Source organism: Parasteatoda tepidariorum, chromosome 7, assembly GCF_982258835.1.
Source record: "Parasteatoda tepidariorum strain Cologne lab strain chromosome 7, Ptep-v5.0, whole genome shotgun sequence".
NCBI lineage: Eukaryota > Metazoa > Arthropoda > Arachnida > Araneae > Theridiidae > Parasteatoda > Parasteatoda tepidariorum.
The window spans coordinates 50,143,505-50,199,488 of NC_141761.1; the positions used below are offsets into that span (position 1 = coordinate 50,143,505).

The 55,984-nt window shown below is 29.2% G+C and overlaps 2 protein-coding genes across 3 annotated transcripts; both read left to right on the forward strand.

Annotated features, from left to right (window-relative positions):
• Positions 1–33,619: 33,619 nt before the first annotated feature.
• On the forward strand, positions 33,620–50,428 carry LOC107439323 (putative phosphatidate phosphatase). 2 transcript variants are annotated; one of them, XM_071182968.2, is made up of 4 exons: positions 33,620–33,722; positions 41,980–42,131; positions 47,847–48,154; positions 50,317–50,428. In XM_071182968.2, exons 1-4 carry the CDS (start codon positions 33,629–33,631, stop codon positions 50,399–50,401), a joined length of 639 nt encoding a protein of 212 aa, XP_071039069.2. In that variant the 5' UTR covers positions 33,620–33,628; the 3' UTR covers positions 50,402–50,428. The 2 variants fall into 2 exon arrangements, with proteins under 2 accessions (XP_071039069.2, XP_042896063.2); XM_043040129.3 differs by lacking the exon at positions 33,620–33,722 and adding an exon at positions 37,791–37,995.
• Positions 50,429–51,606: 1,178 nt separating this feature from the next.
• Positions 51,607–54,570, forward strand: LOC147807130 (phospholipid phosphatase-related protein type 5-like). Its single transcript, XM_087168657.1, has 2 exons — positions 51,607–51,781; positions 54,152–54,570. The coding sequence occupies exons 1-2, from the start codon at positions 51,668–51,670 to the stop codon at positions 54,266–54,268; spliced, it is 231 nt and encodes a 76-aa protein (XP_087024783.1). The 5' UTR covers positions 51,607–51,667; the 3' UTR covers positions 54,269–54,570.
• The last annotated feature ends 1,414 nt before the right edge of the window (positions 54,571–55,984 follow it).

A 55,984-nucleotide genomic window follows, 5' to 3' on the forward strand; every position in this document is an offset into this window, starting at 1 on the left:
ATATTTTAGTATTTTTAATTAAGATACTTGAGAAGTAATATTGAAATTTATACGTGATTTGGAAAGAGTACATAACTTATTTCATAATAAGCCTCATTTTGAATTTATACGAAAGAAGTCCTTGCTTCCTTTTTTTTATTTTTAAAAGGCAAATTATTTTTCCGTGCCGTAACATTAACGTTTGTTAAAGGGGCTTTCGAAACAGATAAATTAAAATTGTTTAGTTACTATTGATAACTAGATGTAATTTTTTAAATGTTTTGCCCCCTACGGTTGTAAAACACCATTTTTCTTTCAAATTTTGCACTCTGTTAATGGGGCTATTTTGATTATTTTACTTTTTTACATGAACAATATTACTTGTTTTATGAATTAATTATGTCACATCAGTAGGACATCAATTATAACTTTTTGTAATAACAAATAACATTCTAGAATTTTCAATTAAGATAGTTTAGAAGTAATATAAAAATATATAAGTGATTAGGAAAGAATACAAAAAATAATAGAGCACATTTTGTATTTACACGAAACTACCAAAACAATAAAGTTATTTTATTTTATTTCTTCTTCTCTTTTTAATTTTGTCTTCACGTAGCAAATTTCCTTTCTGCGCAATTATGTTAACGTTAGTTAAAAGAGTTTTCGAAACAGATGCATTAGAATTGTTCCGTATTGAGAAATAACTAGATAACTAATATTTTTTTAAATATTTAAATACCTGCTAGTAAGAAAAAATTTATTTTTTTTCGCAATTTTGCACTCTGTTAATGGGATTATTTTAAAAAAAAATTGTAAAACATATTAAACTATGTAAAACATATGAACAATATCAAATGTTTTACGAATTAATTATGACACAAATTATTTTATAAATTATCCTAATACATCGGGCAGTTAATCACACAATTTCAGCGTAAAAAAATAAACATTTGAAATAAAACATATATATATATATATATATATATATATATATATATAAATTTTTTTATGATTGTCTTACCTCGTTTCTTTGAAGCCTTCAACAACTTTCTGTACAAAAAAAGATAATGTCTGGCAAAGGGCTCGAGCTCTTGGCATGTGGTGAACGCTTGCTTTGATTTCCTAAAACTTTGAAAGTGAAGTATCATATAATATTCACCAATCTTATGTAATAGGAGAAAACTCTATTTCGTCCCACATGAAAGCAGAGAGGAAAAGTAGATTCAGTGCTAAATTTGCAATATTTAATTTTTTTCTTCACGAGTGTACTAGTAATATTTAATTTAGCCACGCAATATGTATTTTTTTTGTGTTCAATATCAGACTCGCAAGTATTTTTGTTGTTATTTATGTCTGTAATATTGCGGTTGCCAATACAACGTAATGATATAAGTCTAAATGTCTTAAGATATGTAAATATTTTTTTTAAATTTGTGACAGAAAGATTATTGCTTTAAATTTAATATCATTAATGCAGAAACTTTTAAATATACACACGATGTTGTTATCTATGAAGAAAAATTAAAAGTGTTGACTTTAAGAAAAAAACAATAATAATTGTATTTTATAAGTAAATAGTGTTATCTTCCAGATATCACTAATGTTTTTAAATTCTTCCAATGTAGTTTCAAGAGTCTAACAAATTTTTCAACTAATCAGCATAAAACGAGCCTTTTCTTATTAAACTTTAAAATCAAATATAGCAAAGTCTAGGGGAGTTTATTGTTAGGTTTGTTGAGGAATGCAATGAAATACAACAAGCTAAGTAACTAAACGACCAAACGAAAGGAAAGCGTGGTTACATGCCATGAATTATTAAAGACCCTTTTAAACTTTCAGACAATTTTCTTCGAGCAGTAACTTTAGATTTAGTTTTGTACTTTATATTAGGTACCTTTGAAAGAATGAAGTACCCTTTCTTTAAACCATCTAAATGAAAAAATAATAATAAAAATCTACAAAATTTAAGTCTCATTTTAGATCTCCGTCTAGTGTTATCAGAAGAATGTTTTTTTTTATTTTGCAGTTTTAAGAATTTTTTGCGGATAAAGAGAAACTCTTAAGCAACGATCTTTGAAAGCAAATTTGCATGTATAGAATGATAAGAACTCACGAATTTAAAGTATTTCTAAAGTATAAAAAATGCAAAAACTATTTCAAAGAGTATTCTGTTTACTTTTCGTTCCATCACATAAGAATTTTAAATGCAGTTAGGCATAAAAAGTTTCTTGAGCATATTTACAATAGACTGGTTTGAAAAGAATCGAAAAATTTATATTTCTAACTTAAAACAGTACATAATAGTTGTATTCAATTTAGTTAATCAATTATTTTAATGAATATTATTAATATTACTATTTGGAAATAGAATAGACGTTTCCGAATGTACAAGATCTATAATTCTTCTGAAAACAATAAGGAAAGGTTAATAAAAATATATTAATTAAAATTATCAAACATTTCTGATTGTTCATGTGCATCAAAATTTGGTTTATTTTATCATAATTCAGTTCTATTTTAGCATAGAAATAAAAAATAAATAATACAAAATAAAAACACGTTCAAATTACAACATTTTCAAGACTGTGAGGTATTTTAATATTACGGTAGTTTCAAAAACAAATTAATCCTAAAAAAAATAATATCTCTTTAATAATGAAACAACGTTTTCAGTATTTTATCGCTTTAACTAGAAGGTTAAGACCCTTCTTCGCTGTCGTTCACCAATCTTATAATATTTTTTTTCTCTACAAATTCGTTCACTACATGTGAGCTATAAAGAATTCTGCTGACTGTTTGTGCTTTTGCATTCCACGTTTAACATTCAATTTTTAAATCAAATGATTACTTTGAGTGAAATTTATTGGTAAATAGTATGAAAGATTTCGTATGATTCTATTTCCTTTATGGTTTTATTAAGATTTATTCGTAAACATAAATAAAACATTTTTTTATATAATATTTAAAATTTAAAGTTCGTTGTTAGAAAGTATTTGGTGAGTTAAAAACCGTAATTTAATATTTTCATTTACCAAAGAGGCTAATACAAGTGTGTAAAAATAATTTGTGCATGAATCACATTGTGCATGAAGTTGTTATTTGAGTTGTAAATCTTTTAACGAATCTCTTCAATGACAATTTAAAATATCATATATTAACGTACGTTTTACCAAAAAAATATAATTGTACGACGATTAATAAATTACTCATTCAAATAAGTATATCTGAAAATGTAGCGTAATAAGTCAATACCATAGAATACAGTTGGAATAAAGAAACAATTGTTTTAGTGTTTAACGCTTAATTTAGAAAGCAATCAAACACGTAATAGTAACAGAGCAAAATAATAAAAATAAATATTACAGGTAAACACATTTAAATTAGGGATGCAAAATATTTAACAGGAAAAAAATATTTAACGGATTAATAACCTTTTATTAATTTTATGCTGATTACGATTAAAAAAAATAAAATTAATGTGAGAAAACTAAATACTTTATACCGTATGAACTTGAAAACTGCTCCACCAGCATTATATTTTTATATAGTTAGCCTAAGACTAAGTAGCTATTTCTTTTAATAACATTGTTTCGCAAATAATTATGAAATGTAACGCAATTCCCCTCAATTATGTAATTACCATGCATTATTCTTGAGATATTTTTAATAGTTTCTTCATGCTCAGTGCTTTGAGTTAAATCTAACCGTTAATCTAACAGTTAAATCTAAGTTTGCCCATCCCTCCCTTAGAGCATTTGTAAAGATCATTTATTCAGTTAAATTCAGTCTTCAGTTTTGCATTTTTTCACTAAATGTGTGGTTATTATAATGTGGGTAATTTTGAAAGATAGAATTGTCAGTAAACCGTTGCCATATGAACGGAAAAATTACAAAATAAATGGTTTAATATTGTGTTATTAGGTTTCATTAAATAAAATTTTGAGGTTTATTTCAACCATTCATTACCATGCAGTCCGTGCATTGTACCAGAATTGTTTTTGGCGTGCTCATTTAAAATAAGCACAAATTTTTAATACATGAGGTACAAAGCTATCTAAAAAGAGGTAATCTATTTATTCCTTAAAATATCTGGGGTTTTTTTTCAGTCAGCAAGGTTGGTTTTGTAAGACAATTAATAATTGTAATTTTTTTAATTATTTTTCGCACCACTTTTTTAAAGAATTATCATAAGTATGAATTATTTTAAATGAAATTTAGTGAAGACTATTGCATTTTGTTATTGTTTCACAAGCTGTTATTGGCATCTAGCTGCTTCGAATTTTATGGATTTCTTGCAACATTTCGCAACATTTATTACGATCTATCACATTCTATTCCATAAACCGATAAAAACATCTATTTACTTTAATAAAACTCAAAAATTGTCCAGGAATAAATTTGTGAAGTACAATTTAATGTACTTCACAAAAAATTGTACAGCACTTTCTAGAAAGAAATTGAACTTCTACAAAGTTTAAATCTGCCACATTCACATTCGTCTGACTTTTACAAACATTTAACCTCTGCTAAATCATTAAAAAAAAAAAAAAAAAAAAAAAAAAAAAAAAAAAAAAAAAAAAACTTTTTCCTCCTTTATAAAGTGGGGATAATCAAGTGTTTTCGCTTTCTTCCAAGCTTTGAAGTAACATACACAGTTAAAAACCTTTTAAAGAATACAGAATAAAAAGCTAGAATCTCTGCTAAATGACAGATTTTCTGCTCAATATACGTATAATCTGGTCAATATACTGCGGAAATATTGGTTTTTTCTAATGCATTTCTCTGGAAAGACTTACGTTCCAATATCTCAGTCTATCTCTATTTATTTCAGAACTAGCTGCCGTTTAGCATGGTGAGTAGAATTTTTGCCAACCTCGACTTCGACCCGATTCATCGTGATATTAGCTGTGTGCCTAATCGGATTATTTATTCTTTCTTTCTTTCGTATTTTTTTTTTTTTTTGGAATTTTATAATTTTGCTATGTATTTTTTCAGAAATTTCTTTATACGTTTTCTTTGAAATAGTAAATTAAAAAACGAGATTAAATATGAATTGAAAAGTGATTTAGGGTCAAACAAGGAATGCTGAAACTTGAGTAGCTTTATTCGACAATTTTTTTTTTCAAATTTTCTTTTTCAATTTTTTAAACGATTTGTATAAAAGAATATAAAACAAATCTCACTGAAATTTAGATCATGCTTATTTGAGATATTTAATTTTAATTTACAAAAGATCAAATTTTATGTTTCTTGTATAGGTAATTTTTTGGAAAAGAAAGAGAAAAATGCAGTGTTAAAGCAACAGTTTCTTATTTTACTTATTTATTAGACTTTTTGTCCCTCAAAATATTAACAGTAAAAAAAGTAAAGTTTGAAAAATTTGTTATTAAAAATACATTCTTATCAAAACTGGATAATTATTTACACCGAGACGTTAAAAACAGATTTTTTTGAATTCTTCAAAATCTTTAACTATTTTTTAAAACATAACTCGCTTAAGATTTGCAGTAAATTATATAGCAAATTTAACAAATGGTACAACACAAAAAACTTCTAGGAATATAAGCATCAGCTATCATTTTTAATTTCGTAACTGTTACTGTCTGTCCATGCGACATATAGGTGAATAGACAGACCGTTGAAAAACACAACTGATTTATTATTTTATTGAAAGTTGAAAAGGCTTTACATAAATTCTTAGATCATGTTACTCATTTCAATCACTTTAATGTGAGAAAAAAAGAATTTTTCATTGCCTTATGTATTGAAATTATAAAGAAAAGATAATGTATAAAATTTTAGAGTCAAATTAAGTTATGATTAAAATTAAACTTTAAAAAGAAAATTTCGAAAAAAAAAATTTTCAAGATGAAATTTTACTTTTTCAAGGTAAACAATTTTGAAAAAAAGTTCGTAACAAAATTAAATAATGGTTTAGAAAAACTAGAATTTTTAGCATACTGTGTGCTTACATAATTTTTTAATTTCTTATAAACGTATTTGTCGGACAGTTGCTTAAATATTTGCTTAGCATTTTAAACTCGATTTTTTAATATTTGATTATTTCCCGATTGATCTAGCTCAACATATTCCTTTCACTTTAACAATTAAAAAAAAAAAGAAAAGGAAAAAATATTTCTTGCTTCACTTATTTCATTCCGTTCCGTTTAAATTTTCTTCACTGGATATTGGACGTTATTATTAAATTATGTTTTCGTGAGGAGTTTATTTTTTCACATTCATATTTTTTTAATATATATATATATATATATATATATATATATATATATATATATATATATATATATATATATATATATATTGGTGAGTAACTTGGTGAGTAACGCGCACCTCAGATACTCTATTGGGACTAAACCACAACTTTTGTCACAATTTATAGTTTTCTCCTCATTATTTCTGCATTTAACTGATTGGTAAAGTGTCTCTAAGTTAAAAGCTACATTATGTAAAAGTTGAATAAGTTGCCTTAATTGATAACTTGATTATATTTCTGCCAAACTAAATTTAAATAACTAGTTTAAGTGAAAATAAGCGGTTTTTTTCATTTATTTTTCTATAACAATGCAATATTTCGTTTAACCTTTAAATTCTGTTTAAAAAAGCATCGTTATACTAGTTTATATATATATCATTCATATTTTACTTTTATACATATTTAAGTTAAATATTTGAAATTTTTATTCAAATCAAACAAAATAAAAGCATTTTTTACCTTGTGAGTCCCCTTTCCTCCTCCTGGCAAATTCTTTCTCTAACATTCCTTAATGGTAATGTAAAAAGAAAATTTTTTTTTAATTTTCTTATACATCGTATTTTATAATTTTATCAAATTCTGTTGAAATTATTTCTTCTCCCTCTTATAACTATCCGAAATGTTGAAATAATGTTTAACATAGTTTCCTTAAGCAGTCTAAAAAATTAAATGCTTACATTTCAAATAATAAAACAAAGCATAAATTTCAGATTCTTTCTCTAAACCTGTTACAACAGATAATTCAGTTTTTTTAAGAATATAAAAATTAAGGCAAAAAACTGTCTTTTGTAGCTATTTTTTCTTAACACAATTAAAACAAAACATTTAATTCAGGTCTTTAGTTTTCTGAAAACATATTATAATCACTATAGATTTTGAGAGAAATCCTTAAAGTTTCTGAGAACGTTTTGAGAAATCATTTTGAAAACTCTTGTTCTCCGAAACGCTTCTGATTTAAATTTCTGAAAATCAGAACATACATCTTGTAAGAAACATTTCTTAGATATTTTCCTTAAAATTCCTCATTTTACTAACAAATTCAATTTTTTACGAGTCGTTTATAAATTATAAGAAAATTACAGGAAAGGAAATTTTTAATCATTTGAAAAGTTGATAACTCTGTCTTCGTCCACCTGAGGCTCAGAAATCTTTCCTTTCGTTCATGTAGTGCTCAGAAATTTCTGCTTTAGTTCATATAATGCTCAAAAATCTCTGCTTTCGTTCACGTAAAGTTCAGACATTTCTGCTTTGACCCATATAATTCTCAGAAATTTCTGCTTTAGTTCATATAATGCTCAAAAACCTCTGCTTTCGTTCATGTAAAGTTCAGATATTTCTGCTTTCGCCCATCCTGTCACATGAAATATGAGACAATCAGATTGCTTTACTGCTTTTTCAAAAGAAATATTCAGATATTTAATTTTACAAAATGACTTATTGGAGTAAAAAATTATGAAAACTGCATATTCTATCAGCTACTTTTATTTACAAGAATTAAAAAAAACGATATATTTATTTTTCATGGAGCATCGATGAAGTTGCCACTCTCTCAAAAGTAAAACTTAATAAGAATAATAATCCGAAACGCTTCTGACATATAATTGTGAAAATCAGAACATATATGTTGTATGAAGCATTTCTTAGATATTTTCCTTGAAATTCCTCATTTTGCTAACAAATTCAGTTTCTTGCGTGCCGTTTATAAAGTATAAGAAAAGAACAGGAAAGGAAATTTTTAATCATTTGAAAAGTTGATAACTCTGTCTTCGTCCACCTGAGGCTCAGAAATCTCTGCTTTAGTACATGTAATGCTCAGAAATCTCTGTTTTAGTTCATGTAATGCTCAGAAATCTCTGCTTTCACCCATCGTGTGACATGAAATATGAGACAATCAGATTGTTTTACTGTTTGTTCAAAAGAAATATTCAGATATTTAACTTTACAAAATGACTTTTAAGAGTAAAAAGTTATTAGAACTGCATATTCTATCAACTACTTCTATTTACAAGAATTAAAAAACGATATATTTATTTTTCATGGAACATCGTTGAAGTTGCCACTCTCTCAAAAGCAAAACTTAATAAGAATACTACAATCACTTTTATTCACTTCAATTAATAAGTTAAATGTAACACATCTATTGCTCAGAAATCTCTGTTTTCGCCCATCTAATATTCAGAAATCTCTGTTTTCGCCCATGTAATGCTCAGAAATCTCTGTTTTCGCCCATCTAATGTTCAGAAATCTCTGCTTTCGTATGATCTGCATTTGAGAACTGGATTTCTGGTTGAGACGCATGCATATACAAACCGTGATATGCAGAAGTATTCGTTAGTGAAATATTGCCTGAATTTAACAAACTGTGAAATTTTGAAATACTTCTGTTGATCTTTAATTTATTAGTTTAAAGCTGGCAAATAGAAGATAGAACTATCTTCTATATGTCATAGCATTTTTAAGTTATCGTAACATTTGATTTTAGTAACGTAAATGGTGAGTTGTGATTTCAGGAAAGTAAAAATCATCATGCTTTAGTTGTAAAAAAAAAAAACGTTTTTGAGACTTCTCGAAACTTTCTTGTACAATACAAATGAATCAAAAGCTCTGCATTCGTAAGATCTGCGTTTGAGAACTTGATTCCTTTTGAGGCACATGCATATACAGTACGTGATATGCAGAAGTATTCGTTAGTGAAATATTGGCCAAATTTTACAAACTGTGAAATTTTGAAATATTTCTGTTGATCTTTAATATATTAGTAATAGTCGTATATTAGTTGTATATTCTATTGATCTTTAACCAATTAGTGAAGCTGGCGAATAGATGGCAGAACTATCCTCTGTATGTCATAGCATTTTTAAGTTGTCCTAACATTTCATTTCAGTAGCGTAAATGGAGAGTTTCATGTTTTAGGTAGTAAAAACACGTTTTTGAGATTTCTCGAAACTTCCTTGTGCAATACAAATGATACAAAATCTCTGCATTTAAGACACTAATGAACTTACTACGTGGCAGGTGTTAAAAAAAAGTTGTCAGTAAATAGACCATTGCTTAAGCTTTTAATGCATTTATCACGCGTGATGCTGCAGCATATATTGTAATTTTGTTTCAGTCATTTCGCTTTCCCCCAAAAAATATATATAAAAAGGAACTTTTACCTTGCAAATATTAAAAGAAATTGGAAATACTGTTTACATTTATGTTAAAACAAGTAAAATGTTTAGATTAAAAGACACTTCTGATGGTTGTATTTGAACTTAGTAAAAGCGTGCAAATTAAGGAAAGATAGTACGGTAATAACTTTTCATCTAATGTTTAGATTTTCACGTTTTGAAATGCAATATTAATAATTCGAGACTAACCCTTATATGTTGAAAATCTTTGCGCAACGATGCTTGGAACAACGGAATCAGACACAAAAGCGTATTTTATCGGGTAAAATAGACCTTTTTTTCGGCAAATTTTGATTTTTGATTCTCAGAAAAGGGGGGAAGATGCATTCCATAAAATATGACTGTAACAGCTTAGGCAGAAGAGCGATTTAATTTCTGGTCCCTTACTGTTAGCATCTTTCTTTCTCGTTGAATAGTATCAAGAAAGTCTTATAATCAAATTTTCTCTTCTCAAGAACTGTTTAATTGATTCCATTCCAAATCTGTACTTTTTCCTTTCAGATTACTAAGTTAATAATTCTATGCATGCATTATAACTCAATTTTTTTATCATTCTTGAAACAAATCTACAGATACAATGCTATTAATATTATAGTGCTATGCAATATTATTTTTTCCTATTTAAGTTTAGTTCCTAGAAGTTATGTAGATTGCTTAATAGAACATGAGAATCCAATTCTTAGATCAAACGTTATTAAAGTGTTCTCATTTCATCTTGTGCACTGTGCATTACAAAACGATATTGATAATTAGCATTACTATGGGAGTTGTATCAATGCTATAGTTCCTTCTATAAATAATACACTTAAAGGTTAATTAAAAAGAGTTTCTTTTCATTTATTATGAGGAAAAACATAAGTTTTTTTTAAAAATAATCAATTGCCCTGTCATAAAAGTTTAAATAAATGGGATCTGTTTGTTAAAAAAGAAATTTAACCCGTTTGTTAAAAAAGAAATTTAACCTGTTTGTTAAAAAAGAAATCAGTTTGTTAAACAAGAAATTTAAAGTAGTAATTAAAGATAGTAGTTAATACGTAATAAATAATACTGCAATTTTCGACATCTCAATTAGTTTGACTAGTTAAATTATACAAACATACGATAAATTTATAAGATTTATAAGTAAATTTAAATGAAATTAATTCGTAATTTATATGATAGTAACTGGAATTTATTGACTTCATTCCTTTATTTTAAATTAACTCCCTGTTTAATATTTTATTCCCTAAACAAAATTAGTACATTTGTACATGCGACTTTAGATCAGAAAGTATTAAATAATTAGGATTAAGATATTATACTTTATAAACTTAATGAAAATTGTAGAATTATGCTCACGATCTTAATGTAACATTTAAATTATAGGGATTTAAACTTAATATAAGTTCATTTACATAATTGTAGATTTATCACTCTAGCTTTATAACACAGCTGAGAAATGTTCAAAACAACTTTAGAAATGGGTTTTGAAGGGACTTCTAATCATTAAAATTTTGCCTGAAGTTTCAAATTGCTAATACTTATAACTTTCAGTTTAACTTTTTTTTTTTATTTCTCAGTTAAGGTAAATGTTTCGTTCAAAAGTGAGTTAAAAAAGTAATTTTATTTTTTCAACTTAAAATATAATTAGATAGTTAAAATAATGCTTAGCATAAATCTTTTGTCATTTAACAATTTGCTTGTCCTCTGAAACAATTTTTGTGTGTATACTCAAATCCTCTGTATGGTATTGTTTTAAAAACTAAGTAAATTTCTTGGCTTTCTAAGCATATCTAGAAAAACTTATAAGCAGAAGCATAAATTATTGTAGAAATTCCAGAAGTCAATTGACTCCTGGTCGTCAGCTCTCAAATCAGATTTCGAATATCTTCGAAAACCTAACTTGCTTCACTCACTCTGCAGGTACTGAAACAAAGCAATCTAGCATTCTTATTTAAGCAATATGCTCCTACGTATGATCAAAACTGTTTACCCATTCGTCTGTACTCTGACGAATGGGTAATGTGGGGGAGGAGTTATACACCATGTCAACCTTCATCTATGAAAAGGTACCCCGACATAGAGCCGAGTTAACATGTCTTATATACTAGTGAATTGTAGTTGTAATTTGTAGTGGTAGATACGCTACAATACTCCCCCACCAGAATTATAGCTATGATAGAATTCGATGAATGGATGCCACTAGTTGATTCATTGCTGTTTTTGTGCGAAGCCGGGAGAGCTGTATTAAGATCACCGTATTTTTTTTTTTGAGTGCTGAATGTGAGAGGTGTATTAACTTCACGGTTGTAGTCGCTCCTGTGTTGCCGTTAGCAGTCGAGTGTATGCAAGCCAACGTTGTGTGTGATCGAGATGAGACTGAGTAGCAACTGCGTGAGGAGGTGGATAATGATGCAGTCACAAGTAGCAAGTCAACTGTTCAATGTGGACCATCCAACGAAGTAGGCGTTACTGCCGATGTAGGCGTATCCAGATCAAAGTGGGCGTTTTTGCCAAGGTAGGCGTGTTCACATCACGTCCGAAGGTCACCAATGTGGGGAGAGTAGTTGTAATCACTAAGTTATTTTTGTTACATTTTTAAAACAATATATACATACAATAGTTAAAAAAAAGTATTGATTTTTTTTCTCGCGAAAATATATGAAGGTCTGTGAGACCCAAAACAGCAGTTAAAGTTCAAACTCACAAATCGAATACATGAGTTTTAAAATAAAAGTAGTAAGCCCGTATCTCAATTACATGTAGTTTGATTGGTTGCTGTTTGAAAGAGACTGAAGAATTACAATTTTAAAATGATGAAATTTAAATTAGAGCTATGAACAAGACTTTTAGAATGAATCAAAAATTTCTTTAACCACAGGGAATTTTTGTTTATATTAAAATTCTTAATTATTCTTTCTATTTTTATATTTTTTATTAAAACTTTTTAAATTTAGTTTATTTAATTTGAATTATCCGACTCTAAAATGTATTTAAAAAAGTACTTTCTCATTCAGATTAACTTATGCAGAAAATTGCTTATGCAGAAGTAACAGGAAATGTATAATTCATTAAAACTCCTGGGTTTTTGTTAGTTCAGTTAGCTAAGGTAATTTTAAATTCCTCTCGATCCTACAATGAAAAAGAATAAATAAAACAAAACAAATAAAGATTAAAAAAAATGCTCTTACGGTAGTTTCTTAAGTGTGCTATTGAATAAACAGCTATCATACTTCTTTCTAGATTATTCAATCACACAGCTTAGCCTATATTTAAATTCCTTATTGAAATTCTGAACTCATCCCAGGAGAGTGACACTATGTAACGACTTGTACAAAAGAAACGTTCTCGACCGCATACATAACGAGTTTCATTTAGGCAGCTTTTAGCACCAATTAAAGGAAGAGGATCTTATACTCCATGATCCTGGAACGCCAGTCCTTTTCACATTTCCCAATCTGAATGAGCGAAAAACCTTTTAAGGTGATAATAGTCTCGACAAAAGGTTGTTAACTTAATCTTCTTTCATCAAATCTTAACAAAAAGTTCTTGCAGCTTGTTACTCTAATCTCTGCTCTGTCTCTGAGATAAGTACAGTAAGGGGACATTTTGGCATCGAAACCATAGTTCCCAAGATTCCAACTTTAATTTTCTATATAAGCTATTTTTTTTATTATTAATTGAATTAAAAGGTATTCAATTTTTTTCTGGAATTCACTGTTTTGTTAAAAAAATTTCTTAACTACTTTAAAAAAAATGAAATGAATTTAATAAAATTAAAAAATTAAATTAATTAAATTGTTTCTTGTTGTAGTTGTTGCTGTAGTTAATTTACGTCGCTCTTGAGCTGCATAATGGGCTATTGGCGACGGTCTGGGAAACATCCCTGAGGATGATCCGAAGACAAGCCATCACAATTTTGATCCTCTGCAGAGGGGATGACACCCCCGCTTCGTTAGCCCAACGACCTGCACGCGAAGTCGAGCACTTTACGGTAGAACAGTTTAACGAGGACCCATACCACACACCCTCGGTCCCTACGCAAACTGATCCAAGTGGTCTCCCAACCACACACTGACCGCAACCAGTGATGCTTGACTTCGGTGATCTTCTGGGAACCGTGTCTTAACGATCAGTCCACTGCGGGACTAAATTGTTTCTAATAATTTTAAAAAGTTTGATATTCCTTAGTTGCATATTATTGAGTTATTGTTTTGTAAAGTTCATGTAATGTTCAGTAAAAAAGTCATGGATTTCAGTATAGATGAAACACGAAACATTATTAATAGCAAAGCGTATTTTTTATTCTATTAAAAATGCGAAAATACCAAATTTCATGTAGTAAAAATTTTTGAAAAAATGAAGAACTATTTGCGAAAATGGCATTTTTCCCTTTACATTTCGAATTTTTTTCATTATAAAGGGGAAAATTAAAAGCATTTTTAACATTATGAAATAAGAGAAATAATCAATATTGTTCAATTCAATGAATATCTAAACTATCTTTTAAAGGATTTGCGATAGGGTTATCTATCATCTTGAAAGATAGTTAAATAAAATTATGCCAAACAGCTTTAGTTTCATCTGGCTGCAATTCTCATTGCTAATATAGGTAAGGATTTTTTTTTAAAAAAAAATCTGTTTCTTTAAATTTGATAAATTTAATTTTTTATAAATAATGATGATGGAAATTTTGTCCACCGAAATTTTAATTTATACTTACCCTTTCAGTAATGTATTAAGAATAAACTACTTTTTTTCATTTAAATTTTGAACCAGTGTTCGATACAAATCATATACTGTGGCAAGTATCAGATTAAACACATAAATGAATTTTAGACTGAAAATAAACTAAAACAAAATAACCATCACACATATTAAAAATTAAATATTTATACGAAAAATCAGAGAATTTCCACATGCATTTGCACATGGAGAGAAATATTCTGGAAAAAATACCACACTGCAGAGTAATAAAATTTTTTGTAAAAATAATGATTAGAGAAATTAAATTATACAGCATTTAAACCATTCATTTGTTAATTTTTTCTTTCATATGCAACGGTTTACCGGAAATTCTGGTTTTAAAAACTATTTTTTTATTACAACACAAATAGTAAAAAAATACAAAACTAAAAAATAAATTTAACCGAATAAAAATTTTTAATGCCGTGCTCTAAGATTCCGCGATAAAAGTACCAGATTTCGCCATATTACCACATTTTAAAAACATATTTTATTGATAATTTTACCGAAATCATAATGATAAACCACGTCGGCAGTAATAACCGAACTTTTTTCCGCTCCCATTGCAAATTTTAATTCAGATAATTTTGACCATACCTTTTTTTCTGTGTGGATGATTTATTTTAGTTTCATGATTTAAATTCTGCTATACAAACTCTAATAGGATGATAAATAATAAAAGCAAAGTAATTTTTATATGGATATCAAAAACCTGGATACATAATTGGAATAAACCAACGCTAAAATGCCCACGATGCAATTTCTATAACACAATGAGAACCAAACTTGCGAATCAAATTTGTATTAAGTGTTCAGTGAATTTCCTTTGGAATTTTTGTCTTTATGTACTCTTCTTCTCAAGATTTTTTCTCCTTAAAGTTTACATCCTATAGCCAGTGTTTTTCCAAAACTATTAATTAATGATTAGTGTATTTATCATCAGTAAATTAATAAGTAACTAGTTGGCTGCGTCCCCTGCTCGCTAACGCTCGCCAACCCCCGAAAATTGCTACGCAATCTTATATGGTTTCCTTCGCAAACCAAGCTCACTTCGCTCGCTACTAACTTAGGTACATTGCAAATGCGCAAAATTCTAAGAATTCGAAACAATCATTCAAATCCATATAAAAACTTTTTTTTTTTTAAAAAAATGCAACTTTTTAGTAAATACTAAGTCATTAAAATAAATTTGAATTCAGATAAATGACATGTAATTCGTTAAACCTATTAGAAATGTGCTATAGTATAATTCGTGATATAAATCAAAAATCGTCAAATAAATTCGTAATATATAAATTCGAGAAATAAAGCGCTTTCGGCAAAATAACTAAATTGGAGATCTATCGACAAAGACTACTCACTTCTGCCTAGCTTAATAGTATGAGATTGCCGCAGCTGATGCTCTCTGGTTATTTCAGTTTCCGTTTGTAAAAGCGCTATATGTTGAGCCACCTCAACTAGATTTGGCATGTGACATTTTTAGCGGCAATCATTGGCCGATTTTCTAGCGTTGCCATTCTGGGAGTTGTAATGAGGCTTTTCTATTGTCGCCGTGTAAGAGAAATAGTAGCGTAAATAAAGCAAAGCAAACGTTGCCACCGGCGGAAAAGAAATACAGCCAAAATTTGGGAGAAACGTAAGAGAATTATATACATTTGATTTTATAAAAAATTAAAAATTATTAATTATTTAGTGATAATATATAATGAAAATTGTTTTGGAACTTCAAAATAAGTTAATCACTTATTTTGAAGTAAATCACTTATTACATCACTTTAACTTATTAACATCAAAGTTAATAAGTTAATCGTTGATTTAACTCAAATAATTTAGAACTGAAAAAAAGAAATTCAGTTAAAAAGATTCCGAGAAACAACAATACTGAAAAAGAATGTAATAAGAGTTTAAACACGCAAAGTACACACAAAAATTTAAAATTCTTATTTTCACCTTGAATAGATGAAAAATATCAATTTTTAACACTATCACTTAATAACCATTCCTATCTTATTTATATTGAAACTTCTAAGAGCAGCAAGAACAAAGTATGCGTCATAATTTTATGCCCTTACATCCCTTATGGGTAATTTTATTCTTCTGAACCATAAAGTAATAAAATAAAATGGAAATAAACCACTTTTCCTTCCTATTCGCTCCAAAAATGTCGATAAAAGGTATTCCCATTTTCCCTCAATGAGCGGTTATTTTTCAAATCACTCCACACTTTTGGTAACAAAGCTTCCATTTTTATGAGACCATAAACCACCTGAAAGTGAGTTTCGACAGTAATTTATTTTCGAGATTACTTGGTTAAGAAAAGATATTGCATAGATTCTGGGAACTAAACTTATGTTGTTTTTCTTAATACTGCTCTTTTAATTGTATTTCACCCCGTTGTATCTTAAAGAATGTAAATAAGGTTAGAAAATGTTGAGAGATTTGGCCATTGTATGTTTCCATAAAATAAAGACAGTTTAAATCTGTCAATTTGTGAGTGTTAATGTAAGTGTGCAACTTTAGCTTGTTGTTATTAATTAAAATTTATGTAGGATCGCTTTTGTCTATTAATTAATACATAAGTTACGTTAAAAGTATAATAATCGGGAAATGGCTAACGTTTTTCTTTCTAAATTTGACGTCTTAATAACCATCTTAATGAAATGTTTCTGCTTATCTTTAGATTTTCTTAATTATTCACTTTTCTAAATTATTACCTTTGGGGCAATAACTTATTATTTTTCGTTAATAAGAGTTATTAGTTAAGATTTTATTATTCCTTTTCAAAGTTTGTTTTTCAGGAAAAGAATCAGATTTGAATTGTTTTATAGTATCAAAATTATAGAGTAGTTGTATTGTATTAATTGATTGATTATTTTATTTCCATGTGTTGATTTCATGTTATTCTTTTGAATAACGTAGCAGCTGTTTACTATTTATCAATATTTTTTCCTCGCTTTTTCTATAATTATAGTTTTCAAGTTTTGAAAAGTTTGGAATTGAATTTAATTTCACAAATTTTGAAATAAAATTTGGTAACTTTCCGAGAACTATCGGAAAAAATATTAATGTATTAAGCATGTGTCAAACAGTTCAGATAATACATTTATGATATTCTATTGATTAAAAATCTTTCGCTGTTTGTCAATAATATTTTATTTTTTGTTATAGGAATAGTTAAATAGCCTTTACTATTTAAAAATCTTTTTCTATAATACTAGTTTGTAAACTTTAAAAAAAAGTTTGAAAGTCAAATTTAATTAACAAGGTTTGAAATAAAATGCTGTCATCTTCCAATAATTTACAGAAAACAATGTTTTTCTTTTGCATGTTGTAAACACTTCAATTAATAATTGAATTCGTTGAGTAATTTCATTTTTAAAAATTCCAAAAAGTGATTATTTTTTTATAAAATCCTTTTACTTCTCACTGTTAAACCATTTCCATTGCATGTTTGTTAATTTACAAAGTTTCCACTAAATCCTCATACAGTTCTAAACAAAACATTCTAAGTCATGGTTAAGAGTAATTGTATACATGGAAGCGATGATGCCACGATTCAGCAAACAATTAAGTTCAACACATGAGCGTTATGTCACTTGTAGGTATCGAATTAAATCTGAACCGAAAATTGATTCATCATGATCGTGAGAGGAAGTCGAATGTTCCTTACTGTTCGAATCGATACGCATTTGCTATTTGAAGGCTGAGCCCGAGCTTTAGCCACTGAAGCATGGACACATGTGTCTACCCGCATCGCATTACTGGTGCGGATGTCATAAATATTAATTTCCTCACAAATAGGGTTAAATACTTGAAATTTTTAATTTTGTTGAAATTTTCAGGATATGTTCTTCATGCAAAAGTATTAGACACGTGTTTTTTTATTGTTATTTCTACGAAACAAAATTTCTCAAATACCTTCAGTGAACCTCTGAATCAAATCAAAGGTCAGGGGTCATCAGGAATCGATTGTCATTAAGAAATTTCCGATATAAGACTATTTTCCTCTTTTTTTTAAAAATCTAGCTCCAATAATGAACCACGAAGGTACATATTTCTGTGAATACATACTAATAAGTCTAATAAGTGGTACCTAAGAAACTCAACATATGTGTTGTAGATTTGGCGTGATATTAAAATTTATCCTGAAGTAGCAAGAAACTGAAATATCGCATACATTTCAAGGTTAGCAACTTCACCAAAACTGGACAAGCATAAAATTTGCTGGGAAGGAAGCCTTAAGTCCAGCGGAAACAAAATCAATTCACATATCTGTGGTTACTGATTCAACTTTTCCAAAATATGGTCCTAAAACTTTAAGGCCCATACCTGAGTAATTGAATACGGAAATATCAATGGAAACGCTGTAAATTGTTTTAAAAATATATAATTTGAAACATAAATATTTGAAACATAAATATACTTCCCTCTCCTTTACAAATTATTAAGATAGAGAGGCTAAACGGGTGAAAATATGCTAGGCAAGTGATGTAATATTTTTGAATTAATTTCTTAAGCTAAAAATAATTAAGTCACACCCAAGTTGATATATTTTTTTAATTAAGAAATTATTTAAGTTTTGAATAGAAGAGAAAATTCCGATTCGAGCATATTTATGAGTTTGACATTGCTATCCAAATAAAATCGGTACTGATTCCAATGTAGTTACTTTAGAAACACCTCAGTTCACTAACATTTTAAGAATTATGTAATATTGTACATAAAAAAAAGTTATGTATTTTTGTTGCTCTAAGCTACTTAAAACTTTGTTACTAGTTAAACTCGTATAAACAATTAAGCATGTATTATCATCATACGCAGAATTACAGTTAAATCGTCGCAAAATACTTTAAATCCTCAAAAAGTGGTCATAATATTGAATAATGTTTAATTCAATTTGGCAATAATATGACGATTAGTAAGGTAGTTGTTGAAACTTGCATTGTTATCTAGCATAGAAGGACACTTTAGATCAATTATAATTGAGCTTATAATTTGATTACAATTGAGTTATCTGCAACTGCATTGCAGTTTTAATGTATAAGTTTATCAGAAAGAGGCAGGAACTTTTCTACGATAACTGTTGATAAAGGATTATTTTTAGAGTCAATTTTTGAATCCATTTTTAGCGGTTAAGAAGTGAAGTAAATTTTCATCTACGACAAACACAGAAACCCTGTTTATCAGATTATCAAGTCAGATCAAAATCAAAACTGCAGATACGATAAAGTCTCTTTGGCATATGTATGACTTAGGATTCTGCTTCTAGTAATCAGAGAAATATTGAAACTTATGACTCTGAAGACGACAGAGCTGCAGATAAAAAATTTGAATAAACTTACAAAGGTGAGGATTTTGAATGAGAATATATTACTTTTAGCTACAATGTCACAATAAATTTTGATTTCGGTGATCAAGAAACGATTGAGACTTTTAAGAACAACAGTCATAAGTTACGTGCTCTTGCTAGTCTTAAAGTTATCTTGTTTGGCAGTAAGTGCCTTTTATAAATATTATAGGCAGAATGTTTCCTTGTAGCTTTTCTAGAAATATCTAAAATTTTCATTTTGATCGTGAAAGGAAATCCTTCGGATAAATCCTGCAGTTGTATAAAGTAACCAAAATTTCGATTGCAATATTTAATCATCACACACGAAAGGAAGTTAATAATAACGAAGTAATTAATAGTATAAAGTAAAATTTAAAAAACTACGTTTTTCAACTGGACTAGAGTTTAAAAAAATAACTTTATATAAATCCCTGACCTCAAATGAAAAAGGTGTCACACTTCGCTTTCGTAATATTCAAAAACTACCATTTTTTCCCCTTTTTTTCTGTCTTTCGAATGCGATGCACCCTACAATTGTAATTTAGAGTGACATAGAATTATATTTTACCAAGGTTTAACTTACTTAGGATAGTTTTTGAAATAATTTTATTTATTTATTTTTTATTTAATTCTCATCTAGTTTTTTACTTAATTCACAATTTTTTTAAAAATCATTACATTTAATTCGCTTCTTATAGCTATGTCGAAGCCAGGGACAACTATATCATTGACTCTCATCATTCAGTTGATTACTGTAGTGTTGTGTTCATTGATGACAACTAGTCATTAACGCTATTATTCTTTTCTTTCTATGCAGAAAGTTCGTAAAAATTTAATTGACCATAAATGCTAGGAGATATTTTGCATGCTGTAGTCAGAAATTAATTAGAACTTGTGTTTTCATGAGATACAGAGTGATAGTTAACATTTGAGCTGCTGAACTATCCTAACAATGATCAAAAGTTTGATTAAACTGAAATTTTCTTTGGAAATAAAATGAAGATATATTCTATTTTTAGTAGTTAAAACATTTACATTGAACATTACATATTGAATATTTTATTGTTATTATGCAAAGAGGTGCAGTTAAAATTTGAGCCCTTTACATTGTATGAAAGTGGTCGGAATACTGAATGACCATAAATTCTTTTTGGTCGTAATATGGCAAATGAACTTTGCGTTTAGCGATTATAAGGCGAGAAGTGAGGAACTTAGTAATGCCATTAAGTACAAGGACACAGCTGAATTTTAAGCAATTTTAAGGTGTTCATAATTTTAATTGGCGTAAATCAATCTGGCTATAAAATGATAATAAGGTCAAGGTTGTAAGGGAAGATGCTGTATCTTTCTACAGTATACGATTTTGGATGAATAAATACAAAGTAAATTTACGACACTATAACATTTATTTAATATCTACAGTTATATACCGGTTAATATATAGATATAAGCATGATTGATTCCAGTTATTAAATACATTATTAATGAGAAGGAATATTTATATACATTATTTCGTTAATATCCAGATATATATATATATATATATATATATATATATATATATAGCACAATGAAAACAAAGAGAAAAACGAAGAAAATTAAAAAGTTTTATTAACTGCGCATAAGCTGCAAGTATATAGAACTCATAAAATAAGCTAAAATATTGAGAAAATATGGAAAATAATAAAAAATAATGACAAGAGAAGAAAATTATTAAAAATAATTTCTCAAAAGTATTTAAAAAAATAAAATTTTTAATATCTTAAAAAAAAAGAAAAAAAAAAGAAGAAAAAAAAAGAAAAAACTAAAAATCCGGAAAACAAAACAAAGAAAAGATATAATCTCTTCATCCGCCCACACGATTATATCCGCAAAAAGGAGTGCTTTCTAATAGTGTATTAATATAGCCAAAGCGAAATACATCAATACAATAGTGTTAGGAGCACTCAAAAAAATTTAAATGAAATTAGAACACATTATCTACTATTAACTTACTTTCGTTTTCTTTTCGTTTCCGTTTTTAGTTCGGTTTTGTTTTTATTGTGCTATATATATACATATATATATATATGTATATATATATACACTGCCGGTCAAAAGTTTGCGAAAATTTTGAAATCTACAAAAAAAAGTTCTAAATTCAAATGTTCATAGAACTGCGAAAAATCATTCAAATGGCATGAAAATTTGATATGTTCTAAGGTGAACTCTCTACAGTTAGTTACATATGATCAAATTGCAATACTTTGTTTTTTGCGAACTGAATCCAGATTTTCATCATGAGTTGTTTCTATGGTGAAAAAAGTTGTTAAGTTTGAACACTTGCCAAACTTGCAAAAAATTTTTTTTGTACTTTCTGTTAATAGAAAATAATTATTTGAACAGTTCTATGTAAGTCCTCAAAATTTCAAATCGATTTGATTTTTTTTGACGAAGTTATAGAATTTTGAAAAACATGTGTAATTTTCTCGATTTTTAAGCATTCCACATTTGCGGTCCTTTGGTCTATACATCTTCGACCAAAGAACTTTTTAATTTTAATGTTTTCTATATTTTCAAATAATTAATATTGATTATAAAACAAATATTCTTATTTATTATTGTAATTATTGTTACTACAAAGAACTTATTATGAATATAATTAAAACAATATCTCATAGATGTCACATTTCATCTAAAATTTGTTTGTTCTTGCAAACGATGCTCTGATATTTGAATCGAAGTCAGTTATGGGACATTTTACAACAGGAATGGAACTCTATATCACTTGAAGTGATTAATGGTTTATTAGAACGAATGCTATGCATATGTAAGGCTATAATAAAAGCAAAAGGTGGATGGTTCGAGGAATCTAAGATTTAAAAGTTAATTTATTTAATTACAAAATACGAATAAGAATATGTTAAATATTTGACCTGTTGTAAATAAAATAGTTTAATAAAAATGCAAATTTTTTATACTATTGTTATTATTTTTTTAGAATTATTTATGTAATTATTGTTATAACTTCTTAATTTAATTTAATATAAAGTAAAAATATCACAACAAAACTAATACAGGTAAGCAATAAATATAAACAATAAATATAAACAATAATAATTACAATAATGAATAAGAGTATTTGTTTTATGATAAATATTAATTATTTGAAAATATAGAAACATAAAAATTAAAAAGTTCTTTGATAGAAGATGTATAGACCAGAAGACTGCACATGTGGAATGCTCAAAAATCGAGAGAAGTACACATGTTTTTCAAAATTCTATAACTTCGTCAAAAAAAATCGAATCGATTTGAAATTTTGAGGGCTTACATAGAACTGTTCAAATAACTATTTTCTATTAACAGAAAGTACAAAAAATATTTTTTGCAAGTTTGGCAAGTGTTCAAACGTAACAACTTTTTTCACCATAAAAACAATCCGTGATGAAAAGCTGGATTCAGTTCGCAAAAAACAAAGTATTGCAATTTGATCATATGTAACTAACAGTAGAGGGTTCACTTCAGAACATATCAAATTTTCATGCCATTTGAATGATTTTTTGCAGTTCTATGAACATTTGAATTTAGGCCTTTTCTTTGCAGATTTAAAAATTTTCGCAAACTTTTGACCGGTAGTGTATATATATATATCTTATACTATAATACGAGGAATGGTTGCCAAGTCGAAAATCGCCTCAGAATTAATAAACTCCGGTAAACTTGGGGGTCTGGGGTTTTTGGCCACGAGGAATCGATTGGCGCCGGTTTTGAAGCGCTACGGTCGAGCAGTTCGGAGTTACAGATAGGATATTTTCAAACTTTATTAGTTCGCCATAATGGCTATAGATACTTTTCTCCACTCTTATAAATGTATGCTAATGCGAACCTTACAATTGAAATATTAATTTTCGACAACTTAAACCAATAATATACGAAGGAATTAATAATTTAATTGTAAGGTTCGCATTAGTTTACATTTATCAAAGTGGAGAAAATTTTAACTTTTGTGTTAAAATCACCGTCAACAAAGTCCGACATTTCAACATTCATCAGATTTCAAGCTACATTTTCAACATGCAGAACTCACCTCTACATGAAATTCTTCAAGGAGCCGGAATTTTGGAACAACAAGCGATCAACTCAATTCTACTCGCAAATGGACAACTAAAAGATACCGTCATTGTCAGAATGCTCTCCATTACGCCGAACAAGCTTACCCGACCGTCAAAGTTGCCGTACTTCACCCCAAATTTGTCGCACGCTTCTACGTTACAACAGCGGATGGCGCTTATGAAGGAATGGCTCTTCTCAACGATATCAGCGACCAGAACAAGGCGTCCAACTATCTGTACGGCGTTCAACAAGGATTCGACGCGCTACTCATTCCCATTCACAAGAGAGCTCAAATGGATAGAGGCGAGCACTGGATGCTAGGAATTTACGAAGCAAGCTATGGAGAACGTCAACTATTAGTCTGCGATCCAGTCGACAACCCGCTGCCCATCGATGCTGTTTTGAGAAAAATATTGTGACACGTTTTGAATACCGTTGTTACGAATGAAAAGCTGAAAGGATGCATCGTGAAACCTCGCAACGCTTACAACCACCAAGATGACGCGTCTTCCTGCGGAGTTTACATCGTCTTTTATGCTCGACAATACCTCTCTCATCGACGCCTTTTCCTGGACAAGAATTTTCAAGAAGCGGATGAACGGAAGCAAATTTACGAATTCGTTGTGAACAGTGATCAATTGAACATGTCGGGACCATCTGAAGCCGCATCTTTCACATCTTCGACCAATATGCACGCTTTGAATATCCAAGACCCGATGATAACGCCGTTGCGCCCGGCAAGAGCAGTCAAGCAGCGCAGCGAAACTTGGACGTCTCTGAAGGAATGTGCAACGGAACACGATTGATTGTCACCGAACTTTGCAACAACATCATCAAGGCTAGGATCATCACCGGTGAACACGCAGGCCGACAAGTACACCTTCCAAGGATCAATCTCGACTCCAGCAAATCACAGCTTGGCGCAACTATGCAATTCCCAGTTACTCCAGCATTCGCCATTACGATACACAAGTCACAAGGCCAAACATTCGAATTCGTCGGAGTGCTTCTCCTCACGACGGTCTTCGGGCACGGAATGCTCTACGTCGCGTTTTCAAGAGTCAAGCGTCAAAGTGCGTTGAAGGTCCTGCTGCCTCCTGAGAATCCAACCCACACCCGAAACGTCGCATGGAAGGAAGTCCTGAACAAGAGAAACTCACCAGCCGCACCTGCCTCTCCGACAAGAAACTACCTGGACAACATGGAAGACTTCGCAATCAATGATTAATGTTTATTATGTTTATGCTGTTATAGGTTTATAATATGTTTCTTATGTATGTATATATGTTTGGTTTTTCTAAATAAATTTGTCAAAAATATTGAACTTCAACACACTTCAATCTTTACACTGCTCACTTTGTACCATTTCTTTAATTGTATAATTTTTTGTTATCAATTACATTTTATTTCCTACGACTTTTCAAACTTTACCTTTGTATAGAATAGTTCCCTTTCCAAACTCTAACTTTGTTTAGATAGTTTACAATGGTGCAATTTAACCGGTTATCTTTTCAACAATGGTTTCACAAATTTTCTTATGGCATGTATTGTTTTGATAAATCACAATTGAAAATTTAAATCTTCGAGTTAGCTTCGATACCTGTTTTCTCCGAGCGGTGCTCGGTCACCCGCTGGTATATATATATATATATATATATATATATATATATATATATATATAACTTCAGGATTGTAATTAAAGTTTCGTTGTCCTGGTAACGAGTTGTTTACATTTATATAAAATGAAACTTTGATGCGTATGGTTTTACAGGCCTTGCGCACCATGGAACCCCCCCCCCCCTAACGAGGAAGGACTTCATGCGTAACGTGTTGGAATGCTTACTGTGCTCCCAGATGTAGTCACTTGGACTGAAATAACAAGATTTACTCCTTTGCTTCCATTGCCTTGCTCTGTTGCAGTTTTATAACATGCACACGATGAAACAGGTTTAAAATTCTTTTCAACCAGAACAGGTGTTTCGGAAGTCTTTTCAGATTCTGTAGAAAATTCCAAAAAAAAAGGTGTTTTATTCTAAAGATATGTTAACTTCTTTTTGTTTCAATTCAATTGTGAAAATTTCGTAGGTTCTCTTTAAAACTTTATATGTGCCATAATATATCGCCATTTTTTTTCCTTGTCCATATGTGATGGACTAACCAAGGACTGCTTGATTGTCGGCATATGCCACGCTTAAGCATGTAGACAAATTCAGCTTTGGCAATTTCTAATTTCTCTGGAGCCAATCTACGCACTTTAGATGTTATAAGTGGACCTTTTGTAACAATAGCATAAATGATATTATGGATGACATTAACTTTAGCCTTTTCTATCTGTTCTTCTGTTGCAGTAGAGAATGAATAACTGGATCTAGTTGATTACTATCTAGGGGTGTTAAAAGTAACCCTTTAATTATTTTATTTGATACTGTTAATGATGTTAAAGGATCGATCGAACGTTTTTGTTTAATAGAGACCAAAATTCCATGTGCCTTAAAAAAATCTGCTTCAATTACAAACTTTGAAACGTCTGCTAAGATTAAGTTCCGTTTGAAACGTCTTTTTAAGCCTAAATCTAAATTGATAATTTGTTTGCCGTACTTTTTGATTGAACTTGAATTTGCAGCATAAAGTTTGAAACCAGAGAGGAATAATGGTTTTGGCGGTGGAGTTACAAACACGTCAGCCCCGGTGCCAACACTATAGTGCCTTTTGCTTGACTTGTCCAAAAGAAAGACTCGACAGTTTATTTGGCCGTAGTCATAGGCTTCTTCAATCGACCTGGCAATCAGTTTCCCGGAGTGTTTACTGATTTTTGAAATTCATAATGCTTTATATATACAGATTGACGCTTATCGCCAAGATTAGGTTCGGTCAATACTTTTTTTAACCTGGCTTTTTCAGTATCTGTTAGTCTATTCAACAATGCATTTTTAAAGCGTCGTATGTTCCATTCAGTCATTGGTTAGACAAAAGATCCACTACAAAATCTAAAACATTTTAGTTTAACGAGGTAACGACAATATTATACTTTGTTGTATCACGAGTGACATTTCAGTTTAGCTTTAGGTCGCCAAAAAATCAGTGGTTTTACCGCCACTTTGTTTACTTCTAAATTCACGTTATCTTAAGTTGGTGAATTTAAATTAGTGTTTGTGATTTCCTCTATTTTTAGTATAAAGTTAAATCAGAAAATAGTGATATTTGAGAGGATAAACACTTTTTATCCAAATAAAATCTTCCCAATGTTGAAGTAATCATGTCCTACGGTCACCAGTTGTAAGGGACGATGCTTAGTCTTTCCACAGCATGATATTTCGGATGAATAAATGCAAAGTAAATTCACGACGCTATAACATTTAATGTCTACAGTTATTTACCATTTAATATATAGTATAAGCATGATTGATTCCAGTTATTACATACATTATTTCTTTAATATATATATAGTATATCTAATATATATATAATAATAATATAGTAATATATATATATATATATATATATATATATATATATATATATATATATATATATATATATATATATATATATATATATATATATATATATATATATATTGATATATATATATATATATATATATATATATATATATATATATATATATATATATATATAATACATAAATAAATACAAGAAAACACGAAGAAAGTTAAGAAAAACAATAAGTTTCATTTATTGCGCTTAAGCTGCAAGTTAACAGAACTCATTAGATAAGTTCAAAATGAAGAATAAAACAAAGAAAAATTATAGACATGTGAAAAAAGGGGGGAGGGGAATAATAAGTAAAAAATAACAAACAACAGTTTATATATATATATATATATATATATATATATATATATATATATATATATATATATATATATATATATATATATATATATATATATATATATATATATATATATATATATATATATATAAATAAAAAATTAAATGAAATTTTATTTAAAAAACCGGAAAAAAAAGATATAATCTTTTCTTCAGCCCACACGATTATATCCGCAAAACAGAGTGCTTTCTGATATTGTATCAATAAAGCCAAAGCAAAAAATATATTAATACAATAGTGTGAGGAGCACTCAAATTTTTTTTTAATAAGAATATCAATAAATAAAATAGATCACAAAAAGTAAAAATAAGTAAAAATAACATGTAAGAACAGAAAATAAAATGAAATAAAAATAAAAAACATTAAAAAGGGGCTATAAAGCGAGTAGCAAAATCAGATCAACTTACATGGATGAAAGATTTTTCAAGAATGATTTAAAAATTTTTTCGCAGAAAGATTGCCAGATTACAAAATATGAAAACAAAAGCTCAAATTGAGTGTAACAAGAGGGTTTTAAAGTGTCGTTCTTACTGCACTGCTGAAGTGATTTGTTATTCTGAGATTTGATTTGTTAGTTACCAAGTTTGGGCCCGAAATGGATATGCGCAAGGTAATATTACACTTTATGTTTCTCTTTTCTATTTTATATTTTTTCTTAAATAAACATCTATCTTCTAAAACTATTTATGATCAATTTTTAAAATTATCCAGTATAATATTACCTTGCGCACATCCATTTCGGGCCCATCCTTGGTAACTAACAAATCAAAGCTCAGAATAACAAATCACTTCAGCAGTGCAGTAAGAACGACACTTTAAAACCCTCTTGTTACACTCAATTTGCGCTTTTGTTTTCATCTTTTGTTTTCATATTTTGTAATCTGGCAATCTTTCTGCGAAAACATTTTTATATCATTCTTAAAAAATTTTTCATCCATGTAAGTTGATCTGATTTTGCTACTCGCTTTATAGCCCCTTTTTAATGTTTTTTCTTTTTATTTCATTTTATTTTCTGTTTTTACATGTTATTTTTGCTTTTTGTGATCTATTTTATTTATTGTTATTTTCATTAAAAAAAATTTTGAGTGTTCCTCACACTATTGTATTAATATATTTTGCTTTGGCTTTATTGATACAATATCAGAAAGCACTCTGTTTTGCGGATATAATCGTGTGGGCTGAAGAAAAGATTATATCTTTTTTTCCAGCTTTTTAAATAAAATTTCATTCATTTTTTTATTTTCTATATATATATATATAAACTGTAGTTTGTTATTTTTTACTTATTATTCCCCCCCCCTTTTTTTCATATGTCTATAATTTTTCTTTGTTTTATTCTTCATTTTGAACTTATATATATATATATATATATATAGAACGTCAGGACTGTAATAAAAATTACTTTGTTCCACCAATGCAAAGTTAACATTTATATAAAATTGAACTTTGATGCGTATGATTTTACTGGCCTTGCACTCTACAAGGTCAAGATTCCATTGAACTTGAAATCTCTAGATATATCATAGATATTCCGAAAAATTTAAAAATATTTATTGAAAGCAATTTCCACTTTGCTATAAAAGGATGATAAATGCTACTTGAAGGGGCCAGGATATGATTGAAACATTTTGAGGACAAAATGATAATTTATTCAGCATGTAGTGATGTAATAGAAAACGAAAAGTGATCACTTAAGCACAAGGGTGCAATTGAATTTTAAGATGGTCAAAATTTTAATTTACTATATATTTTATTTTACTACGAAATAGGGCTTTTGTAAAAAACATTTTGTAGACGTTTCCATGACAGTGCGCATTTAAATCTATAAAACAGTTTTTAAAAATGAAATTTTGAATTTTTGATACTGTACACTAATCAAACAACACCGGAAGGAAATGATTGTTTACAAATCATCCTTTGGAACTTTGTTAGCTGTAGAAGGATTGGACTTGCAGCCCCGATATGGATCGTGATTATCCATATCGGGGCTCCCGTTCTTGAGTTATTAACGAGAATACACCCAGACAAATTTTCGCTTTTATGCATAGAGAGATATGTATACCTATAATCAAAAGATTGGTTAGCATAATCTTGATTTAATTTAAGACATCATTCATAAATTTTTTATAAAGATGTGTTTTGTTCAGTTTGGAAACAATTTGTTTTTTTATTTAAGAAATTTGCGCTGATTTTTTTATTTCTTACTTGCATCAGTTGGAACCCCATTCTCTGAAGCGTAACTATTACTATCAGTTTACTTATATAGATTCTTGTAATATAAGAAAAGTCATTAATAAAGTTTGTATTTAATTACATGTGTTACTGGAAGTTTCAATAGGGAAGGTAATGTTTTTTATATATGAATTTTATAGTTTGTTTATATTTCTTTTAGTATCACATTTATTTAGAATTAATGAATTTTTCTTATATAAAGTAAGTTTAGAAAAAAATTGAAATCAGTTATTCCAAATGTCTTTCTTTTTTTTGTAATTTTAAAAAAAATTCCAAAAATAAAATTATAAAAATGAAGAATAATAAACCATCAGATTTAAAAGAAAAAAATATTGAAACGAAAACCCGCCAAAAAAATCTTTAAAATATATCTTATTACAAAGAATTTCCATGAAATAGAAGAATTTGTGTTTGTCGCAACATTTCAAACCACTTTATAGGGGGAAAGTGAAATCTTGTTATCTTCCATCAAATCCGTAAAGTTGCCAAAAAAAAATGCCAAGTTCCCTCAAAATCCATTAAAGAGGAATTTTAAAAGTGAAGCGTTTTTTTTTTTTAAATTGTTGTTCTATAAACCTCATATTTATTTTATCCTATTCTTATTATAAAGGAGTTTAAATTATTTCTATTCATGATGTGATTTGTCATCAAGTATGTCTTAAATTGCTATTTTTCAAATTTTAAAATTTTTCATAAATTTATATTTAATTAAATTTAAACAGCATTTGATTTATATTTTTTACAACTTTAAAACAATCATTTGTTACAGTAAGCTCCCGCACTGCATTTTAACTTTTTAAATTATAATGTAGATTGCTATTATCGTCCACCGTACGTGGATCAATAGATTTTGAAAAAAAATGAAAACTGCTGTCGTAGATAACACAATTTGATTTTGACTTTTTCTTACTTTAGTTGACACATTGCATAATCGTGTCAAGAATTGTTCGAGAAGCATACCGGGAGTTTGCGCTTGATGGGAGCTGGTGGAATACACATAAAATCCGCTCTTGGCGAACAACTTTTATTTACTCATTTATTTTTTCTCATTAGTTTTTTTCATTTATTCCGTTCATTGCTATTTTTACTAAACTACATTATTTAGTTCAGAGAAAATTATTAGAAAATTAGTCATGATGATGTATTTAAAAATAAAAATCGTTGTACAGTGACCCAAATATATTAGCAATATAATAAAGATCCACCATCAAATTAGTCGGTTGATTGTTTTCTTTTTTTATCAGATCATTTCAGAAATTCTTCTGTATCTCAATTATTATCACTGTTGCTTTGCAGAGTGTCTACATTAGATAACTCCATAACAAATTAGCAATTTTTTAACGGATTTAATGGAGGGGGTAAGAATTCTTTTCAACATGTCTTGCATTTGCTCATGGCCAACTTATGATAATCACAGTTTAATTGTCAAGTAAAATTTTCTGGTACTTGTACATTTTGAAAAGACCATAAAAAACTTATTACCACAGTAGCTATATTAGTGTATTTAGTATTGATTAAAGCAGCACCTATAATCACAATATGGGTAGTACTAAACACAAGAATGAAATGAAAACCATCAGCATCATTAAAAAACGTCTTACGAATATATACGAATAATATCTCTCGAAACGAAAACATATCTTTTCAACAATAGTTTTAAATTTTTAGTGCATAACTCATTTTCCTTATTCCATTTATCATTGATTTTAAGTTATTTTTTTTAATAGAAACTACCTTAAGTAGCATAATTATAGTTAAATTAAACATGTGGTTTCTGATATATTTAGGAATACTAATTTGGTGATATAGTCCTTAGATGCTATTCACTTTGATACTCTAGCTTTCTTGACATAATGAATCAAAATTATTAATTAGTGGAGATTGCGCAAAAAACTTCGTTTAGTTTTTGTTCAAATAGAGGATTAACTAGCAAACATCACTTGTATTATCTTTTAAATTCATGAAACGAAAAACTAAAATCATCACCAGTTCAATTTGTGACAATTACTTTGGTTTGATCAATAAAAAAATTGCATTTTTCAAAATGTCTGTTTAGTGGGATAAAATTGTCCCTTGCAGCAGCTGAATCAGAACCAGTTCTGAAGTCATAATACATGCAGACACGCAAATTCTTCATTTCATTGTTATGGTTTTTTCCCCTCATTTAGCGTTATTTAAATGTATTATTTATTGTAACAGTATTTTTCTCTGACGTTGTCAAGTTTGTAATTCAATGTATTTTTTTTATGCTTTTAGGCAGGAGAACTTTTACTTAACTAATAGTACATTCATTATTATTTAAATAAATACTAGATTTAATATGCAAATATCTAAATTTTATTTGTAGGGAATCTTTTATATCAATCTTTCTACATATTGATTGAAGTGCCCGTGAATCTTTTTAACTGGTTATTAAAATCCGTTGATCTAATGAGATTAGACAGGACAGCGGCAGAATTAAGAGCAAATGTGAGACATAAAAATTAATGAAAGTAATCAATTTTTGCTTTAAAGTGATTTTCGCTTTGCCAATTGAAGAAAACCAACAAATAAAAAAATTATCGTTTTCACCAAAACGAAACCGCGCTCTCAACAAACTAGATTTGTTGCCTCAAATGTTACTAAGTTTAATTTTAAATTCAGTTAATCAAATCGGTGAATAGTATAATTGTTTAGTATGCTCAATATTTTTGAAATAAAAATGTTGTTTTCAGGGAAATATTATTTTGCATAAAAATTTATTATTGCATTGCCCATGTTACTATGAGCCTTTTGAAATTTTTAAGGGTTCGTTTTGAAGTGGGTAAGCACATAAGAAAACAATTTTTTAAATTTCGGAATGGTTTGGAGGGAAAAAGTTACCTATTGTAATAAAAATAAATAAAATAAAACACAAGAATTTTTAAAAAGGTAAATATCTTTCATTCGCGCATCGTACTTAAAATTAATAAAATTTGAAAAATTTCTCCATTTTAAAATTTTTTCAAGTTGGCTAATAATTTGTTATAAACACGCTTTAATTTTTTACTATTGTTTAGTATTCGAGTTATCATAAATTAAGGAAAATTACCATAATTCTAAGATTTACTCACGGAATTTATTGAAACTGTCACACATTATAGAGTACAAAATAATGTATAAAATGACATAAAAACCAGACAATTATGGTGTTACAGAAATTAGCATATGTATGAAATGAATACATCAGATGTGCCAGTTCAGAACCGAAAAAGTACCTTAAGTATGGATTATAAACATCTCTAACAGAAATACAGTACGGGCAGCGAAGTGTGATGCTTTCAATTATGCTGTCTAACTGTTTCGTTGGAAGTGCGATATTTTATTTTGTTTCTGTTTCTGCGTTAATTTTCTATTGTTCCTGCAAAGCAACACGAATTATATGAGTAAACGAGCTTTGTAAAAATAAAAAAGGAATATTTTCTGCATAATAAATTAATTATTATGCAGTAAAGTAGTTTCTTTTTATTACACCTTAAGAAATAACATTTTTAAAATCGAGCTGTTCATAAATGATTTTTTATGTCTTAATGGTGGATATACAATTTCTAAAATATTAATGCGGATTTTAAGTGAATTATTGTAATTTTCCTGGATAAAATTTACTAGTGACCGAATAAAAAATTAAAGACAAATTGGAAATTGTGCAATAAAACTGTGTTTATTTTTTTGAGTATTAAAAAAAACGTGATATTCGTTGAAAATTTACATCTAGTATTGTACTCAATGGGAAAAAATCTTGTGTTTCATCACGATTAATTATATCTTGAAAAATGCCTTCCCAAGAATGTGAGTGACATATAGTTTTCTTCAAAGTTCTATTTAAGATGATGTTAAATCAAAACTTTGACAATTGGTTTATTAAATGTATTTAAAATAAGACAGTTTATACTATTATCCTTACATACATTTTTAACATGCTCTGCTGCAGATAAACTAAAGTCATGGCAAATCCTGATGAAGAAATTGAAGAAAATGAGGGGAAAGATAGGAATGTAGCACTTTCAGTATTTATCGATAGCTTATTTTTATTTACATGTAAGTGGCTATGATATTTTTTATCGTGATTGCGACGTTAAAAAAAAATATGTAATTTAACTTACATGTTCAAAATAATTTTACGAACAAGGCCTGCTTTTCAAGCTAAATGGTAAAGTCTTGTAAACATGTTAATAGTATATAACTGTTGCTTACTAAAATGTCATTACGGGCAGAATATGTTTATACAAGTTTAATACCAAAAATTTAAGAATTTTCCTTTAACTAGCAAATATCTCAAACGAAAAATTATAAATGACGTCATAAGAGAATGCTTTATTTTCTATGTTAAAATCACGATTACCGGTTGGCTCTACATCCTATTTTCTTATACTCACCAACACTTTAAGATTGCTATGCGACATTGCACAGTTCAATTTACGAACCAAGCTCACTTCGCTTGCTAGCAAGATTTGAAATGACACTTAATACAAAATCTTAATTGGACAATCATTTATAAAAATATAAATGCTTTTTTGTCTTTTTCACCACTAATATTTAATACAGCACATTACGAAAGAGAGAACATAACAATAGTTTTCAGAAATCCTGCATAAAAAAATTCACATTGATTGCACACCGCAGATATAATTTTACACACCTAGCAATAAAAATATTGACAGAAAATGAACTGCACCACAAACATTTGTAAAAATGATAGTGAAAGTAAAAACATTGATAACTAAAAGCTTTTACTTACATTGTTCTTTTTTCTTCTTCTGAAAACTCAATTATATATTCTTGGACTTGGAGACATCACTGTGAGGATGTCAAATGACCGTTACCTGTTTCATATTTGATATTAATATTTTATCTCGCTTTTCCCGAGCACTTTTTTATTATATGCAAGTAGCGTAGCGTAAAAGATTCACTTCTTATTTGCAATTTAATATTAATTTTCAATTTTTATTGAGGAACCAAAATGAAGACAAACATGCCAACCATGTTGAAATCAGGGTGACAAATGTTAATATATAGAATACATAGAATCAGCAATATATAGAATCAGCACTAAATGTTCTAACCATAACATTGTTAAAAGTAACTTTAATTAAATTACTGAACTTAGTCACCTCTCAATAGCAACGCCATTGATGTAGGTTAAAACAATTAGACTCCATGAACCCATTAGGTATAATTTATTCCCTTCGTTTCGCCAATAAAAAGCGAACTAAGCAATTTTAAGCCTCGAACCTCTTTTAGAATTAGATGTCCTGAGTGTGACTAACACCTTCGTCATTTAACCGTTTTTAAAATATAGTCAATTAACATTTATCAACTTTAATTTTGATTGACTGTTTATGAAAGCCAAATGTGCATAAAATTCTCTGTTAAAAATCAATCAGCATTATGCATGCTAGAACAAGGTAAAATATTTCCATGCTTATGCTGGCTTTCTACCAGCTACACCAACTTCCACAATGGCGGGTATTAGCCTCAGCATGCCACTGTTTGCATTTGGTAATTGAGATTATCATTAATGATTCGCAACGCTTGATTACGCCCTCTAGCGAATCCTGAAAATATCGGGCAGTTATTTATTAAATTTTCATTCAGTTCGATCATAATCATTGGCAGATTCATACGCCATTTTTTAGCAGCAAATGCGAAGCAAATTTTCTTTAAGGAAAAGGCATAAGAACTTGAAAAAACTCTCCAGAACATTGGTAAATCTTTCAGAAACGGAACACGCCAAACAACTGAAGAAAAAGCTCTCAATAATTTTTAACATATATTATCAACGAATTGCAACTGATTCCTTCCAATTTCGGGATCGTATACTGTTACAGATGTTTGTATTATGGTAAAAAAAGAATTTTTTGTCTTCAATTCACTACAAATTGAAGTGAAATCAACATTGCTTACTTCATTCCAATAAATAAATGTGATTTCAGAAAGTATGGAACTGTAATAGTTATAGAATATTCTTCTTTTTTATAAAATAGTATATATTCCTGTATCTACATAATTCGAAAAACAACAGTAAAGAATCATCCGAATAACTTGAAATAGTTTCATTTATGTTTATTATTGATAAATTTTTATCGTTTTCTTGGTAAGTGTGTTTTTAATTTTGAATGATAAATTTCAGCTAGAATTCAGCTATTCTGTTTGTAAGTTACATATTAAAATTCATATCGAGATCTTGCAATTATAAAATTTTATTGTGTGGTATGTCATCTTAAAGTAATGAGGGGATCATCTATGTATATATTATTTGAGAATAAAGTTTTCAAATGAAGATCATATAATTTTGTAATTCTCCGGATTTATAAATCAGGTAAGAGTTAGGATTTTCATATTAAAAAATTTGCTTGAAAATAATTTTTTTTTCTAATTTGATGACAGTACTCCATAGAATAGTTTTCTACGTCCGATTAAGAATTTTAAAAAAAACATAAATTTTTTTATTTTAATTTGAGGAATTTTTAGAATCGTTTTTTTCGTAAACATTTTATATTTTGCCTTTTTTAGTTTATAACTAATAATTTTTGGTAAAAATTGTTGTAAAAAAACTTTTTTGCAAAATTAAGTGGTATAACATTATGGGCTTATGCATACTTTTTGAAGTAATATGATTTATAAAACTGTGGAATGTGAAGTTTAAATAGGCCTTTCATTTTATCTCATTAAATTTAGTAAAGCAATTTCGCAGGCATTAGGTTTTTATTCTAAGAAGATACATATTTTTTTTCTGTTTATTTACAAATATATCTTTCCGATGTGTTTTGGATGTTCCTACTCTAAAAAAAGGAGATATCATTTTGTTTTCACTTGCATAAGAAAGAATATTTAGCATTTTATTTTAAAAATTGATAAGCCACAATTAACAGGAAATAATACAATGCTACAAGCTACTTTGAGGTGTCTCCAGAGCAAAGGAATGACTATTTATATGGAAATCGCATGAATTCGTCTCATACAACGCCCCCTATAGTTCGCTGCAATTTCGAATTTAAATCCGAAATTTCTGAAGAAAAAAAAAGTGCTTTGTTCTTTGTTATTGAACGCTTTCGAAATTAAAACTTTGCTCATAATGTTTATGTGAGTTATTTTCAGGATTTCTTAAATAAAAATTAACTATATCATAATATAAATTCAGGGCTGAAAAAAAAGATGCATGTGCCAAAACTTATTTACCACATTTTTGCTATTTCCTTTTTAATACTTTAGTTACAGCATATACACGATAGCTCAGTGGTTATGTGCACTGAGTTGTCACTGCTAAGGATTGGGGATTGATTCTCATTGGTGGCTTAAGAACCTACTCAGCATCAGAGAGATGGGCGCTAGCTTGTGTGGATAGTACAGATTGCCTGTATGGAATTCTGGAAGAAATTATGACGTTAAATGAAATTTGGCGAATTGTTGAGCTCGAATATCAACTTGCGAATATCAGTATCAAAAAATCAAAAAAAAAATTTTTTTTTGCTTGGGATCTATATGTAGCCATTGTTATTTTTTGGGTAAAGCTGCTTGGCTTATTCTATTTTATTCTATTCTATTTTAATTCTATTAGGCTTATTCTATTTTAATTACTATGTGAAAACACTGTTGATTCCTAATTCAAGGTTTAACTATTTTTTAAGATCTTTTTAGGAAATCTTTTGCCTTATTTTAATTTTTTTTTTCAGTTTATTCAAGGTCTACGGTTTTTTTATTTCAAAATTACAGTAAATGAGGGTATGGTGTGCAAAGAAAGTATTTCTAAAAAAAAAAAAAAAAAATTAAACACATTCTTTCTTCGTCCTTGTTCTTCGTCATGCCCCTACAGATGACAGACTTTTCCAAATCCTCGGGCAATAGTGAAATAGTGAAATAAGATAAAACCAAATTGGCGTATTTATGAGAGGGATTTAAACTAAGATAACGAACATAGTTTATAATTTATTTTCATAAAGAATAATTTCCATGCTGTATCCCGAAGTAAGTTCAAAGTCGGACGTTCAAAATAATCTCCCCGAAATATCTTCTGCATACCTAGTTTGGCGAGATTTCAAAAACTTGCTTGGCGAGATTTAAAAAAAATGGCCACGGTATGGGCTATCTGGGTGGGGTTTGATTCTTAGAGGCGGCTTAATGCCAATCCAGTATCAGATCAATGGGTGCTACCTTGTGTGGGTAGTACAGATGGTCTGTGTGGAATTCTAAACGCAATTATGACGTTAGATCCCCAATTTTAGCGAAATTTTGATCTTGAATTGCAGTTTATGGACGGTGTCCATTTTTTTTTACTTGGGATCTTCAACGAAGCAATTGGTATTTATTGCAGGTAAAGTTGCTTATTTTACAGGCTTATTCTATAGTAATTACAATGTAAAAACACAATGCGTTAAAAACCTCTTTATAAGAAGAATTTAAACTAAGCTAGTTCCGACAGGTTATCATCTTTTAATAGTAAAGAATAATTGTCATTGCGTTTCCAAAGTAAAAATGTCGGCTTTTTTATTAATTTATTGATAAACTAAAACATTCATTCACTAATTTGGACACTCAATGATTTACCAACTATTATCGCTTCGATTTCGGGATCACTACTTTACCCATTCGTTGATTCAGTGTGCTTACTCTTCTATCCGCGCTGTTTATGATTTATCCGTTAAATGATTTTCTAGCTTTTAAATATGACAATGTACTAATCACTCCATTGACTTATTTGGTAATTCACAGGATTGCTGAGTCTTTAATTAACATATATATTGATTGCATTCATTTCTTTAATCATTTCTTTCTTTCTTTAAAAGATGCGATGTTCAGTGTGTCAAAAGAATTCAGTGTGCTATGTTATGCACCATTCGTAATAATGCTTGCCTAAATGACTATCGAATTTCCAATGTTATTGATACCAGTATTCAAACCTCCTACTTTTAAGAAATACAAAAATCCCTTAAATTTTTTTACAATATTTGCATTGATTTAAAGATAAAACATTTGATTAACTTTCCGCACATTTGCTAATTCGGTCGTATATTTTACATAGAAGCTATAACAATTTTTTGTAGTCCCATATCCTGCTAGTTACCTATAATGCCCTTGAAAACGCGTCGAATCAGATATTTTATAGAAGTTACTCAACAAATAATCAAAGTTAATAGGATCAATAAATAAATAGAGTAATAAATATGAATATATATACATGATAATCTACTAATATGAAGTTTCATTTTCTGTGAGAGAATATATTTTTTGTTTAAAAAAAGTCAATGAAAACATTGAAGTTGTCACGTTCGATTTTTTAAATATTCGATTGCATTGTTTTGTTTCTTTTTAGAAGAAAAACTATATTAGGTATGGAAAAAAGCAAAACTTCTGTAGATTTTAAATAGAGAACGTAAAGAAAATATTAACTAAGATAAATATTTTGAACTGTTCAAGTTTCAGTAAATGATATTCAAAAGTAATATGTTATACTTGCAGCAAATCCGACCTGAAGTAATTTTCCGCCTCTATAAAATTGTTCGTATAACTGTTGTTTCTTTATAATCTTGTTAAATAGAAGAGGCAATATATATTCACCTAACACGCCAAGATGTTTCGCTTAAATTGTCCAGCCACCTGGTGGCTGCCTAACTGGTTTGGTGATATACTTTGCCACATGCTATATTCCTTGCAGGAATTTGGACTTTTACTCTTTGCAAGTGTCTAAGTCCTCGAATATTATATTCTTTTCATGATTTAGAAGATGTTGGACTCAACGAATGCTTTTGTAGAGTTCACTGCTGTAAAATATTCGCTGTATTTTATTTCCATTCATGGGATCAAGAAATGTCATTCATGAAATTTCCTCAAAATTTTTCTTTTAAAGATCAGTTTATCTTCTGCTACTTTAGTAAATGCCCAACAATCGCAAACCGAGTTTATCAAACAAAAATATCAAAATGAAACTCATAAAAGAATATATTAAAGGAGAAGAGAGAAAGATGTCATGTAATTATAATTGACTTGCAAAAATGTTTTTGAAATATTTCCATAACAGAGTAGTCAGATTACAAAATATAAAATTGACGCATAATAGAGGATAGTGAGGTATCGTTTTAAAGTGTGTTCATTATTAAATGAAGAACTGCATCTGATATGGTCAGTGTCTTGGATTTGCCCGAAAACTGGATATGAGACAAATAATAATATTTACTGCGAATTCAAAATTATAATTCATAAAATATTCAATTTTCAATATGGCATTTTATTATAAAGATTTTTTTTTGATGAAGTTATTAACATTTACTGATTAATAATTATTGTGTATATGACTATTGGAAGGGGATGTAAGCTAGTTATATAATTAACGGATTAACACAAATATGACAACAATAATATCAAACTAGAAAATATATTAACCTAGAAATTGTATCAATTATATATTATTTTATTGATTTTAATATAAAATTGGCGCAATGATTTTACATAAAATTTAATTACATACGTTAGATAATAGTGTTTTAATGAAATAGTGTCCTAATGAAATTTTGAAAAAATACTTTTATTTTTTATTTGACTAAAATAGCATTTAAGTAAATATTTCTGTTTTAGAATCATTGGAATTCCGTGCAATTAGTTTCTATACATTAAACTTAATATAGTAAATCTTCCAGGAAAGACCTCCTTGATTTACGACCACATTCTGAAAGCAAGGAATTTTTTCCATAGACTCTTTGTTGAAGAAAACTCTTAGGAGAGACCATCAAAACCTCACCCAGTGACCGGACAAACCTCTGCACCAAATGCGAAAAAATATTAAAACAAAAGCCATTAACCAAACAAATAATTAGATTAAAATGCATTCAAAATATTTATGTGAGGCTCTTATTTTGGACAACTCTTTTTGACGATCTCTTAAAAAGATTTACAACCTGTTGTTTCAGTCAGTGTGTACTAAATACATTGCTGTCAAAGATATCTTTATAGAACTGAAAGTTAAATTAGAAAAAAAAAAAGTTATTTTAGAAGAACCCAAGCATCTCAAACAAACAAGCCTTTTCCATCTTTTAACGCTAACCTTGATTTTATGATATAAGATTAAATTTAAACTTAAATATTGTCTGTTAATTTGTTCAAAATAGTTCTATCATTCATAATTGGTAAATTTGCTTTTACACATAATTATATCAGTCATTTTTATTGACGCTAAACTTGATTTATCGACATTCATTCATTTTATTCACACTTATTCACTTTATTTATAACGCCAACATATGTGGCATTTCCTTACCAAGAAAATGACACTATCTAAAATTAACATAATTTGCGAAAAATCCTGTACTTTTGATAACATTTTAAAGTCATTGGAGATAACCCCTAAGAACAACCAATCTCTATAAATAACTATTTTACTACTAGTAATATTAATATCTTGAGTAAAATATTACCTAACAAAATTATATAAATTTGAAAAGTACGCTTAAATAAACTGACAATTATTCGAAAAAAATTATATCTAGTGTATAATATTTTCCAAAATAGTGTAAAAATGGGAGATACAGAAATGACAATCTATTACAACCTTTTGGTATTCCATCTATTTGAATAAAATAAATTCCTTCCTTTATGAGATAAATAAAGAAAAACAAAATTAAATTAGAATTTCTCATTACGTTTTTTGACACTTTTTAATCTTTCAAACGCCTTATAATTTTTCATTGTAATTTATTTTAATTCCCTTGATAATTTTTTCTATAATTTTTTTATGATCTTTTCTTTTGTCTCTTTTTTATTTTTTATAAATAAATGTACAGATAAGTATCTAAACGTAATTTTATATTGTAACATAAAATATAATTTTCTGGGAAAGCCAGTATAAAATGCAGTTCTAGTGCATCAGAATAAATGTTAGTAGTTTGAAATGAATATTCTTTTGCACATTGAATAAATACAGTAATACAGTAAATTCGTCATAAAAAATTTAATTTTTTTAAGATGTCAAGTTCAGAAATAAAAGGATTTCTTTTGTTCTGTTTTTTCCCATTAAAACATAGTTAAATAGGCCAACGCAAAGTTCATAATGCTAAATGATTTGCTTTATGGCAAATATGGTTGTTGTGTAGAACAGAAATTCATTTGAGCAGAAAATTGTTTTATGTAATTCCTTTTATATAGAAAATTAAGAATTAGTTTTTAGAAACAATCAATGTATATACGTCACAAAAAATTGAAATTTCAATACAGTTGCATACCAGATTTAGTATGGATAACAATTAATAGTATGGAGATCTAAGTCAATGAAAACAGTGTTCCACAGTTTAATTAATTTCTTTTACAGGTGGTGGTATAATACCTGTAGTATGGCGTAATATGAAAGTAGTAAGACAAGGCTTCTTTTGTGACGACGAGAACATAATGTATCCTGCAAAACACAGCTCTATTACGAATGCAATGCTTTGGGGATTTTGTGTTTCAGCTCCTTTATCTATTGTGAGTTTAAATTCTGATCCATTTAAATTTTTTAGTTATATGAGCAATTTATACTTTTTTGGGAATTAATTTTGATTTTATTATATATATATATATATATATATATATATATATATATATCTATATATATAAAAATCTCTTGTCACAGTTTTAGTGGTTAAACTCCTCCTGAACGGCTGGATCGATTTTGATGAAACTTTATATGTATATTCAGTAGGTATGAGAATAGGTTTATAACTAATTTTTTTTTCATTTTTTGGACAGATTTAACGTATATTTTAAATATATCTTTATTTAATCATATTCCAATCCAAACTAGACATAGAAACCTGATAAATCAAAAAGTAATATTCACGCACGTTGCAACAATTCACTTTAAACTCTAATACTTATGCTCGCCCTTAAAAGAAGAGCATCAAATATATTTGCAAGTATGTGAATAAAGGCAGTGATATGGCAGTATTTCGAGTTGAAAATACCAAAGTGACCGCTTTTCCAGTGAATAACAACGACGAAATAACGCTCTACCAAATTGGCCGGTACATCAGCTCCAATGAAGCTGTTTGTCGCAACTTTGGATTCCCTATTCATGATCCTACCGTTAGTCATTTAGCCGTCCATCTTGAAAACGGTCAGCGCGTATATTTCACGAACGAGACAGCGATTGACCGAGCTATAAATCCACCAAGAACTCACCGAATTTTTTTGAATTGTGTAATCGTGCGGATGCTTTTGGTGCCTTTGCACGGATATTATTCTACTCAGAAGTACCACACTATTTCACATGGGCTCAAGCAAAAAAATGGACACCCTGCAAGCAAGGCACACCGGCTGATGCATGTCGCGGTTTATTTAAATCAAACACCTTGGGGAGAGTATTTACAGTCAATCCAAGGCAGACTGAGTGCTTTTATTTTCGACTGTTGTTGGTTAAGGTCTCATTGTCATTTCAAGATATACGTAAAGTCGATGGACATCAGCATCCAACGTATAAAGATGCATGCCTTGCACTCGGCTTGCTGGAAGACGACAACCAGTGGGACTGTATGCTTGCTGAAGCAGCATTGAACTGTACTGCAAAGCAAATTCGTCTACTATTTGCTATAGTATTAACTACATGTTTTCCGACCCGTATAGAAGCGTTATGGGATAATTACACAGATTCGATGACTGGTGATATACGGTATCAACATCTCACACGTTGCAACGATCTAACGATAGCATTTAGCGATGCTATGTACAACGAAGCACTGATTGCTATTGAGGATCTTTGCATTATTATTGCCAACTTGCCACACAGTCATTTCGGTATGCCTTCGCCAAATTGAAGTGCACCTGATTTATTAAACACTAACATGAATCGTGAACTTCAATACAATACGATAGAAATGGCAGCAAATGTTACTCGCAATGTTCCACTAATGAATGAGGAACAAAGGAACATTTATGACAAGACATTTTGCTCGCAGTTTCGGCAGGACAAGGTGGATTTTTTTTTTGAATGCAAAAGGTGGAACTGGCAAAACATTTATTATTTCGCTAATTCTCGCTGAAATACGATCAAATAATGGCATCGCGTTGGCCGTTGCATCATCTGGCATCGCGACACAACTTTATTGGAGGGAGGCAGAGCAGCTCATTCAGTATTTAAGCTGCCACTAAATATTCAAAACAACCCAAATGCAGTGTGCAGCATCAAAAAGTAATCGTTATGCCCACAATGTTGAAACACTGTAAAATTATCATCTGGGATGAATGCACTATGGCACACAAACATTCACTTGAGGCGTTGAACAGGACATTGAAAGATATAAAAAACAATGACAAATTATTTGGCTGCACTCTATTACTCCTTTCAGGTGATTTCAGACAAACACTTCCCGTCATTCCGCGTTCAACGTACGCTGATGAGATCAATGCTTGCTTGAAATTATCTCCACTGTGGCGTAATGTTGAAAAAGTTCAACTAAAAGTAAATATGCGCGTCTAAATACTCAAGATCCTTCTGCTGAAACATTCTCAAGACAATTGTTAGATATCGGTGATGGAAAAGTTAGTAAGGATGAGACTGGAGGCATAAAATTACCGGACGATTTTTGCACAATCATTGATTCACAAGATGCTCTCATTAACCTAATATTTCCCGATGTACACACACAATACATTCATCATGAGTGGCTGGCAGAAAGGGTGATTTTAGCAGCAAAAAATGCGGACGTCAACGAATTGAACCTGAAGATACAAAGTTACTGCCAGGTAACTTCGTGACATACAAATCCGTTGATGCAATTTGCGATCCCATTGAAGCTGCAAATTTCCCAACAGAGTTTGTAATCTCATTGGATTTACTAGGCATACCACCGCATAATTTAGTACTCAAAGTTGGGTCTCCCGTTATTTTGCTTCGTAATTTGAACTCATCACGGCTGTGCAAAGGCACGCGATTAGTCGTTAAAAAATTAATAAACAACGTTATCGAAGTCATTATTTTAAATGACAAATTCCGGGGTGAAAGTATAGTACTTCCACGAATCCCTATTATACCCACAGATGTGCCAATTCAATTTAAACGCATGCAATTCCTCTTTAGATTGGTATTTGCAATGACAAGGCCAAACAATGTCTGTTTGCGTCTTAGATTTGAGCACAGTATGCTTTTCACACGGAAAATTATGCGTGGCATGCTTTAGAGTGGGCAAACCATCCATTTTATTTGTGTTAGCTAAAGATGGAATGACAACAAAAAATATTGCGCACTCCATTGCACTAAGAGATTAATATTTTCAGAATTCGTTGTATATATAATTTATAAAAAAAAAGTTACAATAATGGTGCGTTGCATTCCGTCATCGGTCACAGCTCTCCATGCCTCTTCCACTCATATACCACATACGCACACACTTACAATAATTAAGATATATTTTCATACTCTAGAAATAATTTATATGGCAAAACAACGTTTGCCGGGTCAGCTAGTATATATATATATATATATATATATATATATATATATATATATATATATATATATATATACTGATGAGCCGAAAAAACTGGTATACCTGCCTAATATCGTGTAAGGCCCCCGCGAGCCCGCAGAAGTGCCGCAACACGACGTGGCATGGATTCGATCAATGTGTGATCAATGTAGAGCTGGAAATAATTGACACCATGAATCCTACCAAATATGTTCAATAATGTTCATGTCCGGGGAAGTGTCTAAATTCAGAAGAGTGCCGCTGGCCACCAAAATCCCCAGACATGAACATTATTGAACATATTCGGGATGCCTTGAAACGTGATGTTCAGAAGATATCCCCACCCCCTCTTACCAACACCTCCTATAAAGAGCAGGCCTCTGCACGGGTTACCATAAATATCCCTTAGTAGTCCAAACGTAATGACATATTTTGTATTTTCAACCACTGCGCAGCTTAGTACCTCTAACGTAATGACATCTTTCCTATTTTTCGTCTACTGCACAATTAACATCGTCACATATCGGACTACTAATCTGATCCGTGCTGAGGCCTTTCTACTTCTAGGAGGTGTTGCTCTTACTCCCACTGGTTTATGGATAGCCTTGCAGAATTCATGGTGTCAATTATCTCCAGCTCTACTTCACACATTGATCGAATCTATGCCACGTCGTGTTGCGGCACTTCTGCGATTCTTTCTGCAGGAAAAAAAATTGAAATCTTAATTAAGGTCAATATATTAAGCTGTGAAAAATCTTATTTTCGATCAGTTTTCAGGAAAAGAGTTTTGTAAAAATTTTATTTTAACAAGAGCTCGATTATGAAACTTAATGGTTAAGTTGCAAAAGCTGAAAAAAATGCTTTTTCTTAAAAAAACTTTCTTTTAACGAAATACTTTCTCTTAAAAAAAATTTCCTTTTAAAAAAATATTTCCTCTTAAAAAATATAATTTTTTTAAAAACTTATCTGGATATTTGATCTAGAAAATCTGATAGAAGGAAACTAAATCGGAGAATATTTGGTATATGGCCAAATATGAATTGCGGATAAAAATGTAACTCAATTTTATTCGTTTTATCTTTTCGTCAGGTCTTTACGAAACTATTTTTACAAATATTTAAAAACTTATATACTCACTGATAACTTATGGAAGGAAAAATTTATTAACTTTTTTTTTTGAATCATTACTTTAATTAGTAATAATATGACAAGCTTACTGTTGTAAGGCAAATGAAATTTTATGCTTACTAAAAATACGTTGTTTTAAATGCTGAAATACGAAATTTAAATTAAATTGGATTGAAAAGTTCTTGATAAATGAAAACTAAAAAGCTCGTTGTTTTACTGACTAAAGTGGATGGTGACTGCACCAGCTCAGGTTGTGACTCCTGCGACTGTAAGTGTCAGGAAGGCTCCATGACGTGGTGATTGAATGATTTGAATTGCTGGTTAAATATATCTTGATGTCTGGTAAGGTGGAGCAGAGATGCATAATTTATTAGTAAGAAAATCTATAGTTTATGAAAAAAAGTAGTAGTTTAAGTTTTTATTTTTCTATGATTTTTGAAGCGAAACTAGAAAACACTAATATGTTTTAAACGTGATACTTTTAGGAAATTTTCTCATTTCATAAATCGGCTTTGACCAGATATAACTGGAGTGAATGATACAACGTAGCAGATAGATTCTTTTATTGTTTACTTTGAGGGCTTAACCTACCGAACCGAAGCAACACTGCTATTTTACAGTTCATTCTTGTAACTTGAGTCAGCTTTAATTGAAGCAGTTAAGTTAGAGATCTAGCTCAGCTAAAGTTCTCTTTTCCTTTAAGTTTAATACAAAAATATGTTTGGTTCTTTAGCTTTACAACATACACCGAAGAGCCAATACATTATGACCACCCTCCATCTATTACAATTGGCTCGCCCAGGTTTTCGTGGTTTCTCGCCCAGGAACAATGTTTTCATGGGGCACATTAGGACCCATAATTCTCATAGAACAATCCCTGACGTCTATAAGCTACTTGAACATAGTTGCAGACCAGGTTCACCCATTCATGGCAACAGTTTTCCCTGCGGGAGATGGTGTTTACCTACAGGATAATGCATCATGTCATAAGGGTAGAATTGTCGGGGAACATTCCAGTGACTTTCAAGTCACGTTCTGGCCCCCAAATTCACCTGACCTTAATCCAATGGAGCATTTGTGGTCCTACTTGGAAAACCAAATTCGTGCTACCACGCTACTTCCTCGCAATGTGAGGGAATTGCAGGACCAGTTGGTGAGCGCTTGGTACCAGTTTCCTCAGACTACCTATCAGCACCTTGTGGAATCAATGCCACGGCGGGTGCTAGCAGTTTTGAGGGCTAAAGGTGGTCCTACGTGTGGTGGTCATAATGTAATGACTCTTCGGTGTATATGTAGTTATTAAAAGTTATTTTTTTTGTGAAATTATTTTTGGATCAACAAGGTTTTTATCTGTATGATGCTTGTAAAAACTGAAAATGGAATGAGTGTAAAATGAATGTAAAATTGAAAATATTTCATTAACATAATTGTTATGGAATGAATATACGTCATGAATATATAAGTAAATTAATTATTAATAGATTTAGTTCATAGTTTTATTAAGAGTTTTTTTTCAATATTTCATGTTGTGAAACTGTTACTTTTTTCTTTACACATAAAATAAATTATTTTAGTTTTTTTTTCTTCTAAATATACATTTACGTTGTAGATCTGCATAACAGAATTAGTTAGAAAATTTACAGTTAATGAACATGAAGTAAAGAAGATATTTTTCTTTCGATTTGAAGTTCCTTTCGTGATTCAGCAAATCTACATCTTTGGTGGTATATTCCTCTACGGCCTAATCATCACAGAGTTGCCGACTGATTTTATAAAATCTCTCGTAGGAAGGCTTCGCCCAAACTTTCTGGAACTTTGTAAACCTAATTTCAACTGCTCTTCTGTAGGAAATCCACATTATTATGTCGGCGAGTATAATTGCACCAATCCTCATTTACGGAGTGAAATGTTCATTCGGTAAGATAAAGTGAAATATTTATTTATAAATGTATATTTTAAGTTGTTTTTTATTTCATTTTGGTTTTATGACGTGAATAGAGTTAAAGAATTTTATTTTATGACAAGGTAAATATTTTTTTTGTATTTTATTATATATAATATTCCAATAAAAGAGGAGTTACTACATATTGAGAAATGAGTTTCGTTTAAATTTCCTTCACCCTAGCGTATTTTATAGAGTAAAAGCAAACTAGTTACAGTCTGTGCCTGGCTGAGAGTTTAAGTTATCTTTAATCTTAGGATAAAATTACTCTTAATCTTTTAATAAAATTATCCTTAATATTTGTTAAAATTATCCTTAATCTTTGTGTCTTTTAGACACAAAGAGTTCAAAACTACAAACCGTCAAAATTTTAAGACTACAAACTGAAAAAAAAGTATGATCAAAAGAAGAAATTGATGATTTTTACTGAAGCGAGTTCGTGAAGATTTTAGTCAAAATTTACAATAAAATTTGGTTTTGCAGTAAGTGCAGTTTCTCAGTATGTAAAATTTGGTAAATGTGGCTAAATTATATAATTTTATCATGATATTTTAGAGCTATGCATTCCAACCATTTATTCTGTTAAATATATTTCTTAGTTTTGTACTTTTTAACTAAATGCGTGGGAAGAGCTATAATTTCGATTAACCGTTGCCAGATGAATTTTTAAATTACTAAATGAGTGGTCTGAATACCCTATATTTTGACTTTTTCAACCTAAATTATGTTTTTTTGCGTTACCATAGATTATTGTGATTTAACCAGAATTATTTCTCCGTGTATGGACAATATTTATTTTTTTCTTGCTTATTACAGAGTTTCATATTCGTGCCGAAAATAATATCTTTCAACTGCGAATGTTGTTAATTAATTTGATTTATTACTTCAGTTTTATTATTTATTACCTATTAGTTAGTTATTTATACGATATTTTTTAGCTTTTCCTTTGTTTTGTCCATATTTTTTTTACTTCAAATGTTATATTTACAGTACTGTGCTTTAAAAACGATAATTGAATTACACCAACATATTGGTCCAAAGTTTATTGTTAATTAGAATATAAGTTTATTTGGGTATTTCACCCCATGACGAAATTTTTTTAATCGAATCGAAACATTTATACACACAATTATAATATTTGTTCCTTCAAAGATAAATCCACCCAACATTTGAATATTTTTTTTAATTATTTGTTATTATTTAATTTACTAAAAGTCGAAAAAGTTTGAATTGAAATACATTTTAAGTGGAGAGAAAAATTTGAATTCAAAAGTAAAACGAAATTTTCTATATAATTTTAAAGAACGTAATTTAATAAGGAAACATGCAGCATTTGACAGTAATCGATTGAATATTTAATGAGAAATTGACTTTTTAATGAACGAGTTTTTTTTAAAAGTGGATTTCTCGGGAACAATTCAAATGATATCTTTGAAGTTCTGTACTTTGCCTTATTAAACTGCATTTTTTAACATAGTATAAAAAATTTTATACCTTACGATTCAAACTTTTTCATCTTAAGAATTCAAACTTAAAGAATGCAAAAAAGTAAAATTGACTTCAAGAGATTCAAGCTTTGAACCACAGAGCTGGCCAAAGTTTTGGGATTATATTTCAAAGATTGCGGCTCCTTCCACCAAATTTTAAATCTAAAGAATTAAATAAAAAAATGTTCAAAAAAATTTTTATGAAAAATGTTAAAAAATTTTTCCGAATAATCACTTTGTTTGATTTAGTAACTTAAAATATCGCTTTCACTAACTAATTAGCATAGATAAATTCAGCCTTTTAAATAATTAAGATTTGTAAAGCATACAAATTTACGAGAAGTCGTAATAGATGAAACTTCAGTAACTAGACGAAAAGTTATTCAGGGTTTTCCTTTTCTTTGCGCACTGTACATATTAAAACTAGTCTAGCATTTTTCTCCGATTGAGTTTTACGAAATCGCGAAACTGAATAAAGATTGCTTTTTCTTCCTCTTTTTTTTTTGCATTTCGGTATTTAGTATAATTGTAAACTGTTTCTTTTAATTTATAACATAGCTGTCATGCGCAATGTTTATAAACGCATAAAAATTAATTTCTGTATCATGTTTTTCAATTATATTCCAAAAAGATTTTGTTTTATTTTTTAGAACGTCCTTTCCATCTGGCCACACATCTCTTGCAAGTTACGCAATGCTCTATACCGTGGCAAGTATTGACAGTGCATTATTTTAATTAAAAAGAATAATAATTTTCAAAGTCAACCACCAAATGCACTTCTGTTTAAAAACAACTTTTGCGACAGGTTTGAAATTTCGCACCTAAAAATATGAGAAGTACCCACAAGGTAGAAAATATGGTATTCTAAAATATATTCAATCATAATTATAATTTTAGTTTATTCGAAGATAATTCATTATAATTGGTTACAATTTTTTATAATTTATAATTAGCAAAATATTTTTCTTTGTTTAATTAAGTAACAATGAGATACTTAAAAAAAGAATTTAGTGGCATTGAGGAATAAAAAATTAGAAGGAAAATTCATAAATATGATTTTTATTGCTCAGAAAATTTTCAACCAATTTACTAATACCAAAAATTAGGTATAAACTTCAATAATGGTGAACTGTATATAGCTTCAAATTTCTTTAAGGAAAATTACATTTACCTAATTTATTATCACGTTTGGCGTGTTGATTATATTAAAAAGGATTATGTAATGCATGTACGTCATGTCATAGTAGTTCACAGAAATTTTATTCCGCATGTTAATGGCGCCATCTGTGCGGAATTTCTGATATGGTTGAGTTTGGACTAAGCTGCAGAGAATCACAGTTCTAATTACTCTACCAAGCCACCTGTTGGCAGATTTCTTTACTAATTTTTTTCTAAGATTATATGATACCATGGGAGAAACTTATATTATGGCAAATTCTGCTTTACCTCCATTAGTATTGTAAAATTCAAAGTTAGATGAAAAGCTATTTCAGGCAAACCTTAAGTAAACCTGGAAATTTGAAATGGGGAAGGAATGTTTTTAAAACGTTAAAATGAGAAAAAAAATACGAGAGGATTGCTTTCCTACTGCGTAATCCGCAGTTTGTTAATTAATAATTTCATCAGTTCGCAATTTGTTTTCTTCTTGATAGTGTGAAAAAAATCTGCATTTGATGTTTCATGGTTTACTCTAGGGTTAACTGAACTCACTTTTCTTTTAGCATTAAACTTTAAATTACCAATGAAGGTGAACCAGTGTTATCCAAAAACTGTTTCCCCGTCGATATAGCGTTTTCTTGAGATCCGAGCATGCTATTCAAATTTTATGCCATAGAAAGAGTTTTTTTTAATCACCTCTCGTTTATTTTGACATAAATGCATTATTAGTGATTGTTAATGACTTAAAATGCTATAAATAATAGATTTTTTTTCCAGTTTTATCTAGCCAAAAAAGTAACGCTCAGCAGATACAGTGTTTTGGCGAAGCCATTATTATTAGGAATGCTGCTGATGCCATCAGGATACGTTTCCTTCTCCAGAATCTCTGAAAACTGGCATCACTGGGATGACGTTTTGGGTGGCTTCTTAATCGCATTTTTTGTTTGTATATACTGCGTGAGTTTATTTGCTATTCATTTAATGTAGTGAAGTTCTAAATTAAAAACATTAAATAAGTATTTCAATTATAGTCATAGATTTTGGCTTATAACAAGTCCTAAAAATGCTAAAGATTGAATTGAATATTCTTAATATCTGTTATGGATCATTCTGTTCTACGTTGTTGTTGTAGAAATTGGAGTCTTCAACTAATTGGTGTAAGTAATAAAAATGCGTTTCACACAAGTTATCATATTTCTTTCAACTGCAGCAAGTGTCCGAAATTATATTCAGGCAGATGACGAAATATCTTATTTTATTAACAATTCCATGAGTGTTAAATTAATTTACAAGCATTCTTTTTGAAAGATCTCACAGAGGAAAGAGTTAGCGTATTTTCAAGAATTATTATTTTTGGTGAAAATATTTTCACATTGAAATAATTCCCCAGCATATTTATTCATTGAATTCACTTTTACTTATCAATAAGTAAAACTTAATTTGAAAATGTCTTGGTCCTTTTCCTTCTACATGTCTATTTTTAACTAATTCAACAGGGAACTTCTGACGAACATTTCTCAACTGATGTAGCTGACACTTTCCCTTATTTGATAATAATTGTCTGCAAAATTTAAAACATGTATAGCTTTCCCTAAAGACAGATAGTAAACATATTGCTGTTTTTCATCAATACAAATTTCAATTTTCAAGGTTGATGACTACCTCATTCATTGTGTTAAATGAACATTATCAAGTTTCAAATATTATTTTCATGTATAATTTTGATTGCTAATATACTTTGGTTCCAGTTACGCTATTTTGGATCCAGTTAAAAAAGAAATAAAGAATGTTAATTCTTATTAATATTTATTATATTAGCATTAAATAAATATAACAAACCATTTCACCATATTGGTCATTTCTGAAAACATAAAATAACAAAGGAGCTAATGTTCTTAATCTTTTTAATGTAACCTGAACTTAAAATGTACTGCATTTTTGAACTTGAAAACTAAAATATTTAATGCTGGGGAGATTTGAAATTTGAGTTAATCCAATTTCAAAAGAATATGGCTCGAGTGAGAAAAATGTCTCCTAATCTGGAAATTGAGTTTAATACTTCTTATTGTTTGGAAATAGCAGAAATTCTTAAATTTTAATGCAATGTATAGTGATCAAATATGCATTTAAAAATTTAACGATTAATAAGAAAAATTCTCGTCAATTAATTTTAGTCAACTTTAGTCGAAAAATAGTATATGCTCCATTTTATCGTTAAAATTCATTTCTTTTAAGTTAATATCTATTAACATGTTTTTTCTTAATGTTTCAAAAGACATTAGTTTGTTAAAAAAGTTTAGAAAAATTTTATTTGCTGTGTTTTTTATTGAGAGCTTTTATTCTATTGCTTGTTTTTGCCCATTTTAAAAAAAAATCCTTCTTCATCATGAAACCCTTTAGTCCCTGATATTATGTTCTTTCTCACCATTCTCCCCCCAACGCTAAGAATTATACAAAAAATTCCAATTTATGTAATTGGGAATAACTTTTACTAAGTCTTCGGTTAGTAAAAACTCTAGTCTAACAACTAATCTTTTTTTTCGACTCTGAAAACTCAAATTGAAAAGTAACTTGAAAGGTAATAAAAACTACGGACGTCAAATGAGGAAAGTTTGTTGACGGTAGAAACGTCTGCAGATTCTGTCTGGTTATTTAAGATATTTTTATTGAATTTCTTTCCCTCACTGAGAAATGTTTAAACTTTTATTCGTGGTTAATTCAAATATCTAAATAAAACTCTCTCTAGAATTAGAAATGCTTGCCTTAAAAATAAAATTTGATATTTTGGTATTTGTAATTGAGAGCTCTTCTTAAGATATAGTACGCATGGTAATAGTACTCTTAAACTTTGATATAAGTTTAATGAAAAATCTTAGCAGCATATTTCCTACTTTTTTATCAGTAAATTGTCGACATAAGTTCTATTGAAGCACGTGAAGTACACGAGTGGGAATCTCTGAAAGAATTACAAGCATATCGAATTTTTTTTTCTGGGTTAATGTAATGAATAATTAACTTTTAGAATCACCACTTATTGAGATACTTCAAATTTCAGTTAACTTTATGCTTAAAAATTTTTCAAAGCTAAATTTCGATGTGCATTAAAAAATATAAGCTCATAAGAATTTAGTGGTATTGTTACCCGTAAAAAATACGCTTTTAATTGCTTGAATGTGTCTTCAAAGTAAGTTTCTTAAAAATCTTATTTTTTATGTGTTTGCGAGCAATAGAAACTTAAATTTAGAAACTTTTGTTTCAATTGCAAGCAAATGTAGCTAAAAAAATAGAGGGTGTAAAACTTTATAATGATTTTTTTTCTTTTTACAGATATTTTGTATGACTGATTTGTATGTTAAGAAAAATCCTACTCATCCCAATATGGATAATGTTCTTTCTGAGATTCCACATGTCCATGAAGAAACACGTAAAACTGCTATTGTATAGCTTGTTTATTGGATTTTACAAATTACCTTACACCTAAAAACATGTCATTTTTTAATGTGGGAAGTTCATTTTCATACTTTTTTCCAAAATTTATTTTGTAAAAATAAAGTTGTACTAAAGTTTTTCTATAAGTATTTATACTTAGGTTTTCTCTTCCTTAAGTTTTTATTTATTTTAATTATTTGAAGAGATTTAAATAATCGCAAGTTTTTCATGACTGTTTTCCAATATGTTTCCAATTCATGAATTAACTTCATAAGAAAAGTTGATAATGGGGTGAAATAAAATCATTGTTTTTAAAAGCAAATTTGCAATATAAATTTGTTATATTTTTTTCTTGTTTAGAAATTTTATCTTTTTACTTTTCTAGAAATTAACAGGAAATGGTAAAAAAAAATTTGACTGAATGAAATAAATTAACAATTATATTTAAAATATTTCAAAAGGTGGAATTTGCGATTCGAATTATAATTTTTTTAAACATGCGTTTCATAATTTTCCTTTACTAATTAATATCCAGGGTGTCCAGCGAGGAGCAGTTTGATTTCAAATTTAAATATCTAGAGAAAAAAGGATAGTAGAAAAATGAACCAAACAGCATCGTTAATATTAATTGCTTCAGTATATTTTTATGATATTCTATAAAATAATTTTTTATAGTCTACTGGCTGAAGTAGGTGACTATCTTGTTCAACATACAAACTTTAGGTCTTACCAGGCAATATTGTTTTAAAATATTCTAATTATTCAACCCCTCCTCTAATCCCAATTTCTTAATCAATGATGACCAATATATTTACAAAGTTTCTTCGCTGTCTAATTGTTATCTGTGGATTTGCGCAAGTGCAAGTACTTTGACTTAAATTTTAACTATTTTCAAGATATGTCCACAATAGTGCCAAAGTTCATACAACCGGCATTCATATATTGAATTTTAGCAATAATCTAAAATTTAACCGGCATTCTTCAAATCACACAAATGAAAGTAAATGTAAGTTCGGGACTTTTCAGTATAGTATAGACAGCATAAATATTAAAATTATTTCCATCTCTGTCATGAGATATTTGACGCGCTTAATTGTTAGTTAAAATGGACTCTAGATTTCCAACCGGCTTTATTTAGCTGATTTAGGCCTAGATGAAAGGTTTTTGTTTTTAAAAACTGTTCTTTTCTTAATATTTAGACTAAAGAGTGGAGATTTAACTAATCTAAAACTTACATGTGTAAACTCAAACATGTAATTTATTCAGGACAATTTCAAGTTAATGAATTTAAAATTCGTGATAAAAAAAGATGTTTACAATAAATTATTATTAATAAAAGTTGGTGTAAAAATGTCTTAGTATTAGACTTCAATACATTTAAAGGCCTTGAAATTGAATCGCCATTTGAATGAATAAGAATACGCATATTTATTGAGTATTGAGTATAGTTAAGTGCGGCGAGCTCTCTGCTTATCGCTTAATATGCTTCACAATGTCCCAGACGTGGAAATCTAACATTTCTTCAATTTTCAATAACTTATGTTAGCCTGCATTGTTGTTTCTAACATGCTTTACTTCTGCCCTTGAGGATGTCTTACTTCTCTCTAGTGATTTCGTCTGCTTTTTTAAAAAATATTTTGTAGACGCTTAAATCACAGCGCACATTTTAATCTATAAAATGATTTTTATAAATGAAATTTAAATTTTTTGATACTGTGACCGAACCAAATA

Coding starts and splice junctions, on each gene's coding strand:
- LOC107439323 (XM_071182968.2), top strand. CDS start 33,629: ATGGCAAATCCTGATGAAGAAATTGAAGAAAATGAGGGGAAAGATAGG. Junction 33,723..41,979: donor TAGCTTATTTTTATTTACAT/GTAAGTGGCTAT, acceptor TTTCTTTTACAG/GTGGTGGTATAATACCTGTA. Junction 48,155..50,316: donor CGGAGTGAAATGTTCATTCG/GTAAGATAAAGT, acceptor TTTATTTTTTAG/AACGTCCTTTCCATCTGGCC.
- LOC147807130 (XM_087168657.1), top strand. CDS start 51,668: ATGCTGCTGATGCCATCAGGATACGTTTCCTTCTCCAGAATCTCTGAA. Junction 51,782..54,151: donor TTTTTGTTTGTATATACTGC/GTGAGTTTATTT, acceptor TTCTTTTTACAG/ATATTTTGTATGACTGATTT.